This window comes from Primulina eburnea, chromosome 13, assembly GCF_022965805.1.
Source record: "Primulina eburnea isolate SZY01 chromosome 13, ASM2296580v1, whole genome shotgun sequence".
In the NCBI taxonomy this organism is placed as follows: Eukaryota; Viridiplantae; Streptophyta; class Magnoliopsida; order Lamiales; family Gesneriaceae; genus Primulina; species Primulina eburnea.
Genome location: NC_133113.1, coordinates 25,614,327 through 25,686,415, shown reverse-complemented (window position 1 = coordinate 25,686,415; position 72,089 = coordinate 25,614,327). Strand labels below are relative to the sequence as shown.

General features: G+C 36.5%; 3 protein-coding genes and 1 long non-coding RNA gene across 5 annotated transcripts; 1 reads left to right on the top strand and 3 right to left on the bottom strand.

Moving 5' to 3' along the window:
* Nucleotides 1-20,508: 20,508 nt before the first annotated feature.
* On the bottom strand, nucleotides 20,509-25,452 carry LOC140810912 (putative disease resistance RPP13-like protein 1). 2 transcript variants are annotated; one of them, XM_073168835.1, is made up of 4 exons: nucleotides 25,400-25,417; nucleotides 25,145-25,265; nucleotides 20,685-24,797; nucleotides 20,509-20,582 (listed from the first exon to the last, which is right to left on the bottom strand). In XM_073168835.1, exon 3 carries the CDS (start codon nucleotides 24,748-24,750, stop codon nucleotides 20,713-20,715), a length of 4,038 nt encoding a protein of 1,345 aa, XP_073024936.1. In that variant the 5' UTR covers nucleotides 24,751-24,797; nucleotides 25,145-25,265; nucleotides 25,400-25,417; the 3' UTR covers nucleotides 20,509-20,582; nucleotides 20,685-20,712. The 2 variants fall into 2 exon arrangements, with proteins under 2 accessions (XP_073024936.1, XP_073024937.1); XM_073168836.1 differs by having other exon boundaries at nucleotides 25,141-25,452.
* Nucleotides 25,453-35,069: 9,617 nt separating this feature from the next.
* On the top strand, nucleotides 35,070-38,250 carry LOC140810394 (protein FAR1-RELATED SEQUENCE 5-like). Its single transcript, XM_073168261.1, has 4 exons — nucleotides 35,070-35,201; nucleotides 35,386-37,636; nucleotides 37,930-37,933; nucleotides 38,214-38,250. The coding sequence occupies exons 1-4, from the start codon at nucleotides 35,070-35,072 to the stop codon at nucleotides 38,248-38,250; spliced, it is 2,424 nt and encodes an 807-aa protein (XP_073024362.1).
* Nucleotides 38,251-38,807: 557 nt separating this feature from the next.
* LOC140810742 (uncharacterized) lies at nucleotides 38,808-40,459 on the bottom strand. Its single transcript, XR_012113284.1, has 3 exons — nucleotides 40,173-40,459; nucleotides 39,277-39,318; nucleotides 38,808-39,183 (listed from the first exon to the last, which is right to left on the bottom strand). It is a non-coding gene; the product is annotated as an uncharacterized lncRNA (long non-coding RNA).
* A 29,305-nt stretch (nucleotides 40,460-69,764) lies between these two features.
* LOC140809317 (uncharacterized) lies at nucleotides 69,765-71,057 on the bottom strand. The gene is made up of 3 exons (XM_073166906.1): nucleotides 70,895-71,057; nucleotides 70,754-70,806; nucleotides 69,765-70,095 (listed from the first exon to the last, which is right to left on the bottom strand). The coding sequence occupies exons 1-3, from the start codon at nucleotides 70,983-70,985 to the stop codon at nucleotides 69,976-69,978; spliced, it is 264 nt and encodes an 87-aa protein (XP_073023007.1). The 5' UTR covers nucleotides 70,986-71,057; the 3' UTR covers nucleotides 69,765-69,975.
* Nucleotides 71,058-72,089: the final 1,032 nt, after the last annotated feature.

Here is a 72,089-nt window from a genome sequence, read left to right as displayed (position 1 = left end):
TAAGCATGTATATAAACAAACTAAATCATAAAACATGTTATCATGTATAGAAACAATCTAATTCATAGTCTATGAAATTAATCAAATAAGTATGCCACTCAATTCAGATAAACATGCATATAAACAATCTTAATCATAAAACATGCTAACCCAACCGAAAGCAGTAATGATGGGTCCCATGATCTAGGAGCCACATCCATATAAGCATGCAGTTCTAATCAAATCATGTCTAGACTTGACTCGATCTATAACTCTAGGGATCCCGTGATGAATAAGACGTCAATGCCTGTTACCTACTCAACCGATCGTGGTAACCGTACGTCTTATTCCTAGACTTCGGTTCGAGCTGTATCAACGGCTGGCAATAGGAGTAATACCTGCTCCTAAGTTGAGATACACCGAACGTCTAGAAGTCTGACAATGACTGTCAAGACTTTCCTATCTTAAATGCAATGAATAACAATCTGTAAACAAAGCATAATCATATTCATAACTGAATATCACTTACATGCTTGAATACCATTCTATAATCAAAGCATAATCAGGTAACAATATAAACAATAATCTAGTATGTGATTTTATTGGGAAACTCAAAATGATATCTCATTTGAGTTGTGGCTTCCCGAATATCACATGAATTATACCTTTGTCGTCCCGGTCTGACGAAGACGATGACCTGTATCCAACTCTGTCCATCTCGAATCTGAAATGACAATATCGAATACTCTGTATCAATGAATAACTCAATACATAATCTGTTCTGACCAATACTCAAATCAGTATACAATCTGATCAATATCTGAACAAGATACAATCTAATTCATGTCATCGACATTACAATACAATCTGAATAATTATAGAGTCTGATCAATCTCAATCAATACTGACTCTGATCAATATCAATCCACTGATGTTTCGACGCTATAATAATACAAGTCTGAATAACCCCGTCAATCTGAACATCACAAATATAATACTGAACTCATAATCTGTGCCCACATAATTCATACTCTGAATATTAACACAATTCTGATATAAAATCTCAGTCAATATCTTTCAAAAATCATAACAATTACAGGAACAATCTGTTCTTTAATCTGACTTCAATTCTATAATGTCTACGGTAGCAGAAACATCATATCTGAATCACATTCAATTCTAGCAACATCATATTTTCAAAATATCTCAAAACGTAACAAAACTTACGTCCAAATGAAGCCTGCGTTGCTAGGAACTCAATACCGTAATCGGATTTAAAATCAGACGGACGGATTGCCAAAATCTTCAATCAAAATCAAGAGCTTCCCTCGGTTCTTTATTTCTGATTCTCCAAGAATTCTTGCATGTATATATATATATATATATACACTCGTAACATGCATAAAAGCAAGTGGCTCATTCTTCATTTTACACGTCGCTCGCTAGGGCGGTCAAAACCTACCGCTAGGGCGAGTCAGTTTCGGTCGAGATCCTCGGCTGAACATCTCCTGTCGCTCGGGCGGTCAAAAGTTGCTCGCTAGGGCGAAGAACTTTCGGCCCTCACAAATTATACCTGCGCGCTCGGGCGGTGCTTTTCTGCCGCTCGGGCGCGAGATGTTCGATTCAAAATCTTGGCTTAACATAAACCAACGCCCGGCTTCGTCATTTGAGTTCCTGTGACTTCCATTACGTCAATTAATCAACGTCTGATTAGAATGATTAAATCTCGGGCATTACATTTCTCCCCCTCTTAGATCTGAGTTCGTCCTCGAACTCACAAACAATCAATTCAGATATATCAGAAGAAATGTGTACAGAGTTTAAACCAAAACTCAAATATCTGATTCCAGTCTGGAATAAGAATTCACGAAGTATAATGTCATAATACCCCTCAAACTAGTTCTGACAAAATCAATCTCATCATACTGGCTATACAACATCCGTATAAACCAATCTTTAGCTTCAACTACCAATCGTCATCATCCGACGTTGGTTTCTTAAATCTGTCTATTCTGAACTATCTGCATCTTCCTTCGAATTGTCTTCAAAAGAAATCTGTAGTACTCATCGTATACTGTCTTGTCCATACTATCTCATTACTCTTCTGATAAGCTGATAGCTATTGTCACACAGTAATACTGAATTATATGAATTAGTGCTAACATCCAGCACTAAAGCTATACAAAATCTTCCAATCTCTGGATAACACATTCTGACTGCCTGTCAATCTGTGAAACAATCTAAGAGAGAATTCATGATATACTCTATCCCGAATACAATTCAAGCAAAATCACAATCTGATATAATCTACTTAAATTTTATGTTCCATCTGAACATTTCTTTGACATCGATCTATGTCATCTAGTTCTGTTTGTACGTAATCTGGTACAAACTGATAGATATAGATTGAACAATCTGTCAATCTTAATCATATCATATCACAATCTGTAAAAAAAAATGGCAGTAATGTCATTACGAAAGCCATAGAAATGCACTCTCATTCCTATTCAGAAATATACAATTCTGTAATAGATCTTCTGATTCCTATCTTTCTGCCTATTCTGTTAATAATTCAGACATATCAGTACGATTTCTGCCAACATTTCCGTACCCATTCTGTTATAACTGATTTAATCTGTCCATAGCAACACTGTCTGCTATCCGAACGAAAACTGAATCAATCACTGTGCATGTCTGACACTACTTGTGATAGCTGATTCAAACTATTCGGTACCAACCAATCAGTTAATAACATAAATTAAGGGAGAAATACCTACCTGGTATTCGGATCTGGTTCTCAATGTCAATTCTGTTATACAATTCTGAAACATTCTGACATATTCTGATTTCATTTCTGAACTGCTGTAACTCTTGCAATTAACTCTGATACAATTGAACTGTATATACTCTCGCTGGTTCAAAATAATTTGTAGCATATACGGATTCAAAACACAGTAATATCAAATCAACAATGAAATATCAATATCCTATACAGATCTGGTGAGTTCAGTGAACTCATAAAACAAGAATTTCTGATAAATATCTTCATGTCATTCTGATCAACTGATATATCTCACCTGCAAATAGAATATGCTCCCCAAACAATATAAAATGTCTCAAATACGGATTTAGAACAATAATAATATTCAGCAGATATGAAGCAACAATCGAATAAAATAATCTGTCAAATCAGACAAAATATATTTATGACATTTCTGAACTTTCTGATCTTTCTGATATCGGTATCTTATCTGTCACTGACTGCAATCTCAACTGTAACGAAATCAATCTGTATACTAACTTCAGATATCGCATACTCTGAATATAATCTGTTTCAAGCAAGATTCTTATCTGAACAATTTCTGTATACAATCATCACAGTTCTCAGAATATTCAATACAATCCTCAGATATTCGATTCAATCAATCAAATGCTATAATTATATCAAAATCTCATAGATATAACAAGCATAGAATCATCAGAACATCTCTGAATATACTGACACAAGCCAAAGAGCAACACTAAATCAAATGTAACTCTTGGTCGGTACTCTTCTACTGATCTTTCAATTCATTCTGTATCATTCCGTACTGAATCTAACATACAATCAATGTCTGATCTCAATTCAATTCTGAACTCTATCTTTCTGATATAACACACAAATCTAAATTCTTATCTAGGCAAACATCTGCCAACTCGTACATTATTGACAAATCTGTCAATGCTAAGCTCGATTTCATTGGGTCTACTGAATACATAAGGATGCAATCTGCTCCTTTCTGTATTAATCGAGTCATATACAATACAGATATCAAAGGAATTCTACATCTAGAATCCTTACTGTGGTATCTCCACTAATCAGTCATTTTTTTATCTGAACCTTATCATTTCTGGAACAAATTCTACAATAGTTCTGTCTTTCTGTACTTGTTTAGCATATACATATCATTAATGCATTCAAATCAGAAAATACAAGTACATCACATTCTAACTCGCTTTCGTTTTTCATCTTACTGTAGTATATAACATGTTACAGAAATCTCTGATATCAACATTTATCCAACAAGCAAGGAATCTATACTGCAGTATAAACAGATCCAACAGATACAGCATATCTCCATGCAGCTCCATCACAGATACTCGTAAAGAATGCATTAGTATGTATCACTACATATGGGATATAATCATAAAGAATAGTACCTGTTATGAAATCTGGGTCGGTCCCTCTTTTCAACTCTGTTCCTTAAAATCTTCAGGAACGCTTCTGGGGACAAACTTTCGCAAAGTGTCCCGGCTGTCCACAATTATTGCATATGCCAAGTACTCCTCGGCATCGCTCTGAGGAATGCCTCCCTCCGCAAGTACTGCAATAGACTCCAGTATAGCTCGGACTAGAACCACTGGAACTCGAGGAACCACTTCCCATCTTCTTGAATGACTTCTTTCGAGCTTTCAGCAGGTCTTGCTTTCCACTCGTACTGCCTCGATCAAATCGAAGAGGGGATTGCTGGGTCTGGGATGGCTTCACACACAACCTCCCTAGCTGTCTAATCAGACTTGCTTCAGCTCTCTTTGCTCTACCCAAGATATCAGCAAAATGGTAAGGTCGTTGCAAATTCATCATTGCAACTACCTCTGAATTCAATCCTCTGATGAACTGATTCACTACAGCTTCATCATTCCCAGCTAAATAAGGAGCAAAACGCAGTAACGTAGAGAATTTAGCAGCATATTCATCAATATTCAGTTGGCTTTGTCTCAAATTTTCAAATTCTGCTCTTTTATCCTCCCGGTAGGAAACTGAGAAAAATCTTTGATAGAATTCAGCTTTGAAGACTTCCCACGTGATCACAATACCACGTTGTGCTAACACTCCTTTAATTGTAATCCACCAACTTCTGGCAACCTCTTGTAACTGGTGGAATACCAATTTAACTTTCTGGTCATCTGTACAGTCGATTAGATCAAACAAGATTTCTATGTCATCTAACCAGTTCTGACAATCTTCAGATGTCTCAATACCACTCAAAATCGGCGGCTGAAATAACTGATATTATGCCAACTTTACTTCCATCGGAGTTTCTGATGCATCTATCTGTTCAGACGAAGTACTATCCTTTTCTGGAATTCTCCGAGGCGGTATATCTGATAATCAAACCGGTTAGTACATACTCTATACAATCTGTCTCAGCCCTCCTCTGATCATATACTTCTGATCCAGACTCGGTTCTGATTCAGGCTTATCAATTACATGCTGCAATCAACTCAGATACAAACAACATGTAATAGGGAAAGCAATAATCATGCTAGCACACACCATGCCAATCAACATTAACATAAATCTCATGCTAGCAATCACATGCAAGGTAAGAAAGACTCAATCTACCCCGCTCATTCTCTTCTATCTCAGTCTAAAAGATCTATCAGCTCTGACTATCTTAACCTAAAAGATCTATCTCTAAAAGATCTATCGCTAAAGGAACTATCAGCTCTGATACCACCTGTTGTGGGGACCCGGACGCTAATCATCTTCTTAATCATCATTGGGATTTAATTAATCAGTTCTGATAAACAGGGTCTAAAAATTTTTCTTTTTAAAATGCAATTGCGGAAGGTAATGGAATCTAAATAATATACATCTCAGTATACAATACTTTTCAGTATAAAAGTACAATACTGTACAATCTAAGGCTAAGGTTTAGTTACTAAATTCAAGTAATTAAACAAGTTGATAGGACTCGTTTTTACGTGTTTTTAGTGTTAGTTTTGAGTCGCATTCATGCATCATATTAGTTTGTTTTAGTTTAATTTAGCATTCATTTAGCATTAGTTGTACTTACTGGTTAGCAATGAGTGGAGACTGGAGCATGAAAGTGAACTTGCATTTAACATGTAAATCGAGTTATCTTGCAAATTTCAGGAATGAATCTACTTGAAAGACACGATACTGGAAACAACATTGCACTCACACACGTTCACGTTCAACGCATAAAAATTAGTGTGGAAATTTCAAGGGGTGTGCGATGACTTGTGTTGTACATTGATCAATGGAAAATATACTTAAGATTTGTTGATGCATGAGTTGAGCCATTACATATCATTGAATTAGTTTTCATTTTATTTTATTTATTTGATTTTTGTTTTTGTTTTTAGTTTTTGTTGTGTCTTGTCACCTATTTTGCTCGAGGGCGAGCAAAAGGTTAGTATGAGGGGGTTGATAGGACTCGTTTTTACGTGTTTTTAGTGTTAGTTTTGAGTCGCATTCATGCATCATATTAGTTTGTTTTAGTTTAATTTAGCATTCATTTAGCATTATTTAGCATTTGGCTGATCTCGTGTATTTTGTTGTTGTTTTGTAGGAATTGGACCAAAAAGGGGGATTTTATATGCAGAGCAGCGAGAATGCCTCGCTAGGGCGGTCAAAAGTGACCGTCCCAGCGAGCATTTTAATCCAGCCGAGGAGTATTTGCGCGAACCTCTCGCTAGGGCGGTCAAAAGTGACCGCCCCAGCGAGACCAAAGACGCGGCCAAAGATTTTTATTCGAGAACCACTCGCCCCAGCGGTCAAAAGTGGCCGCCCTAGCGAGCGACGAAATCCGAGAAGATTTGTTTCCAAATTTTATGGACTCTATAAAACCACCTAACCTAATACACGAGAAGAGGCGCCGCGATTTGGAAGGGAGAGCACTGTAGCAGGCGATAGCTCAACGGAACCGGAACAAGAACTCAACAGCGTTTTCTCTTTACTCTTTTATTGTAGTTAGGATTTAGGGGATCCGACCCCGAACCGTTGTTTGATTATTTAATTCTCGACTTTTGATTCATTCTTGATTGTGCTATTATTTTACATTGAATTGTTAAAGCCTAGCTAACTTTAATAATATCTAATATTGTGGGTGAGTTCGAGAGAATAACTTGCGATAGGAACAAGTAGCATAATCCGTGGATCTACAATTTACATAGAGATATGAAGTTGGATACACGTTGGTAGTCATAGTCCAGTAGAGCGAAAACTAAGGGATTTCATAGATCGACATGCAATTCACCGTTAGTAAATAATAAAAGAGATTTTATTATTCTTTTGTGTAGAATTAGTTTAGCATAGCTCGAGAGAGTATGTTAATTGCTTAGGAAATCCTGTCAAAAGCGTAAATCAGTGTCGATATTAATTAATTAAATTAACGACGGGTAGGTGAACCGAGATCCTAACACTCGCTTATTTATTATTTTAGTTTATATTATTTTTAATGTGTTTGTTTCAATTTAGTGTTTTAGTATTAATTTAGTTAATAAGTAATTCAATTGTCGTTTTAATTAATTAAAGAATTTAATTTAAAGTAAATTTGTCTAATCAATCTCTGTGGGATCGATACTCGTACTCTTATACGTTTTACTATAACTTGACATCGTGCACTTGCGATTATTTCGAGCCTGAATTTTTATTTATTTTTATTGGAGATTTTACTGTGCAAGTTTTGCTCGATCAAGTTTTTGGCGCCGTTGTCGGGGACTGAAATTGACAAATTTTTCTTTTTGTTATTTTCTTTAGTTAATTTAATTTTTTTTAGTTATTTATTTTATTTTATTCCTGCGTGATCTACCGTTTTCTATTTTCTTTTTGCAGGAAATTTTCTTGTGCAATACTTTGAGATGTTTCATCGAAAAGTATTCACAAGATTTGCCCAACAACGCGGAGAGCCTTTTTACGCAGCATGGGAGAGATTCGATTATTTAGCAAACAATTTCCTGTATCATGATTTTTCTAACTATTCTCTTCTTAAATTTTTCCTTAATGGTTTGGATGCACTAACATGAAGATGGGTGCTCGACGGAGCACTAACAACAGGCAGTCCACTATTTTGCCGAGATGATGAGAAAATGATACTTTTGTTGGGTGATATGGCGGACTTTGACTACCATAGATATTGGGATCTTTCACCACAGTGTTGGAGTCATCAATACACACAAGATCATTACCCAGAGTTTATAGACCAACCATTTGAGTTTCAAAATGATGCGAGAGATAGCCATGAACTGATCACGACTCAACTAGAAGATACCGTGGATAGGTATGTGGCACTGACTGAGGCAGCTATAGAAAATCAAATTAATTCTCTGCGCAACCTTGAGGAGCAAATAGAGAATATCAAGAAATCCATCTTTCAGAGTCGCCGAGAACATGAAGTGAAGCGAGATACTCAACCGGTGATCGATCCGGTTTGGTTTGATGATGATGACTCAAACAACCAAGATAGTGAGAATGAGTTGGATAAGACTGAAAATCTAGAGTTGTTTGATCCTTCGCTGGTAAATGAGCCTCAGTCGGAAGAGATTTTTGAAGAATTTTCTGATAAAGGAGTGCCGACACTATTTTTCTCATCTCATGCCGATTATTCAGAGTTGTGTGTTGTTGAGGTGACGAGCTTAATGTGCCTATATCTAGCCAGACTTGAGGGCATTTGGAATCCAGACCCAGATGTGGTGTCATATGACACTTACTTTGGGCATCAGCCGCTCTTTGATAAGGACTTCGGAGGGTCAAGCCGACGACTAGAAATCAGGCGCTACTTGGGAGGCAACCCAAGCGTTTTATATTTTAGTTATTTATTTTAATTTTAGTTGTTGCATTGAGTCCCGGTTTCGTGGTTATTTGATTTTGCTCAATTTATTTTGTGCCAGGTGAGCATACTGGAGGACGTGGGAGATTGATGGCCTTAGGAGCTCGTACAATAGGAGATGATTGATGTCTACAACTACTACAATATAATCAACCAGGGGAGTTTTTATTTTATTTTTATTAAATTATTAATTATTAATAATTTTTTTTTTTTTTTATGCATGCATTTAGTTGTTTGGTTTTATCTATCTATTTAATTTTTCTATGTCGTCTAGTGCAATGGGGACATTGCACGACTTTATTATGAGGGGGTGGGGTAGGTATTTTCTTTTAGTTATTTGGTATCATTTAAAAAAAAAATAAAAAATAAAAAAAAATTGGATGATGAAATTTGGCCAATGATGAATGCGAATTGATGATAAACATGCTCATTGATCTTGTTTCTTCATTAAGTTTTAGACACCCCTGTTGTTGAAGCATGAAATTTTTGCTTGAATGTTGAATATTTTTAAACACATGTTGTAACTAGTGAATTTTGTGAATAGTAGTGCAATTTTGAATTTTTGTGGGGAATTTGAGAAGCATGAGGTGTGAGTTGAACTTGAGTGCATGTCTGTGAAATGAGTTACTAACCAGTGGCACAATAATGAATTAGAAATTTTTTTTTATGGATTTGAATATGGAGTACATGGTGAAAATTGTGCACTTAAAAAAAAAAAAGTTTCTTGTAAAAAGGAACTATTGAAAAAAAAAAAAAAGGAGATGTAAGGTGAGGGGGAGCCAAATAAAGGAATGAAATCCTATTCCTAGGCTAAAAAGTTGGAGATGTAAGGAGACGAGGAATGTCGGATAAAAAAAATCTGACAAGTGCATAATGAAAATGAGCTGTGTATTCCCGTCTTTTAATCAATTGACTATACTCTGATAATAAGTGAATCCTAATGTGCAAATATGAAGTCCTAATTAGTTGTACTTACTGGTTAGCAATGAGTGGAGACTGGAGCATGAAAGTGAACTTGCATTTAACATGTAAATCGAGTTATCTTGCAAATTTCAGGAATGAATCTACTTGAAAGACACGATACTGGAAACAACATTGCACTCACACACGTTCACGTTCAACGCATAAAAATTAGTGTGGAAATTTCAAGGGGTGTGCGATGACTTGTGTTGTACATTGATCAATGGAAAATATACTTAAGATTTGTTGATGCATGAGTTGAGCCATTACATATCATTGAATTAGTTTTCATTTTATTTTATTTATTTGATTTTTGTTTTTGTTTTTAGTTTTTGTTGTGTCTTGTCACCTATTTTGCTCGAGGGCGAGCAAAAGGTTAGTATGAGGGGGTTGATAGGACTCGTTTTTACGTGTTTTTAGTGTTAGTTTTGAGTCGCATTCATGCATCATATTAGTTTGTTTTAGTTTAATTTAGCATTCATTTAGCATTATTTAGCATTTGGCTGATCTCGTGTATTTTGTTGTTGTTTTGTAGGAATTGGACCAAAAAGGGGGATTTTATATGCAGAGCAGCGAGAATGCCTCGCTAGGGCGGTCAAAAGTGACCGTCCCAGCGAGCATTTTAATCCAGCCGAGGAGTATTTGCGCGAACCTCTCGCTAGGGCGGTCAAAAGTGACCGCCCCAGCGAGACCAAAGACGCGGCCAAAGATTTTTATTCGAGAACCACTCGCCCCAGCGGTCAAAAGTGGCCGCCCTAGCGAGCGACGAAATCCGAGAAGATTTGTTTCCAAATTTTATGGACTCTATAAAACCACCTAACCTAATACACGAGAAGAGGCGCCGCGATTTGGAAGGGAGAGCACTGTAGCAGGCGATAGCTCAACGGAACCGGAACAAGAACTCAACAGCGTTTTCTCTTTACTCTTTTATTGTAGTTAGGATTTAGGGGATCCGACCCCGAACCGTTGTTTGATTATTTAATTCTCGACTTTTGATTCATTCTTGATTGTGCTATTATTTTACATTGAATTGTTAAAGCCTAGCTAACTTTAATAATATCTAATATTGTGGGTGAGTTCGAGAGAATAACTTGCGATAGGAACAAGTAGCATAATCCGTGGATCTACAATTTACATAGAGATATGAAGTTGGATACACGTTGGTAGTCATAGTCCAGTAGAGCGAAAACTAAGGGATTTCATAGATCGACATGCAATTCACCGTTAGTAAATAATAAAAGAGATTTTATTATTCTTTTGTGTAGAATTAGTTTAGCATAGCTCGAGAGAGTATGTTAATTGCTTAGGAAATCCTGTCAAAAGCGTAAATCAGTGTCGATATTAATTAATTAAATTAACGACGGGTAGGTGAACCGAGATCCTAACACTCGCTTATTTATTATTTTAGTTTATATTATTTTTAATGTGTTTGTTTCAATTTAGTGTTTTAGTATTAATTTAGTTAATAAGTAATTCAATTGTCGTTTTAATTAATTAAAGAATTTAATTTAAAGTAAATTTGTCTAATCAATCTCTGTGGGATCGATACTCGTACTCTTATACGTTTTACTATAACTTGACATCGTGCACTTGCGATTATTTCGAGCCTGAATTTTTATTTATTTTTATTGGAGATTTTACTGTGCAAGTTTTGCTCGATCACAAGTCTACAGTAAGCCCTGAATCACCACGCTAAACTCGTCTTCTCTCGTCGTTTTCTCGACCCTGATCTTGCCCCACCTGTTGTCATGCACACATACAAAACAAGACAACAGCCGGATAACTCCGGTGAGAATAAATCCCAGTATAAAACATGGTAAGCATGTATATAAACAAACTAAATCATAAAACATGTTATCATGTATAGAAACAATCTAATTCATAGTCTATGAAATTAATCAAATAAGTATGCCACTCAATTCAGATAAACATGCATATAAACAATCTTAATCATAAAACATGCTAACCCAACCGAAAGCAGTAATGATGGGTCCCATGATCTAGGAGCCACATCCATATAAGCATGCAGTTCTAATCAAATCATGTCTAGACTTGACTCGATCTATAACTCTAGGGATCCCGTGATGAATAAGACGTCAATGCCTGTTACCTACTCAACCGATCGTGGTAACCGTACGTCTTATTCCTAGACTTCGGTTCGAGCTGTATCAACGGCTGGCAATAGGAGTAATACCTGCTCCTAAGTTGAGATACACCGAACGCCTAGAAGTCTGACAATGACTGTCAAGACTTTCCTATCTTAAATGCAATGAATAACAATCTGTAAACAAAGCATAATCATATTCATAACTGAATATCACTTACATGCTTGAATACCATTCTATAATCAAAGCATAATCAGGTAACAATATAAACAATAATCTAGTATGTGATTTTATTGGGAAACTCAAAATGATATCTCATTTGAGTTGTGGCTTCCCGAATATCACATGAATTATACATTTGTCGTCCCGGTCTGACGAAGACGATGACCTGTATCCAACTCTGTCCATCTCGAATCTGAAATGACAATATCGAATACTCTGTATCAATGAATAACTCAATACATAATCTGTTCTGACCAATACTCAAATCAGTATACAATCTGATCAATATCTGAACAAGATACAATCTAATTCATGTCATCGACATTACAATACAATCTGAATAATTATAGAGTCTGATCAATCTCAATCAATACTGACTCTGATCAATATCAATCCACTGATGTTTCGACGGTATAATAATACAAGTCTAAATAACCCCGTCAATCTGAACATCACAAATATAATACTGAACTCATAATCTGTGCCCACATAATTCATACTCTGAATATTAACACAATTCTGATATAAAATCTCAGTCAATATCTTTCAAAATCATAACAATTACAGGAACAATCTGTTCTTTAATCTGACTTCAATTCTATAATGTCTACGGTAGCAGAAACATCATATCTGAATCACATTCAATTCTAGCAACATCATATTTTCAAAATATCTCAAAACGTAACAAAACTTACGTCCAAATGAAGCCTGCGTTGCTAGGAACTCAATACCGTAATCGGATTTAAAATCAGACGGACGGATTGCCAAAATCTTCAATCAAAATCAAGATCTTCCCTCGGTTCTTTATTTCTGATTCTCCAAGAATTCTTGCATGTATATATATATATATATATATATATATACACTCGTAACATGCATAAAAGCAAGTGGCTCATTCTTCATTTTACACGTCGCTCGCTAGGGCGGTCAAAACCTACCGCTAGGGCGAGTCAGTTTCGGTCGAGATCCTCGGCTGAACATCTCCTGTCGCTCGGGCGGTCAAAAGTTGCTCGCTAGGGTGAAGAACTTTCGGCCCTCAAAAATTATACCTGCGCCTTCGGGCGGTGCTTTTCTGCCGCTCGGGCGCGAGATGTTCGATTCAACATCTTGGCTTAACATAAACCAACGCCCGGCTTCGTCATTTGAGTTCCTGTGACTTCCATTACGTCAATTAATCAACGTCTGATTAGAATGATTAAATCTCGGGCATTACAATATAAATATATGAATGTGAATTGTGAATTTACAAAAATGTCCTTACCTTCATTTACACACTCCATATTTAATTTTTTTTGTTGTTTTCCATGTTTTTCATCTATTAATTAATAATCTATATCTATATCTATATATGAATGTGAATTGTGAATTTACAAAAATGTCCTTACCTTCATTTACACACTCCATATTTAATTTTTTTGTTGTTTTCCATATTTTTCATCTATTAATTAATAAAATTTAAATATTTCTATTCTATTTATATATATATCTATATAAATGTATGAATGTGAATTGTGAATTTACAAAAATGTCCTTACCTTCATTTACACACTCCATATTTAATTTTTTTTTATTGTTTTCCATGTTTTTCATCTATTAATTAATAAAATTTAAAATAAATTATAATAAAATGAATTTACATAAATGTCCTTACCTTCATTTACAATTCCATATTAATTTTGTTGTTGTTTTAATTCATAAAATTTAAAACAAATTAATATAAAATGAATTTACATAAATATCCTTACCTTCATTTACACACTCCATATTTAATTTTTTTGTTGTTTGTCATGTTCTTCATCTATTAAATAATGAAATTTAAAATAAATTAAAATAAAATTAAGTATGGAGTGTGTAAATGTGAATTGTGAATTTACATAAATTGAAGAAAAATGAAATTAAAATCTATATCTCAATATAAATATATTAATGTGAATTGTGAATTTACAAAAATGTCCCTACCTTCATTTACACACTCCATATTTAAATTTTTTTGTTGTTTTCCATGTTTTTCATCTATTAATTAATAACCTATATCTATATCTATATATGAATGTGAATTGTGAATTTACAAAAATGTCCTTACCTTCATTTACACACTCCATATTTAATTTTTTTGTTGTTTTCCATGTTTTTCATCTATTAATTAATAAAATTTAAAATATTTCTATTCTATTTATTTATATCTATATAACTATATGAATGTGAATTGTGAATTTACAAAAATGTCCTTACCTTCATTTACACACTCCATATTTAATTTTTTTTTATTGTTTTCCATGTTTTTCATCTATTAATTAATAAAATTTAAATAAATTAAAATAAAATGAATTTACATAAATGTCATTACCTTCATTTACACATTCCATATTAATTTTTTTTGTTGTTTTAATTAATAAAATTTAAAATAATAAAATGAATTTACATAAATGTCCTTACCTTCATTTACACATTTCATATTAATTTTTTTGTTGTTTTAATTAATAAAATTTAAAATAAATTAAAATTAAATGAATTTACATAAATGTCCTTACCTTCATTTACACACTCCATATTTAATTTTTTTGTTGTTTGTCATGTTCTTCATCTATTAAATAAGGAAATTTAAAATAAATTAAAATAAAATTAAGTATGGAGTGTGTAAATGTGAATTGTGAATTTACATAAATTGAAGAAAAATGAAATTAAAATCTATATCTCTATATAAATATATTAATGTGAATTGTGAATTTACAAAAATGTCATTACCTTCATTTACAAACTCCATATTTAAATTTTTTTGTTGTTTTCCATGTTTTTCATCTATTAATTAATAACCTATATCTATATCTATATCTATATCTATATATGAATGTGAATTGTGAATTTACAAAAATGTCCTTACCTTCATTTACACACTCCATATTTAATTTTTTTGTTGTTTTCCATGTTTTTCATCTATTAATTAATAAAATTTAAAATATTTCTATTCTATTTATTTATATCTATATAAATATATGAATGTGAATTGTGAATTTACAAAAATGTCCTTACCTTCGTTTACACACTCCATATTTAATTTTTTTTATTGTTTTCCATGTTTTTCATCTATTAATTAATAAAATTTAAAATAAATTAAAATAAAATGAATTTACATAAATATCCTTACCTTCATTTACACATTCCATATTAATTTTTTTGTTGATTTAATTAATAAAATTTAAAATAAATTAGTATAAAATGAATTTACATAAATGTCCTTACCTTCATCTACACACTCCATATTTAATTTTTTTGTTGTTTGTCATGTTCTTCATCTATTAATTAATGAAATTTAAAATAAATTAAAATAAAATTAAATATGGAGTGTGTAAATGTGAATTGTGAATTTACGTAAATTGAAGAAAAATGAAATTAAAATCTATATCTCTATATAAATATATTAATGTGAATTGTGAATTTACAAAAATTCCTTACCTTCATTTACACACTCCATATTTAAATTTTTTTGTTGTTTTCCATGTTTTTCATCGATTAATTAATAATCTATATCTATATCTATATCTATATATGAATGTGAATTGTGAATTTACAAAAATGTCCTTACATTCATTTACACACTACATATTTAATTTTTTTGTTGTTTTCCATGTTTTTCATCTATTAATTAATAAAATTTAAAATATTTCTATTCTATTTATATCTATATAAATATATGAATGTGAATTGTGAATTTCCAAAAATGTCCTTACCTTCATTTACACACTCCATATTTAATTTTTTTTTATTGTTTTCCATGTTTTTCATCTATTAATTAATAAAATTTAAAATAAATTAGAATAAAATGAATTTACATAAATGTCATTACCTTCATTTACACATTCCAAATTAAATTTTTTGTTGTTTTAATTAATAAAATTTAAAATAAATTAATATAAAGTGAATTTACATAAATGCCCTTACCTTCATTTACACACTCCATATTTAATTTTTTTGTTGTTTGTCATGTTCTTCATCTATTAATTAATGAAATTTAAAATAAATTAAAATAAAATTAAATATGGAGTGTGTAAATGTGAATTGTGAATTTACATAAATTGAAAAAAAATGAAATTAAAATAAATTGAAGAGAAATGAATTTTAGTCTTTTCTGATCTATTAATTAATTGAATCTAAACTAAATTGAAGAAAAAAAAATAAAATAAAATTTAGCATCAGCCTTCATTCTTCAGTAATACATGTTTTTTTTTTGTTTTTTTTTTCATATATTAATTAATTAATAAAATTTAAAATAAATTGAAGAAAAATGAAATTTAGCCTTCATTTTATCGATGAAATTTGCACTCCATTATTATTATTATTTTTGGTTTTATATGTTTTTTTCTATTAATTAATGTAATTTAAAATAAATTTAAGATAAATGAATTTAGTCTTCATTTTTTGTGATGAAATTTGTACTCCATTTATATGAGACATTTATATAATCGCGAGAGGGGCTGACCCATTTATTTCAGGAGTGTAAAAATACTTTTTTTTTCACGATTCAAGTCAGATATGAGGCATGTTTCACAAAATTCACTCGTGAAACAACCTCATAGGAGTTCTGTGTCAATTTTATTTTTAACTTAAATAAATTAACATCTATGAATAACGTAAATAATAATAATTAATATACTTCTCTTCGCTTGTTTGTTTTTTTCCATCTATTATTTAATATATTCTAAAATAAATTGAAGAAAAATAAATTTTAGCCACCAGTTTTTAGAATGAAATTTAAATTAAGCCTTCATTTTTTGGAATGAAATTTACACATCATTTTTTTAAAAAAATAATATCTTTAATAAATTTTGAAATAATAATAATAAATACATATTTTATTGTTTGTTTTTTTTTTCAAACTATCAATTAATTCTAAATAAAATTGAACAAAATTAAATCTAGCCACCATTTTTTGAAATGAAAATTTTACTTTATTTGTTTTAAAAAATATATATTTAATATAATTTAAAATGAATAGAAGAATAATAAAATTTACAATATATTTTCACAGAATGAATTATATCCTTATTTTAAAAATAAAATTGTGTCAGTTTACATTTATGTCGTTATTTTCGTTAAATAATATTAATAAATAAATGTCTTTTTTTTGTTCGTTTTCAGGTATTAATGAATTTTATAATAATTGAAGAAAAATGAAATTTTATTTTTGGAATGAAATTTAGAGTTGTTTTTTTAAAAAAATCATATCTTTAATGAAATTTAAAATAAGCGACACAATGTCAGCAGCGTAACTCACGAAAACTTCACAGGAGTTCACTCATCCCAATGCTACTCTCACTCTTGCACGCTTAACCTAACAAAACTGAATGATAGTGAAAGATTTATCTTTTAGTTCGAATATTGCTTAATATTTATGTCAAAAGTTATATTTGTTACCCACGACGTAATATTTATTTATTATAATTGTGATTTATCGTGCAAAGCCCTATACTAAGCAAATGGTGAACATAATGAGGATTACATTGACGTGCCTGTCAATTTGCCAAATTGTAAAACCCTATGCATGACAAACACAAATAATTGTTTGGTACAATAAGAAAACACTTCAAAAGAATCAAAATGAGTTTAAATTAGTTTTATGTGTAATAATTACTCTTATATACATCAAATGAATAGAAAAAGAGAAATAAAAATGAATTCAAATCGTTTTTATGTAAAACAAATTACCAATACACAACCCAAGTTTTAGATCACAATAAAAAAAATGTGATCATTACTTTACTTCTTTATGTTACATGTATAGAATAACAATCACAATTGAAGATGAGAATGAGATCGCAATAATAATATTATTTGGAAAAGTTGCAGCGTCTTTTGTTGGATGCTCTATTGAAGATTTCATTCAAATTCATGACCATATATAAGATAAAACAAACAAATGATTTTATATCTACATAAATATTGCATCTAACAATAAAGATTTTCAATGCAGAATCTACCAAATAACACATATAAAGATTCGTTAAATCAACCAAGCTCCAAGCTCCATACATTCTTGTTCAAGTTGGATAATTCAGTAGAAAAATGTGCTGAAGTGTTAAAAATTGTGACAGAAGCTATTGAGATACATGGCAATTATCCAACAACAAATGTCAATATCAAGAAACGGAGATCTCGGAAGATTATCAAGCCAACTAAACAAAGCAGTGTACCACCTAAGATAGAAAAATCAAATGAAATAAATATCAACAAAAACATGAAGATCCATGAAGACGAAGATGCAATAAAGATTCGAGATGAAGAACAAATTGCCGAGTACAAAAAAAGAGATAAGAAGATAAAAACCGACAGGCACAAAAAGATTTCAAGAGGTCTTCAAATCAAAAACAAGAAAATGTGATGATTTCATTTGTAACCAAATAATTAATTATTTATTATTAAAGTTATTCTTATTTCAAAAATAATTTAAACATATTTAAATAAAACTATCATATACAAATTATCTCTATTTCTCAACGTGCAACACACGTGCATTTATCTAGTTATAGAAAATGGTCGTATTTTAATTCCTTCTTAGATTTGTCTTTGCGGAGTTAAATCTTTTTGACAGCTCCAGTAGGACGTGGTTTGTTTTAGTATTTCATTCCATACTTTTCTTTAAGATTTGTGATTGTCCTTAAAAAATGTAAGAAAATTTTATTAAAAAAAGGGTCTGAAAAGTATTAAATGTTAAAAACTGAACTTTTTTAGATATAAAATGTTTCAGATTTACCATATCATATTTACACATGTTTCTGTGCATACTATGAATATATGAGTTTTTTGAATCGTGAATTTCTCACGTTGTCTCTCACTGCTTAAAACAAACACAACCAGAAAAAAAATTTACTGAACAAAATAGAAAAGATGCCCTCTAAGACAATATTCAATAAATCTTCTCAAGGATATTCTCGTTTGTTTGGACATATAAATTATGCATTATCAATAGTCGACTTTACATGATATACATTACATGAGGATTTTAATTAACGAAAATAAAGGAATCCCGATGGTATTAGAATTATGAATCCTAATAGCATTGGATTAGTGTATTTTGATTAATATGTTATCAAATACAGATAACATGTAAGTATGTAACATAGCTATACAAGAAAAATACAAAAAATCTCCTCCTCTCCTAAAAGCAAGATTTCGACCACCCATTTAATTTCACAAGGAAATTTCGACCACCCTTCCACCACCTTTGCGCCGCCCAGAACGTCGCCACAACGCCGCCGAATTTGTAAAATTCCGGCAATCCAATCTCGACGCTAAATCGTTATGATCTTCAGTGCAATCTAAACGAGGAACTCAATCTCTGATCTTGACGATCGCCGTTCGTAGGTATTTACAGCATGGATCAGCTCCACTAATCTCGATGAAAAGATAAACAGTTCTAAAAAAAAAAATCACACCTAACAATACATATTTTATCATATAAAAAAAGAAATGATGCCTCTAAGACAATATTCAATAAATCTTCTCAAGGACAGCTGTATTTGCATAATGGAAAATAAAAATTGTTAACTTTTGAACACAAATCTTCTTTCCCCATCGCAGTTAATCATAGAAAGTTTCTTGAATCTCGAAACTAGATACACTTTCCTTCAAAAAAATGAGAGATGGTGGAGTAAGTTAAAAATTGTGTACAACAAATATAATTTGTAGCAACCAATTGTATTTGTTTACATATTGTTATTTTTTTTATTTTGTGCTTTGATGCTTTGAAAATGATAAGAGGTTAAAAGTCATAACAACAATGGAGTAAACAAAAAAAGCTAAGAAAATTCTGAAACGGTCAAAAAAGAACCACAAAAAGAAAATGAACCGGTCCAGAAGCACAAAGACAATCAAACATTGGCGACCAAAAAAGGGCATTTTCGTACACGAGTAGATCTCTTGTCCATGTATATATTTACAATAAAAAATAATATTTTTCATGAGTGAACCAAATAGAAGATCGATCTCACAAAATTAACTCATAATACTGTCTCATATAAATTTTTCTTTTCATACAGTATCAATACTCATAAAAACAACCCACCTTTTTGTTGGATTTCGGTTTTTTCCTGCCCAAAACGCATCGGAAGTTTTAAAATAAAGATTGTTTATTACATTTGAGTCAATAAATTCTCTAATGCAATAAATCATTATTCAATAAAAAATTATTTTAAAATTTGTATTTTTTAAACATATTGATTATTCTATACACTAAATCATTATCCAATAGATACTAATTAATATTTGATCAGTTAAGTTAAGTAAACAGATTTATTCAATAGGCTAGAAAAAAATACAAACAAGTGATAAATTTCAGGTACATTTCCTACATTCTGTTGGAGTCGACACCGGCTGCTGCTCCTTTTCTCGTTACACATGTGGCCTAGAAATTACAGAAACATTTTTTTGGTTAATCATGGACAGCAGAAAATAAAAATTATGTACATATGATACATTTAACTATTATTAAAATTGAATTTTTAAAAAATGAGCTGCTACAAATCAGCTCAGTACTCATGGTATCCCCAAAACATGAACACATTCACATATCTCCACAATCTTAAAAAAATAATATTAACTTGATAATATAAATCACAAAGGACATCATCGAACAATTCCTCAGATCTTTAGTCACTGATGATACCTCAAACCAAGAACAGCAAAAGGCTTCTGTGACCTTGATCTGCAACCACACATAAAAAGAAAATTCAATTGGAAGATTAGAGTATTTCATCTGTTAGGTAAAGGGTGCTAAAGTCTATGAAAATATGGCAAATGTGTGCACCTGATTTGGCATCTGGAGTGGCCAAAACTTAATCTTTCTGTTGATACACATTATTTCCATCAATCTTTACACAAGGGATTCCAGCAATCTTGGGCCAATATTCTCCTTTGTCTTTTAGACACCTTTGGCTGAGAAGTGGGCAATCACTGATTTCTAGATGCCACAGCTTTTCCAGTAGTTGCTCACTTGGCAAAAGATTAAGTTTTGCACAGTTCATGACTAATAAATGTCGAAGCAAGGGAAGATTTTCAAGGACCTTGGATATCGAATTAAGTACTGGAAATCTTGCTATCGAGAATCTCAGAAGAGATGGAGGAAAGAGGCAGGTTTCACCAAGCAGCTCAACATCTTTAAATCCGCCACAAATTGAAAATTCTTGGAGCGAGTCGAGTCTGTGCAGGCCCCATTTGTTCAAGGGTTTGAATTTCTTCGAATCCCAGATCCTAAGTGAGGATAAGTTTGGAGGTAAATCACAGTTGGGAAAGTCTTCAAGCCTGGGGCAACTCCGTATCTCGAGTGACACAAGGGACATCATGCTTCGAATCTTTGTCGGTAAGGACCTCAGTTGTTGACATTCTTCGACAGAAAGTGCTCTAAGGTTTGGTGGCAACCCTTGTTCTGGAAAATGCCTTAGACTGTAACACTTAGATAGATACAGTTCGAAAAGATTTGAAAAATCGTGCAAACGCTGGAGCAAATTATCGAAGTTCAACCAATTGGAAAGACTGAGATCTTCCAGAGACATTACACGGTTCTGGGGGAACATGAACTCTGTAACGGGCTCCAAACTAGTGCACTTTTTTATCGAAAGTTTCTTGAGGGTGCCCGGGAAGTTGACCATTTTCCAGGTCTTCAAAGACGGACACTCCTTGATCTCCAATCTTTCGAGCTCAGAGATGTTTCCTGGCAGGGACTTGAGGGCATTGCAACTAAGAATCTCCAGGCGTTTGAGTGATGGAGGAATACCATTCTCTGGAAAGTCGACAAATTTAGCACAATTTTTTATAATCAGTTCACTTAACGACCTAAGGTTGCTTAAATCATTCGAAAGGGATGTCAAACTTCCACAACGAAATAACTCAAGAACTTCAAGATTACAAGGCAGTTGTTGCTCTCCTTCTCCCAAACATACAAGCTGAGTACATTCTGCAATAACCAGCCGTCTTAATTTGGCAAGTTGTTCGCGGGAAATCTCGTTTGGCCAAAGAGCTAGCATATCGTTGCAGCTACAACATTCTAAAACGTCAAGTTTGGCTAACGACTGCATAAGTTCCAATGGTAGATGAGATAGTCCGGAGATAGACTCGACTTTCAGGTAGTTTAATGAATCAAGATTACGGAAACTTCTTAACAAAACAATGTCGCATTCCTCAATATCTAACTTCTGTAGCGAGGGTAATCCCAATGGGGAAACAACTTTTAACTTGTTGCATTTGAACATTGTAAGTTGATGAAGAAGTGGGAAGTGTATCAAACTCTCTTCAGTTTCAGTAAAAGCCGACCATTTCTCCCAGCCAGGCATGTGATCAAATCTCAAAGTTTCAAGTTTTTGAAATGGGACCCCAGTACCACTCCCATAAAACTCAATTCCGACGCATTTAACTCTTGGCATGCCTGCTACACGCAGGTGTTTGAGCTCTGGAAGTAGTCCTAAAGGCGGTAGGGATGTGCATTCAGTACAGTTAATGAGATTCATACACGATAATTTTAGATATAATGGATCCCCGATCCAACCTGGGAAGTTCGCACCCCTATACGATTCAATCTTGAGCTTGCTTAAGTTTTGATGAGGCCTTAGCAGTTCTATCACATCTTCCGAACCTCTACCTTGTGAATTACCAGTGTCGCTTCCCCATGATAGTTGCAAGTCATCAAGTTCGTCCTTATACCCAAGAGTCGCCTCCTTGACATCATCAAGATCTACAACATTTTGCAACTCAAAAATGGAAAGAGTCCCTCGTAAATGCTTTAGACCCCTTAGTTGCCTGAGTCCCAAGGCGCCAACTCCACTCAAAACGATTTTGGGTAACGTCTGGAGGCTGCTCAATTGACCAATTTCAACCGGCAGATCTTTCAGTTGATCGGTATTAGAGATGTCAAGATGGCGCAAGTTAGATAAAGCTCCCAAGGCCCCTGGCAGCTTGTGGATAAAACGACAATTACTTAAAGACAAAGTTTGCAAATGGAGAAGATCACTTATCGAAGAAGGCAACGTGAGAATTGCAGTCCCGGATAGATTAAGGTACCGTAATTGTATCAACTCGCAAATAGAACTAGGAAGCTCAGTGATAGAATAGCCGCTTAAAGATAAAACCCTCAAACGAAGCAATCTTGGTACCAAATCAACTAAAATTTTATTGGATAAATAGAAAGGAGGCCAAACGAGTGAATTCTGGACCGGCATTGGTAAGAATGTTCTCAAACCTTGAACTTGTTGGAAGCCCTCGAATTTACGGAAAACTTCGTATTCATGACGCAGGAAAGAAGCATGACGAGTCTTCTTGGGTAATTGGTACTTCTGATTAGTATCCAGTTTCTCATCCAAACGATAGCATGCCCCTCCCGAAACAAAATGAGCTAAATCGTTTATAAGGTCATGCATCACAAATTTCGAATCACTGGTGATTCTTTGGAAAAAGGATCTGTTTAGTAGCTCGTTGAAGTACTCGTGACCCAAGTCTTCCTTTCTTCTTTTCTCATTTGGAAGTTCAAGAAATCCTTCTCCCATCCATAAATATACAAGCTCGTTCTTATCAAATTCATAATCTTTAGGAAAAATCGAGCAATACGCGAATGGATGTTTCAAATGTGGAGGAAGATGGTGATAACTTAATCTTAAAACGGGAAGGATATCATTTTCTTTCGGTAAATCCCAAAGCTTGCTATTTAGAACGTCAGTCCATTCTCTTACACTAAGTTTAGTGCATAAAATTCCACCAAGTACCTTTGCAGCCAAAGGTAAGCCTTTACATTTTTTTACCAGTCCTTCACCAACTTCTCCTAAATCCGGTCTTTCCTGGAAAGATTTCCGAGCATGTTGGGCCAATAGAGATCGGCAATGTTCATCAGTTAATAACTTCACGTGGTAGGCGGGTTGAGTGCCCACCCTCGATGCAATAGTTTCATCGCGAGTTGTAACAATAATTTTGCTTCCCGGTAGCCCAAAGTTGAAAGGACGACATAGTTTGTCCCACTCTTCATACCCCATGTTCCAAACATCATCTAAAACAATAAGGAACTTACTCTTAGATAACTTCTCCATTAGTCTCACCTGATACATATTTAAATCCTTGGCTTGACCACTAATCTCAGTCATTGAATCGTAAATTTTTTGGGTGATCTTAAACACATCAAACTCTTCAGAAACACAAGTCCAAGCCCTCACGTGAAAATTTTGCTTCACATCTGTATCATTATAAACCAGTTGGGCCAGAGTAGTTTTCCCAATACCACCCATTCCAACAATTGGAATGACACTAAAATTCTTGTCGCTGGCTTCAGACCCGAGCAACATTTTTTTTATTGTTTCTCTATCTTCATTTCTCCCGCAAACATCTGATTCCACAACCAGACACGTGCTTTCCGACCTTATTACTCTTGATCGACCCACACTTTCACTCAAATTTAAATCTCTCCTCCGTTTATTAAGGTCTTCCAGTTTATTTGTGATGTCCTTTATCTTGGACATCAGCCGATAATTTGATACAAGTGTTCCTGGAATGAACTTGCTGCAAGTAGGAATCATTCTCCGAAACACACTGGTATTCTGATGCTGGATCTCCTTAGACCCTTGAATTAAAGCCCTGGTGGTGATTTCATCCAATATATCATCTAATTCATAAGCCAAATCCCTTAGATCCTCCAGCCATACTTTTACAGATTCCATCGTCAACTGCTTATCTTCAGCATCCACAAGCACGGCTGCGATAAACTCAAAGGATTTCTTTAGCTTCATAAAATGGCTATCCATTCTCTCACGGCGGACTAAGGCCATCTGGGCACCGTCGGCCAATTTATGAAACAGTACCTGAAGAAATGCTCCAAGGAATACCTCCCCCAAAACCATTTTCTTGAATCTTCCTTGGTGGCGATTCAAGAATCACGAAAACCACCCTGTTTGCCAAAAAAGAGCAAACACAAATCACTCATCGCAATTGCCTGAGTCTTCTCAAAGAAATATCTAGAGGATTACTTTTACAAGTAGTAAAGACTTGAAACAACACACTCGGATCCACAGCCGCTACATACATAGAATCTCTAATCATCAAACAGATTAAGCAACTTCAATCTCATGGGTTTTTTTTTTTTTAACTCAGACCAAAGAATCAACCATGTAAAGTCACTTTGCAAGTTTAACAAGAACAAATTGGCTATCCCAACTTAAATAATGATAAAAAGATACATGAAATTTTACAACATATCATCAAAGATATCAAACAGCAACATAATTAATTACTCACAAAATATTCAAGAATATTTGCTCTTCCTTTCTCGTTCTAGCGCTTTCTTTCTGCAGCAGGATGATGGCGGTATGCAATTATTGGAGTACTTTTCTTTTTTTCGATAACAGAACATCCACAGCTGTAATTTCAAGTCAACGACAAAATTATTCAAGTCTACGTTTTGGACGTAAGATTTAATAACAATTCACCGGATACAAAACTCGAAGATCAAGATTTATTTAGAAGAAATCAGCAACAAAAGTCTGCTAATACCAAGTCTTTAGCCAAGTGAACCCGGTATTACCATTTAACACAATAGAGGATATTCATAAATTATTGAACTGATTTAAATTATTATTCGTCCATAACTTTTTTATTTTACATGCCGACGGTCCAAGAAGAACAACTAAGCACAACTATATGCACAAGCGGAAGAGCACTAGGTTTGTCTTATATGTTTCATATCGATCGGAAAAAATATTTGGTAGTTGTATGTATGGACTTTGACAATCCTCTCCTAGAGCTACCTTTTGAGGTTGAATTATGTAATGCCGAAAATCAATTCACGTAGACCGCATGCATGAAAATTATTAAATTGCTAAAATATTTTAATTAAATGATTTTGGATGCATGAATGATATATTTTGAGTGAATAAATGATTAATTGTGTAAATTCGTTTGATTTCATGATTTAAAGATTTTTAGACGAATATCGGTGGTTGGCCGAAACAGAGGATCGGAGACGATTAAGGTATTAAAAATTTTAAAAGCTAAATTTTTATTTTTACTTAAAAAAATATTTATTTTAAATATTTTAAGGTTATTGCATTTTTAAGGTCAATTTTAAATTAATTAGTGGGAGCAAGGGATTTTGTGTATTTTATAAAAAAAAAAATTATAAATAGATATTTTAAATCCTTTAATTTTAGGCCTAATCATTTTATTAATCTTATGGATCTAATTTATTAATTAAAAAATAAAATTAATTAAACTCTTTAATTAAGTGATTTAGATAACTTTTTGTTTTGTTTTGATATATATAATCAAGCTCTAAAACCTAAACACACACACCCCTAAACACACACACATCGAAACACACACACACTTGCATGAATTTGAAGGCAACTTGCGGCCAAGCATGGAGTCTAGGCAATGGAAGATTTTGATTTTTTTTCTTCACCCGTTCTTCGATTTTCTTCAACGTTCTTCCTTCCAACAACGATCACTCAACTCCCTTGTATCTCAAGGTAGGTTTTTGGTGAGATTTTGACAAAAAAAAATGGTAGAAAAAAATAGAAATCATCCTCCATTCGTCACCGACTTTCACTGTTACGGTATTCGTATTTCGAGCTTTTTAAACGTAAATACACATTTCTAAATCATCTTTTTGTACCATTCAAATCATATTATGTGTGTTTAATCATGTTTGCATGAAAAATATGAATCTCTCCTTTTATTTTCGTTTTTATGGCTTGTACATCTTAAAAATTTGATTTTATTTTCGTTTTTATGGGAAGGGACGATTTTAAACATGTTTAAGGGTCCATAGATGCATGTTTAAGGGCTGGACAATATGGATGCAAGAGCTGAACGAAAATTGGATTTTTAGGAACTAGGGTTTGCGTTTTTGGTCCTAGGAAGAATTAGGCTGTTATCTGTTGTAAGGACATATTCGTGGGTCCTAATAGGGTCTAGTCATGGTCCTAGATGGGCTATGCAAGGGCTGGAAAGGGAGGATAAAGGTTGCACGTCTCTTTGGGTCGCTTAAGGCTTGTAGAGGCGCGGGTTTAAGGTTGCAAGTGCGATGATTGTAGAGGCTGGTCCAGTAGAGTTCTAAGAGTTCACTCTAGTTCCTAGGATGGGTTCATAGGGTGATCTGGACATGGTATAAGAGCTAGGATCTATGGATTGAAAGTTGGCTTGGGTTAGGGTTTGATCAATTGTGCAAAAAATTCAGTAGACATTCTAAGCTATTCCGAGGGTATTAAATGGTTCGATTTGAGTTGTATAAGGTATGGTTAGGTGTTAATAAGCTATGATTCAATTTTGGTAAAGTTTGGTCAAGTTTTGAGTCGATTCGGGTTTAAACCGGGCATACGGTTAAGTTTTAAATGAATTGGAAAATCAGTTGAGAAGCTTAATTTTACCTCTAAGAAATGTTTATGTGTATATTTTAAGGTGTCATGTTAAGTTTAGGGATGAAAATTTTATGTTTAAAATTTGGGAAGAAAGTTTTGAATTCATTCGGGTTAAAAATGTCTCATGGTTTAGTCATTAAGTTATTAAATCGAAAGGCTCGGGTTTACGTCTAAGAAAAATATTAGAAGTCAAATTTAAACTTATATGATACTATGGGATATGCTCGAGTCAATAAGGGTGAGAAAAAGTCAAGATTGAGAATTTTGGAGTCTATGGGTAAAATGATCATTTTACGTTTCGGTTAATACGAAAGGCTTGGCAGCGCCCCAAAGAATCATAATTCAAGTTATTTGATATTTTAAACACGTTTACGATGAAAATATGGAGTTTTATGATTTATGATAATGTTGCGAAATTTTTACTGTGAAAATGCTATTTTTAAAATGTGGAAAGGACACGACATTTTATGATTAAAAAGAAAAGAAAAAAAATATTTTGAAAGATGTAAATTGATTGTGACATAAAGAATATGATATATGATTTTTGAAAATATCGTGAGGGAGAAGGCCCAAAAGGGAGCCTGTTTGCGGGAGAATGCCCTATAGGGAGCGCAACGATCATATTTCTATTCTACGTCGGTGCCTAGTGCCCGTTCCCATGCGCAATGATGGGTTAAAACTGCTAAGTCGACCAGAGGATACAACTAGTCGCTTTCAAAGATCAAACTTTACCCATATGATATATGATGATGGAAAGTTTTACGATTAAATTATTTATTTATGATTACAAGTCTATTTTAAAAAAAAGTATGATTTTAATGCATATGCATGTATATGTATTATTTGTTATGTATGGTTAGAACATGCTTAGACTCACTAGATTTGGATGGTTGCAGGCGATGATGATTTTGAGGGAGGCGATGATGCTTGAATGGATAGAGTCCGACAGTATACTCCGGAAGGACATTATTTCTGCATTAGCTTAATAGTCAAAGTTTTAAAGATATTGTTCAGGATTTAATTAAAGATTTTCATACTTTATTTTGAAGTTCAATTTTGGATTAATTTTAAATGTGGATTAATTTTAAATGTTGCCTTATGATTTTGGTGGTTGACGATTTATAGAATTTTTATGCATTTACGATTTTTGAAAAGTTGTGTGGGTTTTAGTTAAAGGTTTCGAGTTTTATAAAGAAAAAATTTAGTAAGATTTTAAAGTTAAAAGTAGTGGACGTTTCAAGTTAGGTCCAAGTTCCAATCTTAACATGGTATCAGAGCTTGGTTTCACCGTTATGTGTTGGACTGCTCATAGTTGGTGTGGGAACCCAGACGCTAATCATGTTCTTAATCATCATTGGGACAATTTAATCGATTATAATAAACAAGATCTAATTTTTTTTTTTAAAATACAGTATAAGATACGGAACGTAATGGAATACATTCTAATATACATGTCAGTATTAAAGTACAAGTCTTGTACTATATACAATCATTCAGACTAATGTTTAACAACTAAATATCAAGTGTCCAGACTCTATCTCTAATCAAGGTCCGTAGTCTCCACTCTAATCACGATCTCTCTTCATCTCCTCGACCCCGATCCTGTCCCACCAGTTGCCATGCACACATACAAACACGACAACAGCCGGATAACTCCTTACTCCGGTGAGAAATATATCCCAGTATAAATCAACGAAACATGCAATCATATGATCAATATAAAATCATAAACAGATATCAGGAATATGTATCAAAATCTGAAAACATAATCAATATAAGACTGTCAATCAGACTCTCAACTTCACGGCTCATACTAGACTCAATCCTAGTCTAGGGATCCCGGTTTCCAGAAGTTGGCATTCCATATCGAACATCAGTAATAGAAGAACCTCCAATTCTATCCACTTCGATATAACCAAACATCCAGTGTCTTGATCTATCCGTCACAGACTTTGGCAACCTCCGCCAATCATTATTCGGTGACAATGTGCAATGGGTCAGTAACGATTCCATCATCGTCAAGCCCGTCTATCACAAGACCAATCGTCTAATACATGCTTTCTATAAATCAATAGAACAAGCAAATCAATTTAAATCAATGCACACAATAACAATAAGTATGTGGTTTAGGGAAACTCAAGTATTTCACACTCGAGTTATTCTCCCGGTTCGACATTGACTTATACCTTTCTTTCTTGTAGATCTGATTCTGTCGAAGTCTCTGATTTGAATCTGTCAATACTCAATCTGGCAATGACAATATCAAGGAGTATAATATCAATACATTACTCAATCAATACTGGATATAATCAGAACTCAATCAAATTCTGTTTCAACGGCATAACGGCGCAGTCTCAATATAACTAACGATACAACATCAATCAGATATCAATCCCAACATCTCCTAATCGGTAATAATACAATTCTGATATCAATTCTCAATCAATTCGACTCTGAAAATCATAACAATTTCATAATCAATCTGTTTCTCAATCTGACTTCGATTCTACGATGTCTAACATTTCAAGAACTTCATATATGAATCCTATCTGATTTCTTCAATATCATAATTTCAAGTCATATCAAAAAGTAACAAAACTTACGTTCAGTTTAAGCCTGCATCGATAGGAACACAGTACTGAAGTCGGATTCAAAATCAGACAGACGGATCGAAATATAAAGGCGTAAGGATTTTTCACAACTCTCCTCGGCCCTTTTCTCTGAACTTCTTTCGTGCCAACTGAATGAAGGTGTTATATATATATCTTGCATGCCTAAGGACAAATGGCTCATCATCCAATCTGCATGTCTCGCGCATATGTACGACCCTCTTTGGCGCATATGCACGAGACATAATGTCTCGGCTAGCATCACGGTGACTCGCGCATATGCGCGCCCTCACTCGGCGCATATGCGCGAGGCCCTTTTCCATTCTTCACAACTCTCGGGTACCCTCGCGCACGTGCGCGGATTCATGTTCCGCGCATATGCACGAGGTTCTCTGCCTGCCTCGTGCATATGCGCCTGGCAGGGTCGCGCATATGCGCGAGGTCTTTTCCTCGCACATAATTCCAACTTCTTTCCGGCTTCCCCGGTCTGATCCGTTCTGTCTATAATCACATCAATTAATCAACGAATCATTTCAGATTAACAACACATCAAATCTCAGGCATTACAGTTGGGCCAGCCGTTCCACTCATATTTGGATCATTTGTAAACTTCACTGAAACGTCCTGATATTTTTATTGCTTTAAAAGTACTAGAAATATTTTTTTTAAAAAAACCTCACATAGCATTCGGCCGAACCATAAAATTTCATAAAATATTTTTGACATCATTTAAAAATAAACAACCAACTGACATTTTTCTAAATCTAAAAATAACATTTGAAAAGTATAGCACATACTATAACCTTTCAAAAACCACTCAAACTCATGATAAAAGTCATGCAAATCTTTTAACATAAATCATAACATATATGCGGAAACTAGCGTCGGTCCTCGGGTCATGTGCACCTTCAGTCCAGTCGGATCAACCATCAAGACCTCCATTAGCATTATCATGATAACCTGCATCCATCACACCTAGTGAGTCTAAAGACTCAACACACCATAATCTTTATAACGAGTAATACGTAATACAATCAACATATAACAGTGAAAAATACTTGTACTTAAAATATCGTTTTCATGAAGATGCATAAACATTAACATTTTCGTAAACATTTTCATGATGCATAAAACTTTAAATATAAACATTTTCATGACATGCAAACATGAATTTCCTTTTTCCTCAACATGACATGACATAAATCATTTTTCATGATCATAAACATTTTCCTTTTCATTTTCTTCTGTTGAATTCAGATCGTTAATTGTGACTTTCCTCAACATGACATGACATGACATGACGATGGATCCATCTACATAAAACCACAGTACTGGGCGGCGGGGACATCAGCGACACTCTCACCGGTCAACTGAGCCTTGGCCTAACATGATCGAATAGAAATACGATCGTCGGGGCTCCCTCTGGGGCCTTTTCCCATAAATGGGCTCCCTCTGGGGCCTTCTCCCCTCACGATATTCCCATTCTTCCGTTACCACAAAACCGTTACCACATATTCGTTACCATATATTCGCAATGATGGAAACACGATCGTCGGGCTCCCACTGGGACCATAACCCTCACGACGTCGCCACCATTAACGAATTAGTCACAATCACTTCACATCCTTCAACATTTTTCATTCACATCATTTTTAATAACTGCATGCACGTGGTTTGCGTGGACTTTAAAATTTTCGGGGCGTTACATTCACGCTCCAGATGCTCATTCCTGGACGTGAGGAGGGTGAGTTAGATGTCCTACATCGGTTGAATAAAATACTTGAGAGTTGCATGTATAGACTTGGACAATCCTCCTCCATATAGCTAGCTTTTGGAATTGAGTTATGTCCAAATTTTAATCTTAATAGTTTGAAATGAGAAAAATAAGAGCAAAATGAAGTTCTATAATTGTCAAACATTTACTCATTTTTTTTGTGAGTGTTATGATAATAAAAATGTGGCACTAATATCGATTTTGTGAGTACTATATGTGTCTTTGTAATGTTTTACTAAGGCCATATCTAACACATATCCTCTATTTTTCATCATCTATCCTCTAAAATAGAGATTCATGATCTCTATTTTCAAAAACCTTCTCCAACCCATATCCTCTAAATATTACCAAATACTATATTTCTTTAATTTATTTCATTTTCAACTCATTTCCTTTAAATATTAAGAAATACTCTATTTCTTTAATTTATTTTATTTTCAACTCATATTTTTTAAATATTACCAAATATTTTATTTCTCTAATTTATTTCATTTTCAAATACACACACATATATATATAATTAATTAATTTCATAATATATTATTTAACTAAACTTAATTAATTCGCTAAACATAACACAACTACATGTGTGTGTGTGTGTGTTTTTTTTTTTTTGTTGATATGTTTATCTTTATTGTTGTGTGTGTTTCTTTATTGTCTACTTTATTATGTCTACAAATATCGCATGTTTATCAAATTAAGTTAAATCGATAATAAATGTTTGTAGTAAATTATGTTATGTATTTTTTTGTCGTTACATTGTTCATTAATTTTATTCCGTGACTACTATAAATTGTAAATTATAATTAATTCATGCGAAAAAATAAAACAATTAAAATAAATTTTTCAGAATTATATAATTCAAAATATAAAATATAAAATGGACAAAAAAATTATTTAACATTAAAACATTTAAAAAATTCGAAATTAAAAAAAGTAGCCAAAAAAATTATTTAACATAAAAAATAATTAAAAAATTCGAAATTATTAAAAAATTGGCCAAAAAATTTGATAAAACTACAAGGGTTATATTGCAATTTTCATAATGACAATTCTGTAATTATTTGTATCTTTCACCACATCCTCCATTTGAATAGCTGTCCTCCATTTTTAGAGGATTACTATTCCTTCCTCTAAAATGGAGTAGACAAATAAAGATGGGTTGGAGGAGAATCTATTCTCTATAATAAAGGAATACACCGTTTTGGAGTTGGGTTGAAGATGCCCTTAGTAATTCATCACAATATTAAACTTAAATTAGATAACTCGAGTAAAACAACAATAAAATATTTCATTTCTCTAATTTATTTCATTTTCAAATACACACACATATATATATAATTAATTAATTTCATAATATATTATTTAACTAAACTTAATTAATTCGCTAAACATAACACAACTACATGTGTGTGTGTGTGTGTTTTTTTTTTGTTGATATGTTTATCTTTATTGTTGTGTGTGTTTCTTTATTGTCTACTTTATTATGTCTACAAATATCGCATGTTTATCAAATTAAGTTAAATCGATAATAAATGTTTGTAGTAAATTATGTTATGTATTTTTTTGTCGTTACATTGTTCATTAATTTTATTCCGTGACTACTATAAAATGTAAATTATAATTAATTCATGCGAAAAAATAAAACAATTAAAATAAATTTTTCAGAATTATATAATTCAAAATATAAAATATAAAATGGACAAAAAAATTATTTAACATTAAAACATTTAAAAAATTCGAAATTAAAAAAAGTAGCCAAAAAAATTATTTAACATAAAAAATAATTAAAAAATTCGAAATTATTAAAAAATTGGCCAAAAAATTTGATAAAACTACAAAGGTTATATTGCAATTTTCATAATGACAATTCTGTAATTATTTGTATCTTTCACCACATCCTCTATTTGAATAGTTGTCCTCCATTTTTAGAGGATTACTATTCCTTCCTCTAAAATGGAGTAGACAAATAAAGATGGGTCGGAGGAGAATCCATTCTCTATAATAAAGGAATACTCCATTTTGGAGTTGGGTTGGAGATGCCCTTAGTAATTCATCACAATATTAAACTTAAATTAGATAACTCGAGTAAAACAACAATAATATATTTAGTAATACCTATGAAACATAATCATATGATAAGAGTATTCTAGTTGAAAATACAAACACTTACAAAATGAACTCAAAACGACTTAGAATTTCGATGAAAACAAGCAAACACAACAAATAAATTGTCAAATCATCGGTATATTACAGAACATAAAGAATTTCACAAATTTATCCTTAAAACTTGCAAATTTAGAGGGTAAAACAAAATGGAAGGTTGACAGTACTACAAATGAAAAATCAGAGTAAGAGTTCACAAAATAAAAAAAAAACAAAATAATAATAATAATAATAATAATAATAATAATAATAATAATAATAATAATAAAAACAACAACAGAGCAACGTGACATCTTTTTGAATTACAAATTATAGTAAAAATAGACGATAAAAATAATTGGAGGAGAAGATTCAGATTTTTATTGGCCTTTTTAAATTTTTGGAAAAAGAAAACAGAACGGCCTAAAAAATAGAACAAGAAAAGGGAGAGAAAAAGAGAGAAAGACGAAAGGAGAAGGCGGCTAAAGGCCAAAGGAGGAAGAAAGAGGGAAAACTCAAATCAAAGTCCGTTTTTATTGACCAAAACAAAAAAACAAACAATTTGAAAGCCATCGTCCCATTATTCGGTTTGTTCGACACTACCGTGCCCCAACCCATTCATTTTTTTACACGTGTCATTAGTTTTTAATATTTTTGTTACAACAAAAGTAAACCGTGGTTAACATTTATGAAGGAAACCACCTCTCTCAAAACTCAACCAGACTCCCCCGTGAAATTTTTGAAATATTTGAGACAACCTCTCTCAAAAATTTCAAGAAAGCCCTCTCTCCACAAAACGACAAAACGAACGGCAGAGTCATAAAATCAAAGCAAGCTATCAAAGCAAGCTGTCTCTCCACCAAAAAATCTCACTTCCCTTTTGTTTTTTCCAGTCGACGGAATCAGCCAAGGTGAGAATTTTCTTTGCCACTGTACAATGTTTTTTAATTTATAATGTAGATGTTTGTGTTTGTTTGAAGAAATTTGGGATTTGTTACGCTCATGTCTGCTTTAATTTCATGCTACATATGCTGAGATTTCCACCCGTGAATCTCGTCTGTTTCTGCATTTACATATGGGTTTTTTGAATTTATGTGGAAGGTTCAAGAGCGTTGGCGTCGAGTTTTGAGTTACCAATTTATTGTTTGAATTTATGCATTAGGTATTACTTTCGAAACAATTAGGTATTACTTTTGCCTTATCGAAAGTTACCAATTTATTGTTTGAATTTATGCTGAAAATTTGGGATTTGTTACGCTCTGTTTCTGCATTTACATATGGGCTTTTCGAATTTATGTGGAAGGTTCAAGAGCTTTGGCGTCGAACCATTATTCATTGAGTTGGATCAATTAGGTATTACTTTTGCCTTCTATTTTCCCTTAAAGATTTTTACTCTGAAGTACTGTTTGGTATAAAGGATGTAAAATCGATTCTTGAATATTGGAAAAAAGTGGCTGCTTTCTGTTTGTGTGAAGAATCGATTCTTGATTTGGGAATTTGTCTTATGCTTTAATCAAGTGAATGCTTTAATCAAGTGAATGATTTAATCAAGTGAAGCTTTCATGTATATTGAATCTGTGTTGGTTGCTGTAGGTTTTCTACATTACAATGGAAGATGACAATCCAATTGAAGAGTTGGGGGGAGAATATATTGAAGGAATAGAACTGGATCACATTTCACAACAGCAATGTGGAGTTCCTGAGTTTCCAACGGCAGAAAACGTCGAGGTACCAACTGAAATCTCTGTTGTCGATATTTTGGAGAATAAACTAGCAGTGGGTTCAATTGTGAATAGTGTTGAAGAGGCATATTTGTTGTATTGTCAATACGCGCATGCCAAGGGATTTAGTGTTAGAAAGGGTGATCAACGTTGTTTTCCCAAAACTAATGAACTTCAATCGAAGGAATTTAATTGCTCATGTGAAGGTAAGAAAGATGAAAAATGTTCTAGTAAAAGAATTCCAGTTTATCAAAAGTTGATCACTAGAACTAAATGTAAAGCCAGATTGAAAATTACAAGGGAAAAAGAGGGTGTTTGGCAGGTGAGTAGATTTTTGGAGGAGCATAATCATGAGATGTTTGCACTTGATCAAACTCACCTGTTAAGATCGGCACACAATTTATCACATGCAAAAAAATCCACTCTAGAAGCTATGGTGAATGCTGGAATATCTGTCTCTAATGCAGTTTCTTTTATGGAGAATGAAGCATGTGGGCCACAAAATTTAGGTTTTATTAGAAAAGATGCATATGACCATATGAGTCGGCTAAAAAAGCATACGAAAGTTGAGAATGGAGATGCAACTGCACTTATCCAATATTTTATTCAGAAGGCGAACAAAGAGAATTACTTTTACTGGAATGTGCAATTGGATGATGACGATAGAGTGATGAATTTTTTCTTTAGGGACTACAAATGTGCAGTGGATTATGAATATTTCGGTGATATGCTGTCGATTGACACAACATATAGATCAAACAAATACAATTTGATTTGTGCTCCATTTATTGGTATAAACCACCATATGCAAAGTGTGCTGTTTGGTTTGGCTTTTATGTCCGATGAGACCGAAGCTTCTTTTGAGTGGTTGTTTACAACATTTCTTGATGCTATGTACGGAAAACAACCTGAAACTATATTTTCAGACCAATGCCAGCCCATGATGAATGCAATTGAAACGGTTTTTCCACATTCCCATCATCGTTTATGTCAGTGGCATATAAATCAAAATGCGCCTTCACATTTTGGGAATTTAAATGGCGATTCAAATTTCAAAAAATTGTGGTATAAATGCATGAATTACTGCGACTCTGAAGATGAATTTGATGCCACGTGGACATATATGATCGATACATATAATTTGTGTGGTCATAAATGGTTGAATGGGATGTACAAAATCAGGAAAAAATGGGCGAATGCTTTCAGCAATGGCAGATTTAGTGCAGGACTTTTGGCTACCTCAAGGAGTGAGGTCACAAATATGGTTTTGAAGAAAGCAGGTAATAAAATGTGTTCTCTGTATGAATTCGTGATGAATTATACAAAAATTCTAAATAAATGGCGAGAGAAGGAGAAGTTTGAAGATACCCGTTGTCGTCATGGTAAGCCTGCGCAGATTTTAAAAAATCATCCGTTGTTGATTCATGCTGCAGATGTCTACACTATTTCCATTTACAAGTTATTCGAAATCGAATTGGTTAACTCTTTGGATTGCAAATCTGTTCAACCACCATCTTGTTTTGGTAATGATTGGAATTTGCTTGAGTTGAAGGTAAAATCTCACGATGAAAACTCAAGGGTCAGACAAGTGGTGTTCAATAAGCAGAATCATGAAATAAAGTGTAGTTGTTCTAAGTTTGAGACAATGGGGATTTTGTGTAAGCATATTTTGATGGTGTTTAACTCTTTTGACGTCACTGTTCTACCCAAATGTTACATTTTGAAGAGATGGATGAAGAATATAAAAACTATAGTTAACAATGAATTCAAAGAAAGTGGTGGTGGTGGTGGTGATAAATCTGAGATGGTGTTGGTGAACCAAATAATGAGATCGATGTATGATCTAACTCAATTGAGCAAATCTCATGAGGATGCGAGAAAAAGTTTGTATAAGTTGGTTGATACAGCAACAGGTGAAATATCCAACCTTCTACAGAATTTGAGTGTAGATGATGAGACGCCGTGTGATGATATTCCAAGTGACGGTAACATCGATGAAGTATTCATACGTAACCCGCTCACCGCTAAAGCAAAAGGAGTTACAAATGCAAACATTACACGACATTGGGATAATAAGAGCAAAAAAGGAAATCGAAAAGGAAAAGAAAAAGCTGAAATTCCAAGTAAGTTTTAAGTTATTCAAAATTGTGATCATATACTAATTATGCGGTTAGATGACCATCTTCTTTGGATGTGCTAGGTGGAAAAAGAGGCAAAAGAAAAGGACAAAGTTCACAAGATGACACCACCGCACGGGAAATAAACAACATACCATGCCAACAACAATTAAATTTAACATTCTCGCAGAATCCATTTTTACCTCCTCAACATTTTGTACAGCACTCAAATCAATTGGTAACTTGTGTTTTTTTTTTCAATGCGTTATAATATTCGATATTTTTTATGTCTCTTGCAGGAAGGTAATACAAATTTGTATACAAGTGGTGAAATGAATTTATTCCCTTATCAGTTTCAGCGTCCTCAATCATCACAAGTAAGGAATAAGTTCCTTGTCGTGGTAATTGTTTCTTGTTGTCATATCCGTTACCTGTATTTTCTGTGGTCTTTGAGCATCTAATTTTCGAACTTTGTAAAATTTTACCAACAATATTATGTATATTTTTATAACATTCAAATTGGTAACTTGTGTTTTTTTTTTCAATGCGTTATAATATTCGATAATTTTTATGTCTCTTGCAGGAAGGTAATACAAATTTGTATACAAGTGGTGAAATGAATTTATTCCCTTATCACGACCACCAGTAGTTTGGATGAAGTGAAGCTTGACATACCGGTGCTCATGCAATCTAGGCTGTGTTGGTTGTTTCTGTTATAACGCTCGGATTAATTTAAATAAGAGACCTATTAGCTCTTAAACTCATTTGTTTCTTATCATGTTTCCTGTCGTGGATAAATTAAATAGACCTAACATGTTGGCTATTTTGGAATCCTGCTTGGTTATTGATAAATTTAATTCTGTATCTTTCTTTTTTTTGTATATTTAAATAGACCTAACATGTTGGGTTCTCAATTGATAAATAAGTTATATAATGGTTTCTTCTCAAGCCATTATGGAATATCTTTTGGACATGAATCAACTATAAATTTGGAATTTTATTCCACAACTCTTCCAGGGCAGGCAACAAGGACGGCTAAAACAAGCCAAGAATATGCAAAAAAACTACGATTACTACACCAACAAACTACAGCTAATTAAAAATGGATCAAATCCAATGCACATAAATCGATATTAGAGGCAACAGAACAAACATTTTACTGCGAAAATAAATAGTACATTACATTGACAAAAAAAAACCTAATCATCACTATTAATTTTCATAGCTTCAATTTGTTTTTTCAACTCCTCCGTCATATCCACTAAATTTGCAAGTGCAACTTCCAATTTAACTATCTTCTCAGCTTGAGTGACACTTGCACTTGCATTTGCACTTGCACTAGAAGGTGCGTACGACGTTCTTTCAACACTAGGAGTAGAGGAAGAAGCTGCAACTTGTTTGTCCAGATACGAACCAAAAGCTTTTACTGCATCATCCCTAGAAGAGAATGACCTGTGAGACGCACCGCTAAATTTATTAACTTGTTTTTGTGCCTCTTCCCAAGTGTCATATACACCAGGTTTACGTCCAACGAAAACAACATATGTTTTCCCCTATATCACAAAAATAAATAAAGAACATTAAAAAGTTAACATTAAATAAGTCATAATTAACAGGAAAAAATTTAAAATAACTAAGGCGCTCACCATAAACGAAAATAATGGTATGCCAAATTGTAATTTTTTTTCCTGCAACAAAAAAATTGAGAGTCACAACATACATTTCAGATCTTATGAAATGAACATCTTATAAATAAATATTCACAATAAGTAATGGGCAGAATGTTGAATCCGTCATTGCGTAGGTTCATGTAAATTATTTGGGCAGAATGTTGAATCCGTCATTGCGTAGGTTCATGTAAATTATTTGGCTTCTTGCTTAGGTTTCACCACAAGTAACATTAAAGCACCACCAGTTGTTTGGGCTCACATCTAACATTAACTTTCTTGATACAGAATTCATTTCTGCACTCTCGCCGTAAAACCTTTTTGAGGTTGGAGAATTCATTCCTCTTTAATCAATTTCACGCAAATGTAAGCAAAGCAAAAATGAAACTGCAAGCACTACACAAATTAAGTATTAACCAAAGCAGATACACATTCAGTTCTGTTAGGTATGTGGATGATAAAATAAACATTGCGCATAGATGATAAAATAAACATTGCGCATAGCCCACACTCAAGTACTCAACCTTACACCAAACAACGTGTAATTTTTACACTACATAAATTACCTTACATTTAATAATTTGGTCATCCCATCCTTTATACCAAACAGTACTTTAGAGTAAAAATCTTTAAGGGAAAATAGAAGGCAAAAGTAATACCTAATTGATCCAACTCAATAAAAATGGCTCGACGCCAAAGCTCTTGAACCTTCCACATAAATTCGAAAAGCCCATATGTAAATGCAGAAACAGAGCGTAACAAATCCCAAATTTTCAGCAGACATGAGCGTAACAAATCCCAAATTTCTTCAAACAAACACAAACATCTACATTATAAATTAAAAAAAATTGTACAGTGGCAAAGAAAATTCTCACCTTGGCTGATTCCGTCGACTGGAAAAAACGAAAGGGAAGTGAGTTTTTTTGGTGGAGAGACAGCTTGCTTTGATTTTATGACTCTGCCGTTCGTTTTGTCGTTTTGTGGAGAGAGGGCTTTCTTGAAATTTCTGAGAGAGGTTGTCTCAAATATTTCAAAAATTTCACGGGGGAGTCTGGTTGAGTTTTGAGAGAGGTGGTTTCCTTCATAAATGTTAACCACGGTTTACTTTTGTTGTAACAAAAATATTAAAATACTAATGACACGTGTAAAAAAATGAATGGGTTGGGGCGGTAGTGTCGAACAAACCCCATTATTCAATGATGTGATCTGGACTGATGATTTTTCATGATTATTTTTCATACTTATCATCATATGAAATAATTATATATTTCATATGGGATTTTGATATTTATCTCTTTGCTCTCAATTTTAGTTTATGGAATTTATTTAACTTCTATCTTCAGTCTTTTAGTTTTTATATTTCCAAATCATCGCGTTTAGAATAAGATTGCTATATATTACATTTAATGGCATGTTAATTTGTAATTAGTCTTTAATTTCGACAAAAACTTGTGTAAGACGGTCTCAGTGGCCGTATTTTGTGAGACAAATATCTTATTTGGGTCATTCATTAAAAAGTATTACTTTTTTTTTACTAAGAGTATTAGTTTTTATTGTGAATATCGGTAGGATTGACCCGTGTCACAGATAAAGATTCGATATATATATATATATATATATATATATATATATATATATATATATATATATATATATATATATATATATATATATATAATCCCTAAACCGCAGAATCAATCATGCTAAATCATTAAGAATTTGACTTGAAAACTTAAGTGGAAGCATACCTGAAGCCATATTTCTAAATTCTTCAAAATGTGCCTTGATCTTCCATATTTACGCGCTCTTTTCTTAATAGAATCATTTAGTTTCTCTTCAAGCTATTTTCTTAATGGGGAGAGAATATGGAACGTGATAACGCGAGAACTGGGGATCATGACCCATATATATAGATAATATTTATCATTATCTTCTGATATTTTTGTTTTAGCCAATCATAAAAACAGAAATTACACTTATGCCTCTACACATTAAAGGCTCACAACCTATTAGATACATTAAAGCTCAATAACTCGAAACCTTAGTTGATCACTTTATATTGGGCTTAACTTAATAAACAACCTATAACACATAATTATTCATATATAAGCTCATATAAATAAAATTGATCCAACAATCTCCCACTTGGGATATATGTGCAACCTTATAATTATGTTTGTAAAAATAACCTTATGAGCTCAAAATTGTTGTCATTCCGAAATGTATCTATAACCAATCTGGTCTATCAATCACATCAACATAGGATCAAAGCAGTCTTCGCTATATTCAAGGTAGTTGGACCCATCAATGGTCACATATGCCAACACAACTGAATGACATGGATCATGAAGTGGATGTGTAGCATGGAATTTTAATGCAATGTGACCGTAACATACATATTTCCAATTGGTCATCCCTTAACCTTATTGAGATCAAACTTTAAACCATAATCAAAGTGTGACTTAACTTGAAATTTATTTGTGCAGAAAATAAAATTACATAACCGTAACTGAAAATGTCTACAACTGAAAAGTATTTAAAATAACAAACTCCCACTAAAACTGAATTTCATCGATTGACATAACACCCATACTAGCAATGTGCTCATGAAATTGTTTGGGTGGTAGTCCCATAGTAAGCGGATCCACAACCATGGAGTTTGTACCAATATGCTCAATAAACAACTTTCCACTCTGAATTCTTTTTTTAACAACCAGAAACTTGATGTCAATGTGTTTTGAATTCGTCGAGCTCCTGTTGTTATTGGAATATATAACCGCTGATTTATTGTCACAATGTAATCTTAGTGGCCTTTCGATGCCATCAATAATGTGCAGTCCCGTGACAAAATTTTGCAGCCATATTCTATGATTGGATGCCTCATAACACGCTACAAACTCAGCTGCCATGGTGGAAGAGACTATATGTAATGCCTGAAGTAATATCACAAGTTGTTGATTTAGTAATGTGAGAGTACTAAATAATTAACATTTTTTTAAGAGAGAAATATGACATATGTTGGTCATATGAAGTCCAAATGATTTGAAATTTGGATATAACGTAGAAAACTCAAAGATGTAAAAGTTTCATGTTTTGAGTTTTGGAAAATTTGGTCGTTTGACTGGTCCAAAGAGATATACCGGTATTAAAATGTTAAATATTATATATATTATATTATATATTATATTATATTATTTTATTAATATAATATAATATAATATTAAAAAAATAAAAAAAAAAGAAAATATAATGAGTCGGTGGAATTCATTCAAAATGAATTCCACCGAACTCATTAAGGAGACAGATACGTGAGGCAGTAGAGAGAAGGAAGAAAAGGAGATACAGTTTTAAATTTTCTTTCTGATTTTGTGACTTATTGATTTATCCAATCGACGAACCGACTTCAATTCTGGGATCGTTGATACGAGGTCTTCGATTTGAGGTATAAATTTTGTAGTTTTGGTGATGTTAGAAATTCGTCGATTTTTGGAATAAATCCGATAAATTGTTAAATCATACTGAAATTGAAGATTGTTGAATAGTGTATGATTTTAACGAAGTAGAGAAAATTATAGAGATGTTATTTTGAATTATTCCTAAATTATTTTAATTAGGAATTTTTAAACGTTGGGTTGAGATTGGAGAGTTGTTTGTCAGTTGTTATTAATTCTGATTATATATTCGGAGTCTACGAAGTATAGGCTACACGTTGATATAAAGTTTTCGTAATTTGACGGATGTTGTAAAATAGCCTATTATTTGATGTTAAATTAATTAGGGTGTATTTGATGGTAGTATTGTGAATTAAATACATCAGAATATTAAATTGTTGAAAAATACGAATTTATAATCGAGTTTTATATTTTGTTGAATTAATTGTTGTTGGGCTATTTATTGTAGTATATTGAGGCTGTTATAACTGTGTTGATACGGTGACAATGATCTAATAATTATTGTTGAATTATTTAGATACACCACAAGCCTCGGGATCAAAGAAATAGCCAGATTTTATATATACTCGATTATCAGGTACGTGTTGACGTACGAGCATATGTTGTTATTGTTTAGTATTGATGAATACTATTGCGTTGAACGATGATAAATCACCGGAATTGGGTGATTTGATATTATAGTTGTTGTTTATTATTGTTGATATTGTTGACTATCGTTGTTGGGAGACTTCTCGTTGATGTTATCACGTTGATGTTGTTCGTTCAACGATATTGCTGTCGCCGGAGTTGGGGTGCGACGTATCGTTGATGTTATGTGTTCGACGATATTGCTGTCGCCGGTGTTGGGGTGCGACGTATCGTCGATGTTGTTGTTCGTTCGACGATATTGCTGTCGCCGGTGTTGGGGTGCGACGTATCGTCGATGTTGTTGTTCGTTCGACGATATTGCTGTCGCCGGTGTTGGGGTGCGACGTATCGTCGATGTTGTTGCATTGTGATGTTGTTGAGGTTGTTGATGGCTGATTGTCCAGAAACGGCAAAGGGGGTATTTCTGTTATCATTTCAGTTATATCTTATGTTGTTGTTAGTATAACTGTTATGTATTACGATGATGATTGTTGTATATGCTCACCCTTTGGGGGCTGTTTCTGTTGGGCAGGTTACAAGACTATGCGTGAGACAGGATAGTGGTGAAGGACTAGGTGTGTCTAGTCAAACAGTCCTGTAGTTGATAGTATATAGAGACAATATAGTTTATTGTCTTATTTGAGTTGTATGTGTGTATTTATTATACTGTTTCTGCTGCATTGACGTTGATAGTGTGGTGATTGCACTATTTTTGTCGTATATGCATTATATTATTACGTCGTCGAAAAGAAATTTTTTTATGCATATGACGTCACATGTTGCATGATTACGTGGCGAGGTTTGGGGTGCCACATTTGGTGGTATCAGAGCATATGTTAGATGTCTGGGATGGTTAGGAGTTGGGTTTGTGATGAGGGAGTTGGATGGCGATATTATCTGCGTATGTCTGTGCATTTGACTTGTTATTGATTATTTCTCGATGTGATTGATTGTTCTTTAGTTGCATGTGCTTTCGTGCGAAATGTGTGATGATGATTACTGGATTGTAATTGTTAAATGTTATGATTAACAATTTGATTTCCAGTGATGGCAGCTAGAGAACAGGTACATCCACACGAGGAAAGAGATGAGGTTGACAGTGGGTTTGGACAGATGAATCCATTGCCACCTCCTCCTATGGGACAGGCACCTGCAGATCAGCCTTTATTACCTGGTGAGTTGACTTTGGTACAGTTCAGCAGTTATTTTCCGCCGAGATTTGATAGTTCTGAGACTGGTGAGCGAGCAGAGGAGTGGATTGAGAGGATAGAGCAGATATTTGTGACCGCACCGTGTGCTAGGTCTGCTTGGTTACGATTGGCTACATTTCAGCTTTCGCGGAATGTATTATTGTGGTGGCAGACGACTGAGGCCGGATTGAGAGCTCAGGGCCGTACTGTTGATTGGGATGTGTTTCGATCTCGTTTTCTTGATAAATATTTTTCTATAGCAGCCAGACAAAAGAAAGAGAAAGAATTTGAGGATTTGAGACAGGGTAGTATGTCTGTTGCTGAGTATGAGACTCGATATTCTGCATTGTTGAAATATGTGCCACATGTTGCTACGAATGTTCATGCTAAGATGAGACATTTCTTGAAAGGGTTGAAGTTAGAGTTATTTGATCGTGTGCAATCAAATAACCCGATATCATTTGAGGATGCAGTGACGAGGGCAGAGATGGCTGAGTTGGTTATGCAGGAGTATGGGGCTCAAGGACGATTATCAGAGCCGACTAGGGAGTCATTGCGACCGCAGGGACAGTCTTTTAAATATCAGAAGGGTTCATCTTCTTCTTCAGCATCATCTGGGAAGCGTCGATTTGATTCACGACGTGTTGAGAGTCGTGGGGGCAGTTCTCAGTCTGTTCAGGGGCAAAGAGGAGAGTCCAGAGAAGTGAGATGTTTTCGTTGTGGGGGACCTCATCTGATCAGAGATTGTACACAGACCGAGATCACCTGTTTTGAGTGTGGCGGTGTTGGTCATCTGGCGAGACAGTGTCCTAGTCGTGAGGGGCAGCGAGAGCCTAGGAGTGCTAGAGGTAGATCCTCAGAGAGAGGAGGACGACAGCCTCAGCAGTTTACACCACGACCTTCTGGAGGACAGCCACGTATGCAGGGAGCTGGTCCGTCTCAGGCACAGGTGTATGCTTTGACACGAGAGCAGGCAGAGGAGGCACGAGAGGAGATGATAGCGGGTAAGTGTTATTTATGTTCTTATCCTGCTTATATTCTTATTGATACTGGTGCCTCGCATACTTTCATATCGAAGAGGTTTGTGGTTGAGCATCATATGCGCTCGTCTCCATTGTCTATGCCTCTTTCTGTTTCGACACCTTCTGGAGTTGATATATCAGTTGTATCTATGATATCAGATGGCATTATTTCTTATGAGGGCTATGAGCTGAGATCTGATATGATTATTCTAGAGATGACTGATTTTGATTGTATTGTGGGAATTAATGTGCTGAGGAGATATTGTGCGACAGTTGATTTTTATCAGCGGGTGGTATATTTTTATACAGATGAGAAAGAACGTTGGACATTTTATGGGAAGGGTTCTCGTCCCCGTGTTCCGTTGGTATCTGCCATCCGGATGTCTCGGTTATTGGAGCATGGGCATGAGGGTTATCTTATTTATGCTGTAGATGTGACAGAGAAGAAGAAAGAGGTGGGAATAGAGGACATACCTATAGTTGCTGAGTTTGCCGATGTATTTCCTGATGAGATTCCAGGCTTCCCACCAGCCCGTGAGGTGGAGTTTGGAATCGAGTTGATGCCAGGTACTTCCCCTATTTCTCGTACTCCTTACAGAATGGCACCAGCAGAGTTGAGAGAGTTGAAAGCCCAGTTGTAGGACTTGCTGGACAAGGGATACATTCGCCCTAGTGTATCGCCTTGGGGTGCACCAGTCTTATTTGTGAGAAAGAAAGATGGAACGATGCGGCGTTGTATTGACTATCGACAGCTGAATAAGGTAACGATTAAGAATAAATATCCCCTCCCTCGTATTGATGATTTGTTTGATCAGTTACAGGGAACCTCGGTATATTCGAAGATTGATTTGAGGTCAGGATATCATCAGATACGGGTTAGAGAGGAGGATATTCAGAAGACAGCATTCAGGACCAGATATGGGCATTACGAGTTTTTAGTTATGCAGTTTGGGTTGACGAATGCTCCAGCTGTGTTCATGAGTTTGATGAATAGGGTATTTCAGCCTTATCTCGATCGATTTGTTATTGTATTTATTGATGATATATTGATATATTCCAGGAGTGAGGCTGAGCATGCAGGGCACTTGCGTTCAGTGTTACAGGTGTTGCGAGATAGACAGTTGTATGCGAAACTCAGTAAGTGTGAGTTTTGGTTGGATCGAGTGGTCTTCTTGGGTCATGTTATATCGAGAGATGGGATTTCTGTTGATCCAACGAAGGTCGAAGCCGTGTTACAGTGGTCTTCACCTACATCTGTACCTGAGATTCGTAGTTTCTTGGGTTTAGCAGGTTATTATCTTCGATTTATCGAGGGATTTTCAAAGATTGCTAGACCTTTGACACAGTTGACCCAGAAAGGTGTGCGATTTCAGTGGTCTGAAGCATGTGAGAGGAGTTTTCAGGAGTTGAAACACCGACTGACGACTGCACCGGTGTTATCAATCCCTACAGAAAATGAGAGGTTTGTTGTTTATACTGATGCATCATTACATGGTTTGGGATGTGTTTTGATGCAGGATCGACACGTTGTAGCATATGCCTCGAGACAGCTGAAACCACACGAAACAAGGTACCATGTACACGACTTGGAGTTGGCAGCCATTATCTTTGCCTTGAAGATATGGCGACACTATCTATATGGTACCTCGTTTACGATTTATACTGATCATAAGAGCTTGAGATTTTTGTTTACTCAGACAAAGTTGAATATGAGACAGAGGCGATGGTTAGATTTGCTGAAGGATTATGATTGTGAGATTGAATATCATCCTGGTCGAGCCAATCTTACAGCTGATGCATTGAGCCGTAAAGTGAGTTGTACTGCAGAGGATGTCAGTCGCTTATCAGCTATGATGATGTCTTGTTGTTCCTTGGGATATGATTTTGATATCTCGACGACTCCTATCCAGGTATCTACCTTATTAGCTGAACCTGATATATATGGTTGTATTCGTGATGCACAGATGACAGATGAGAGAGTTCAGCGATGGAGGGAGTTAGTGTCTCAGAAACAAGATACTCGTTTTAGAGTGGCTGATGATGGCAGTTTGAGGATGAATGATAGATGGGTAGTTCCTGATATATCTGAGTTGCGCCAGGGCCTATTGCGGCGTGCACATTGTAGTCGATATTCTATCCACCCTGGTGGCAAGAAGATGTATAAGGATCTACGTTCTCAGTTTTGGTGGAAGGGAATGAAACGTGATGTGATTGATTTTGTACGTCGATGTCTCAATTGTCAACAGATCAAAGCTGAGAGGAGAAGGCCCGGAGGTGAATTGAGAAGTTTAGAAGTACCGACTTGGAAATGGGAGCACATATCGATGGATTTTGTGACTCATTTGCCAAGAAGCACTGGAACTATTGATGCTATTTGGGTGATTGTTGATCGATTGACGAAAGTTGCACATTTTATACCCTATAGCATGAGTAGTACGTACTTGACGATGGCACAGTTTTATATACGAGAGATCGTACGGTTGCATGGGATTCCAGTGTCTATTATTTCTGATAGAGATCCTCGATTTACTTCTCATTTTTGGGAAGGATTGCAGACTGCGATGGGGACAGAGTTGAGATTGAGTACAGCTTATCATCCTCAGACAGATGGTCAGACTGAGCGTACTATTCAGACGCTGGAGGATATGTTGCGTGCTTATGTTATGGATTTTAAATCTGGTTGGCAGTCATCTATTCCATTGGTGGAGTTTGCGTATAACAATAGTTATCAGAGTAGTATTCAGATGGCTCCATTTGAGGCATTGTATGGGAGACGTTGTAGATCTCCGTTATACTGGGATGATGTTGATCGAGCTGCAGTCACAGGTCCTGATATGATTCATGAGATGGAACAGAAAGTGAAGGTGATACAGCAACGATTGAAAGCAGCTCAAGATAGACAGGCCGCCTATGCCAATAAAAGACGAAGACCTTTAGAGTTTCAGCAGGGCGATCGAGTATTTTTGAAAGTTTCTTCTTTTCGTGGCACAGTGCGATTTGGCATGAAAGGAAAGTTGGCACCGAGGTATGTTGGCCCATATGAGATATTACAGCGGATAGGCACGTTGGCTTATCGATTGGCTCTACCTCCATCTTTATCTGGTATTCATGACGTATTCCATGTGTCGATGTTGCGGAAGTATGAGCCTGACCCTTTGTAGTGACCCGCTCCAGAATCACCTACTAATCAAGAACTAAGCATGCAATTAACTTAATTAATAATAATCAGAGATAACAGCGGAAATATGGCCGACGACAATAGTTATACAACCCAATCGAAAACAGAACAACTCAAAATATATTCGGTACAACCATATCGAATAGAATAGTACTGAAAACTAAACCAACCAGCTACTCACTGTCCTCCTCCTGCTCTTCCTGAGCCATCCAACCTGAGGCCTGCCCCATGGGAATGGGGTGTCCAAGATAAACAAAACCGAGGACGTGAGCGATAAGAACGCCCAGTACAAAAGCATGAGTATACAAGCCTATATGAAATGCACATGCTATGATATGATACCAGGGTAGTCAAGAAACAGGAGTAACAAAGGATCTCAAAATGCTCAGTCTAGAGGCGCCAAGTGGATAGTGCCGCGCGGTACTCCTCTGGGTCACTGCATCCACTACAAGAACAGACGTGGACCAAAAATGTCCCGGATCACCGAAGCCCTCCGGACCCGTCGGCCACTGTGTACTCTCGGTGTCCATGCGTCCACAAGACAAGACAGGGCTGAGCGGCCCCACAAGATATAGCTTATCTCGAAAGAGATACAGCTCAACAGTAAAGGCTATCTCGAAGGAGATACGGCTCAACATGAAATGCAACATGCATCATAAAACGTGACATAATAGCATGCATCATATGACATATATCAATGCACCACATAATCATGCAACACATATAAGGATGTATACTCGACCAGGATATCTCGGATAGTACTTTCGTACCTCTATCACAGCAAGCCTAGCCTTACGCAACACCGCTAATCAGGTCTAGAACAAGCCTACGCATCAAAAGCATACCCAATGAACAATACTACCATGCTCGACTAGCAAAACCAGTACTACCAAAGGTTTAGGGTTTACCTTCGTCCGTCGACAGCCCTTTGATGTTGATTGCCTCGTAACTCAGGCGTCGCTACGCTACCAATCCTGGCAGCTCTTGGCTATCGCTCGACCGACAACTACCCTAGAAACCTTCCAAACCTCTCAAATATGAGACACAACTCAAGAATTTGCAATACAAAATGAGGAAATCCGAGCACTATTTATAGGCTATGTTCGGATCCACCGAACCCACTTCGGAACGTCCGAACTCCCACGTGTCCATCGGCTCTTGACACCTCATGATCGGATCCACCGAACCTACACTTCGGATCATCAGAACTTGCATGCAAACTGACGTGTCGATCAACTCTTAACACCTCATGATCGGATCCACCGAACCCACTTCGGATCGTCCGAACTCTTCGGTGCTACCGAACCATCTTCGGTCCGTCCGATCATGACCATGGTCAAAATTACACATTAAACCTTCTTAATCACCATTAATCCGTTAATTACCCAATTTGGAATTCGGGCTACTACATTCTCCCCCCCTTAAAAAGATTTCGTCCTCGAAATCAAGTTTATAGGATGAACAAAAACTGAAATAACAACATTGTTATTATAACTCAATTTGTTGTTGAACACAACTGATATTTGGATTACAACGGAAAAACACACACACCTCCAAATTACAACCATAGTACAACTCAAAAGAGCTCTGGATGCTCCGAACGCATACGACTTTCTAACTCCCAAGTGGCTTCTTCAGTGCCTCTGCGCTGCCACTGAACTAAGACAAGAGGAATGATCTTATTCCGCAATACCTTGTCTTTGCGATCGAGAATCCGCACTGGTCGTTCCACGTAAGACAAATCCGAATTTAGTTGAACTTCAGAGGGATGCAAGATGTGAGACTCATCTGCTATGTATCGTCTCAACAAAGATACGTGGAACACATCATGAATACTTGATAGGTACGGCGGCAATGCAAGTCTGTAAGCCAAATCTCCCACGCTTTCCAATATTTCAAATGGACCAATAAATCTCGGAGACAGCTTACCCTTGAGACCAAATCTCAAAATCCTGCGAAAAGGCGAAACTCGGAGAAACACTTTCTCACCTGGCTGAAAATAAAGAGGTCGACGTTTGGTGTTCGCATAACTAGCCTGTCGATCCTGAGCGATCTTAATCCGCTTCTTGATTATTGCAACCTTATCAATAGCCTGCTGGACTAACTCCGGTCCCTCAACATGTCGTTCCCCAACTTCATCCCAAAATAATGGAGTACGACAACGTCGCCCATACAACGCCTCAAATGGTGCCATACCAATACTACGATGATAGCTGTTGTTGTACGCGAACTCAATCAAAGGCAAATGATCCTGCCAAGCGGTTCCGAAATCCATCACACAAGCTCGCATCATATCCTCAAGTGTACGGATAGTCCTCTCCGTCTGACCGTCGGTCTCTGGATGATAAGCTGTACTTAAACTTAGGGACGTACCCAATACCGCCTGGAAACTACCCCAAAATCGTGAGGTAAAACGAGGATCTCTGTCACTGACAATACTAACTGGCACCCCATGCAAACGTACAATCTCTTGAATGTACAATCGAGCCATACGATCGAAAGTGAAATCACGGTTATATGGCAGAAAATGAGCAGACTTGGTGAGTCGATCCACCACTACCCAAATAGCATCACTATTCCTCGAAGACAATGGTAAGTGAGTAATGAAGTCCATCGCGATATGCTCCCACTTCCATTCGGGAATAGGTAAGTTCAACAATAATCCTCCCGGTCGACGGTGCTCTGCCTTAACCTGCTGACAAACAAGACACTTGGAAACAAACTGATAAACGCTGCGCTTCATCCCTTTCCACCAAAATCGTGTCCTCAAATCTTTATACATCTTGTTGCTTCCTGGATGGACACTCAACTTGCTTCGATGGGCCTGAGATAAGATCTCTTCCCTCAAAGTATCATCCTCTGGTACCACAACCCGATTAGACAAACACAGAAGACCATTAGACTGATAATGGAAATTGCTATCTCCACCAACCAACCGAGCTAATCTTTGAGTCTTGAGATCAGACATCTGAGCATCTCGAATCCGAGCGAACAAAGCTGGCTCAGATAAAATGGTAGCAACACGAATGCTCTCCATACCTTTCCGATGTTTGAAATTAAAACCCAACGAACAACAATCCTGGATAGTACTAATCATAGCACTGGTCTGAAGTGCAGAGACTCTCACCTTGCGACTAAGAGCATCGGCTGTGAGATTCGCAGAGCCTGGATGGTATTTGATCTCGCAGTCATAATCTTTAAGTAGATCCATCCAACGACGTTGTCTCATGTTCAACTCAGCCTGAGTGAACAGATACTTCAGACTCTTATGATCAGTAAAAATTTCAAACTTAACCCCGTACAAGTAATGACGCCAGATCTTTAGCGCAAACACAATAGCAGCTAATTCTAGATCATGAATAGGGTACTTCTCCTCGTGAGGTTTTAACTGCCTGGATGCGTAAGCGATCACATGACCATTCTGCGTCAACACACACCCTAATCCTTGAAAAGAAGCATCGGTGTAAACACTGAAACCATCAGATCCTGACGGTAACACCAAAACAGGTGCAGAAGTCAGAAGTCGACGAAGCTCTCTGAAACTATCTTCGCACTCAGATGACCACTCAAATGGAACATCCTTCCGAGTAAGCTGCGTCAATGGTCTAGCTACCTGAGAGAAATTCACGATGAAGCGACGATAATACCCTGCCAGACCTAGAAAACTACGGATCTCAGCCACCGTCGTAGGACGTGACCAATTCAGCACTGCTTCGATCTTGCTGGGATCCACAGAATTCCTTCCTTGGAAATCACATGACCAAGGAATACTACACGATCAATCCAGAACTCGCACTTACTCAGCTTAGCATACAATTGCTTCTCGCGAAGAATCTGCAACACAATCATCAAGTGTTGGATATGCTCTTCCACACTGTGAGAATAAATCAAGATATCGTCGATGAAAACCACAACAAACTGATCTAGAAAATCCCGAAAGACTCGATTCATCAGATCCATGAACACCGCTGGCGCATTCGTCAATCCAAATGGCATAACTAGAAACTCGTAATGCCCATATCGAGTACGAAATGCAGTCTTGGAAATATCATCATCTCTAACTCTCATCTGATGATAACCCGATCGCAAGTCAATCTTGGAGTAAACAGAGGTACCCTGAAGCTGATCGAACAAATCATCGATACGAGGTAATGGATACTTGTTTTTGATCGTCACACGATTCAGCTGGCGATAATCAATGCACAATCGCATAGATCCATCTTTCTTCTTGACAAACAAGACTGGAGCTCCCCAAGGTGAAACACTCGGGCGAATATAACCTTTATCAAGAAGATCCTGCAATTGCTGCTTCAATTCTCTCATCTCTGACGGAGCAAGACGATAGGGGGCACGAGAAATCGGTGCAGTCCCTGGCATTAACTCAATGCCAAATTCCACCTCTCTAACCGGAGGAAAACCAGGAATCTCATCTGGGAAAACATCAGGAAATTCACAAACCACTGGAATATCCTCTATACCAACACTACCTGTGGATGAATCAATCGCATAGATGAGGTAGCCTTCCCCGCCCGACTCTAAAGCACGACAGGCTTTCAGAGTAGATACCACTGGCATCGGAGGTCGCGCTCCCTCACCATAGAAAAATCAACTAGAGCTCTCAGTCGTACGAAACTGAACAAGCTTCTGGTAACAATCCACGGTAGCTCGGTAGGTAGTCAATAGGTCTATACCTAGAATACAATCAAAATCTTCCATCTCCAGGATCATAAGATTCGCAATCAATTCGTTACCCTCAAAATCTAAGGGACAACCCATCACTAGACGCTTCGCTAACACCGAATGACCCATCGGAGTAGAAACAGAAAGAATGACGTCTAGAGAAACATACGGTAACTTATGACGCTTAACAAATCGTGCAGAAATGAATGAATGTGATGCTCCGGTATCAATAAGAACAAAAGCAGGGATACCGCATAAACGAAAAGTACCTGCTATGACTCTCTCCGTTTCATCTGCAGCCTGATCCTGGTTCAGCGCAAAAACCTGACCTTGGGCACGAGGTCGAAGATTTGAACTACCCACTGCCTGACCCTGCCTCCTCTGCTGAACAGTCGTCTGAGATCCGGAACCAGATCCTGCTCCACCTCGTAACTGAGGACAATTCTTCTTGAGATGACCCATCTCTCCGCACTGAAAACAAGCTCCCGCGGCTGATCGGCATTGCTCCGATGGATGGTTCTTCCCACAATGCACACAAGAAACCTTCTTCTTACCAAAGCGGAAAACACCGCTAGACCGTGATCCAGATCCAGAAGAAGAAGAACCAGATTTCTTGAAAGACTGAGATCGAGGGCTCAAAGTACTCGGAGGTCTAGAGGAAAGAATAGCCCTACCACGCTGGAGACTGATCTCTGCCTGGCGACACCGGTTCACTAACCCATCATAAGAAGTAGGATTATCACAGACAGTGACTCGATCAAAAATCTCCTGGTTAAGACCCTGAAGGAAATGGTCATACTTGGCCTCAGAACTGCCACTGATATGAGGGGCAAAGGGTAACAACTCGAAGAACTTCTGCTGATATTCATCAACAGACATACTCCCCTGCTTAAGATTCAGGAGCTCAATCGTCTTTGCCTGGCGAAGGGCTGGAGGAAAATACAGCTGCATGAAAGCTGCACGGAAATCGGCCCAAGTCACCCTACCCTGAGACTGGACTATCGGCGCAGAAGTCGATCGCCACCACTTGCGCGCACGGCCCTCGAGAAGAAAACTAAGGGTCTCCATCCTCTGCTCCTCGGTGCACTGGAATGCACGGAAACAACTCTCCATGCGCTCTAACCAATCCTCAGCATCATCGGGAGTCTCACCGCCGACTAAAGGCTTAGGCCCCATCTGAATGAAACGGTGCAAATCAAAACGCCTAGAACCATCCCGACGATGACGATGTTCACGATGACGCCTACGATCGTCCTGGTCACCCCAACGACCTACACTTCCCTGACTACTCTCATCACCAAAGTGGTCAGCCATCGCTACAAGATAGAATGGGGAAAATGGTAAAATGGTCAACGAAAATCCCAAAACAGAATCTATATCCCAAAATCGTAAGCATGCTCTGATACCATAAATGTAGTGACCCGCTCCAGAATCACCTACTAATCAAGAACTAAGCATGCAATTAACTTAATTAATAATAATCAGAGATAACAGCGGAAATATGGCCGACGACAATAGTTATACAACCCAATCGAAAACAGAACAACTCAAAATATATTCGGTACAACCATATCGAATAGAATAGTACTGAAAACTAAACCAACCAGCTACTCACTGTCCTCCTCCTGCTCTTCCTGAGCCATCCAACCTGAGGCCTGCCCCATGGGAATGGGGTGTCCAAGATAAACAAAACCGAGGACGTGAGCGATAAGAACGCCCAGTACAAAAGCATGAGTATACAAGCCTATATGAAATGCACATGCTATGATATGATACCAGGGTAGTCAAGAAACAGGAGTAACAAAGGATCTCAAAATGCTCAGTCTAGAGGCGCCAAGTGGATAGTGCCGCGCGGTACTCCTCTGGGTCACTGCATCCACTACAAGAACAGACGTGGACCAAAAATGTCCCGGATCACCGAAGCCCTCCGGACCCGTCGGCCACTGTGTACTCTCGGTGTCCATGCGTCCACAAGACAAGACAGGGCTGAGCGGCCCCACAAGATATAGCTTATCTCGAAAGAGATACAGCTCAACAGTAAAGGCTATCTCGAAGGAGATACGGCTCAACATGAAATGCAACATGCATCATAAAACGTGACATAATAGCATGCATCATATGACATATATCAATGCACCACATAATCATGCAACACATATAAGGATGTATACTCGACCAGGATATCTCGGATAGTACTTTCGTACCTCTATCACAGCAAGCCTAGCCTTACGCAACACCGCTAATCAGGTCTAGAACAAGCCTACGCATCAAAAGCATACCCAATGAACAATACTACCATGCTCGACTAGCAAAACCAGTACTACCAAAGGTTTAGGGTTTACCTTCGTCCGTCGACAGCCCTTTGATGTTGATTGCCTCGTAACTCAGGCGTCGCTACGCTACCAATCCTGGCAGCTCTTGGCTATCGCTCGACCGACAACTACCCTAGAAACCTTCCAAACCTCTCAAATATGAGACACAACTCAAGAATTTGCAATACAAAATGAGGAAATCCGAGCACTATTTATAGGCTATGTTCGGATCCACCGAACCCACTTCGGAACGTCCGAACTCCCACGTGTCCATCGGCTCTTGACACCTCATGATCGGATCCACCGAACCTACACTTCGGATCATCCGAACTTGCATGCAAACTGACGTGTCGATCAACTCTTGACACCTCATGATCGGATCCACCGAACCCACTTCGGATCGTCCGAACTCTTCGGTGCTACCGAACCATCTTCGGTCCGTCCGATCATGACCATGGTCAAAATTACACATTAAACCTTCTTAATCACCATTAATCCGTTAATTACCCAATTTGGAATTCGGGCTACTACACCCTTCACATGTGTTGGATATTTCTGAGGTTCAGTTAGATCCTGATGTGTCTTATGTTGAGAGACCAGTTTGTATTTTGGATCAATCTGAACGGAAGCTTCGTAGTAAGATTATACCGATGGTGAAGGTTCAGTGGGAGCATAGAGGTGTCGAAGAGGCCACTTGGGAGACAGAGCGGCATATGAGGGAGCTCTACCCCTACTTATTCTGATGGTATGACGTATCTTTTATTTATGCATGTTATTACTGTTGTTGATTAATTTCGGGGTCGAAATTCATTTAAGGGGGGTAGAAATGTAATGCCTGAAGTAATATCACAAGTTGTTGATTTAGTAATGTGAGAGTACTAAATAATTAACATTTTTTTAAGAGAGAAATATGACATATGTTGGTCATATGAAGTCCAAATGATTTGAAATTTGGATATAACGTAGAAAACTCAAAGATGTAAAAGTTTCATGTTTTGAGTTTTGGAAAATTTGGTCGTTTGACTGGTCCAAAGAGATATACCGGTGTTAAAATGTTAAATATTATATTATATTATATTATATTATTTTATTAATATAATATAATATAATATTAAAAAAAAAAAGAAAATATAATGAGTCGGTGGAATTCATTCAAAATGAATTCCACCGAACTCATTAAGGAGACAGATACGTGAGGCAGTAGAGAGAAGGAAGAAAAGGAGATACAGTTTTAAATTTTCTTTCTGATTTTGTGACTTATTGATTTATCCAATCGACGAACCGACTTCAATTCTGGGATCGTTGATACGAGGTCTTCGATTTGAGGTATAAATTTTGTAGTTTTGGTGATGTTAGAAATTCGTCGATTTTTGGAATAAATCCGATAAATTGTTAAATCATACTGAAATTGAAGATTGTTGAATAGTGTATGATTTTAACGAAGTAGAGAAAATTATAGTGATGTTATTTTGAATTATTCCTAAATTATTTTAATTAGGAATTTTTAAACGTTGGGTTGAGATTGGAGAGTTGTTTGTCAGTTGTTATTAATTCTGATTATATATTCGGAGTCTACGAAGTATAGGCTACACGTTGATATAAAGTTTTCGTAATTTGACGGATGTTGTAAAATAGCCTATTATTTGATGTTAAATTAATTAGGGTGTATTTGATGGTAGTATTGTGAATTAAATACATCAGAATATTAAATTGTTGAAAAATACGAATTTATAATCGAGTTTATATTTTGTTGAATTAATTGTTGTTAGGCTATTTATTGTAGTATATTGAGGCTGTTATAACTGTGTTGATACGGTGACAATGATCAAATAATTATTGTTGAATTATTTAGATACACCACAAGCCTCGGGATCAAAGAAATAGCCAGATTTTATATATACTCGATTATCAGGTACGTGTTGACGTACGAGCATATGTTGTTATTGTTTAGTATTGATGAATACTATTGCGTTGAACGATGATAAATCACCGGAATTGGGTAATTTGATATTATAGTTGTTGTTTATTATTGTTGATATTGTTGACTATCGTTGTTGGGAGACTTCTCGTTGATGTTGTCACGTTGATGTTGTTCGTTCAACGATATTGCTGTCGCCGGAGTTGGGGTGCGACGTATCGTTGATGTTATTCGTTCGACGATATTGCTGTCGCTGGTGTTGGGGTGCGACGTATCGTCGATGTTGTTGTTCGTTCGACGATATTGCTGTCGCCGGTGTTGGGGTGCGACGTATCGTCGATGTTGTTGTTCGTTCGACGATATTGATGTCGCCGGTGTTGGGGTGCGACGTATCGTCGATGTTGTTGCATTGTGATGTTGTTGAGGTTGTTGATGGCTGATTGTCCAGAAACGGCAAAGGGGGTATTTCTGTTATCATTTCAGTTATATCTTATGTTGTTGTTAGTATAACTGTTATGTATTACGATGATGATTGTTGTATATGCTCACCCTTTGGGGGCTGTTTCTGTTGGGCAGGTTACAAGACTATGCGTGAGACAGGATAGTGGTGAAGGACTAGGTGTGTCTAGTCAAACAGTCCTGTAGTTGATAGTAGATAGAGACAATATAGTTTATTGTCTTATTTGAGTTGTATGTGTGTATTTATTATACTGTTTCTGCTGCATTGACGTTGATAGTGTGGTGATTGCACTATTTTTGTCGTATATGCATTATATTATTACGTCGTCGAAAAGAAATTTTTTTATGCATATGACGTCACATGTTGCATGATTACGTGGCGAGGTTTGGGGCGCCACACTATAAGTGACTGTTTAGCACTCTTCCAGGAAATGGCACCTCCAGCAATGAGATAGATGTAGCCCAACGTAGATTTCATACTGTCTTGGCATCCAGCAAAATCGTAGTCAGTATACATAATTATCTCCAGCTTATCCAACCTTCGATATATGAGCATGTAATCTTTTGTTCTCTGTAAGTACCGTAAAACATTTTTGACTGTTTTGTGTTTTCTAATGTTCCACTCCCGGATTACTTAAATATTGTCCCAACATTCCTGTCACATACGTAATATCTGGACGTGTACAAAGCTGATCATACATCAGACTCCCCACTGCAGATGCATAGGAAATCTTCTGCATTTCCTTTTCCTCAAAATCATTCTTTGGGCATTGTTTGAGACTAAATTTGTCTTCCTTAGTCATAGGGGTATCCGTTGGTTTACAATCTTGCATCTCATATCGCTTGTGAACTTTCTCGATATAACCTTTCTGAGATAATCCAAGAATACCTCAAGAACGATCCGATGTATCTGAATACCCAGTACAACCATATATTGTTATAAAAATGTATTACCCTGGAGATGTCTTTGATTCACGAACCAAGTAGTCACGAACAATTAGCAGCAATAATATCAAGTCGAGGCAAGGAAAGTTCTTTCTCCGCAAGACGAAATTGCCCGTATATAAAGTGCTATACGTTGCAGGCAATCGTCCCCAAGATACCACGACTTCACGTCAAGACTTTGCAGCACTACAAGTCTTGATTTCAGCGAACAATATATATGCAATAACCTTCAAGTGTTGGACGAAATTATGCAGCAAGATGGTATGAGAAATAGCAGAAAATTGCAAGAACAAGTGTAGTGATTTTTCCAGCAATCTTCGAAATTTGATGGGAGGGATTATTTATAGATGATCAATGGATGTGGATGTATAGAGGAGACATGACTTTCCAGATTGGATACATTGAAGAGACACAATTTCAGTCAAGAGACACATTGTTTGAGCCAAAACCAGATGCCATCACAGCCAAGGGACGCGAGTGCCTTCAGAAACAGCGCTGCACGCGACAACTCACGCGCGCCATGTTCTGTTTTTGGGCCGTGTTGTAGTAGCCCGAATTCCAAATTGGGTAATTAACGGATTAATGGTGATTAAGAAGGTTTAATGTGTAATTTTGACCGTGGTCATGATCGGACGGACCGAAGATGGTTCGGTAGCACCGAAGAGTTCGGACGATCCGAAGTGGGTTCGGTGGATCCGATCATGAGGTGTCAAGAGTTGATCGACACGTCAGTTTACATGCAAGTTCGGATGATCCGAAGTGTAGGTTCGGTGGATCCGATCATGAGGTGTCAAGAGCCGATGGACACGTAGGAGTTCGGACGTTCCGAAGTAGGTTCGGTGGATCCGAACATAGCCTATAAATAGTGCTCGGATTTCCTCATTTTGCATTGCAAATTCTTGAGTTGTGTCTCATATTTGAGAGGTTTGGAAGGTTTCTAGGGTTAGTTGTCGGTCGAGCGATAGCCAAGAGCTGCCAGGATTGGTAGCGTAGCGACGCCTGAGTTACGAGGCAATCGACATCAAAGGGCTGTCGACGGACGAAGGTAAACCCTAAACCTTTGGTATTACTGGTTTTGCTAGTCGAGCATGGTAGTATTGTTCATTGGGTATGCTTTTGATGCGTAGGCTTGTTCTAGACCTGATTAGCGGTGTTGCGTAAGGCTAGGCTTGCTGTGATAGAGGTACGAAAGTACTATCCGAGATATCCTGGTCGAGTATACATCCTTATATGTGTTGCATGATTATGTGGTGCATTGATATATGTCATATGATGCATGCTATTATGTCACGTTTTATGATGCATGTTGCATTTCATGTTGAGCCGTATCTCCTTCGAGATAGCCTTTACTGTTGAGCTGTATCTCTTTCGAGATAAGCTATATCTTGTGGGGCCGCTCAGCCCTGTCTTGTCTTGTGGACGCATGGACACCGAGAGTACACAGTGGCCGACGGGTCGGGAGGGCTTCGGTGATCCGGGACATTTTTGGTCCACGTCTGTTCTTGTAGTGGATGCAGTGACCCAGAGGAGTACCGCGCGGCACTATCCACTTGGCGCCTCTAGACTGAGCATTTTGAGATCCTTTGTTACTCCTGTTTCTTGACTACCCTGGTATCATATCATAGCATGTGCATTTCATATAGGCTTGTATACTCATGCTTTTGTACTGGGCGTTCTTATCGCTCACGTCCTCGGTTTTGTTTATCTTGGACACCCCATTCCCACGGGGCAGGCCTCAGGTTGGACAGCTCAGGAAGAGCAGGAGGAGGACAGTGAGTGGCTGGTTGGTTTAATTTTCAGTACTATTCTTTTCGATATGGTTGTACCGTATATTTCATTTTAGTTCGAGTTGTTCTGGATTTCGATTGGGTTGTATAACTATCGTTTGTTGGCCTTTTCCGCAATTATCTCTGATTATTATTAATTAAGTTAGTTGCATGCTTAGTTCTTGATTAGTAGGTGATTCTGGAACGGGTCACTACATTTATGGTATCAGAGCATGCTTACGATTTTGGGATATAGATTCTGTTTTGGGATTTTCGTTGACCATTTTACCATTTTCCCCATTCTATCTTGTAGCGATGGCTGACCATTTTGGTGATGAGAGTAGTCAGGGAAGTGTAGGTCGTTGGGGTGACCAGGACGATCGTAGGCGTCATCGTGAACATCGTCATCGTCGGGATGGTCCTAGGCGTTTTGATTTGCACCGTTTCATTCAGATGGGGCCTAAGCCTTTAGTCGGCGGTGAGACTCCCGATGATGCTGAGGATTGGTTAGAGCGCATGGAGAGTTGTTTCCGTGCATTCCAGTGCACCGAGGAGCAGAGGATGGAGACCCTTAGTTTTCTTCTCGAGGGCCGTGCGCGCAAGTGGTGGCGATCGACTTCTGCGCCGATAGTCCAGTCTCAGGGTAGGGTGATCTGGGCCGATTTCCGTGCAGCTTTCATGCAGCTGTATTTTCCTCCAGCCCTTCGCCAGGCAAAGACGATTGAGCTCCTGAATCTTAAGCAGGGGAGTATGTCTGTTGATGAATATCAGCAGAAGTTCTTCGAGTTGTTACCCTTTGCCCCTCATATCAGTGGCAGTTCTGAGGCCAAGTATGACCATTTCCTCCAGGGTCTTAACCAGGAGATTTTTGATCGAGTCACTGTCTGTGATAATCCTACTTCTTATGATGGGTTAGTGAACCGGTGTCGCCAGGCAGAGATCAGTATCCAGCGTGGTAGGGCTATTCTTTCTTTTAGACCTTCGAGTACTTTGAGCCCTCGATCTCAGTCTTTCAAGAAATCTGGTTCTTCTTCTTCTGGATCTGGATCACGGTCTAGCGGTGTTTTCCGCTTTGGTAAGAAGAAGGTTTCTTGTGTGCATTGTGGGAAGAACCATCCATCGGAGCAATGCCGATCAGCCGCGGGAGCTTGTTTTCAGTGCGGAGAGATGGGTCATCTCAAGAAGAATTGTCCTCAGTTGCGAGGTGGAGCAGGATCTGGTTCCGGATCTCAGACGACTGTTCAGCAGAGGAGGCAGGGTCAGGCAGTGGGTAGTTCAAATCTTCGACCTCGTGCCCAAGGTCAGGTTTTTGCGCTGAACCAGGATCAGGCTGCAGATGAAACGGAGAGAGTCATAGCAGGTACTTTTCGTTTATGCGGTATTCCTGCTTTTGTTCTTATTGATACCGGAGCATCACATTCATTCATTTCTGCACGATTTGTTAAGCGTCATAAGTTACCATATGTTTCTCTAGACGTCATTCTTTCCGTTTCTACCCCGATGGGTCATTCGGTGTTAGCAAAGCGTCTAGTGATGGGTTGTCCCTTAGATTTTGAGGGTAACGAATTGATTGCGAATCTTATGATCTTGGAGATGGAAGATTTTGATTGTATTCTAGGTATAGACCTATTGACTACCTACCGAGCTACCGTGGATTGTTACCAGAAGCTTGTTCAGTTTCGTACGACTGAGAGCTCTAGTTGGTTTTTCTATGGTGAGGGAGCGCGACCTCCGATGCCAGTGGTATCTGCTCTGAAAGCCTGTCGTGCTTTAGAGTCGGGCGGGGAAGGCTACCTCATCTATGCGATTGATTCGTCCACAGGTAGTGTTGGTATAGAGGATATTCCAGTGGTTTGTGAATTTCCTGATGTCTTCCCAGATGAGATTCCTGGTTTTCCTCCGGTTAGAGAGGTGGAATTTGGCATTGAGTTAATGCCAGGGACTGCACCGATTTCTCGTGCCCCCTATCGTCTTGCTCCGTCAGAGATGAGAGAATTGAAGCAGCAATTACAGGATCTTCTTGATAAAGGTTATATTCGCCCGAGTGTTTCACCTTGGGGAGCTCCAGTATTGTTTGTCAAGAAGAAAGATGGATCTATGCGATTGTGCATTGATTATCGCCAGCTGAATCGTGTGACGATCAAAAACAAGTATCCATTACCTCGTATCGATGATTTGTTCGATCAGCTTCAGGGTACCTCTGTTTACTCCAAGATTGACTTGCGATCGGGTTATCATCAGATGAGAGTTAGAGATGATGATATTTCCAAGACTGCATTTCGTACTCGATATGGGCATTACGAGTTTCTAGTTATGCCATTTGGAATGACGAATGCGCCAGCAGTGTTCATGGATCTGATGAATCGAGTCTTTCGGGATTTTCTAGATCAGTTTGTTGTGGTTTTTATCGACGATATCTTGATTTATTCTCACAGTGTGGAAGAGCATATTCAGCACTTGAAGATTGTGTTGCAGATTCTTCGCGAGAAGCAATTGTATGCTAAGCTGAGTAAGTGCAAGTTCTGGATTGATCGTGTAGTATTCCTTGGTCATGTGATTTCCAAGGAAGGAATTTCTGTGGATCCCAGCAAGATTGAGGCAGTGCTGAATTGGTCACGTCCTACGACGGTGGCTGAGATCCGTAGTTTTCTAGGTCTGGCAGGGTATTATCGTCGCTTCATCGTGAATTTCTCTCAGGTAGCTAGACCCTTGACGCAACTTACTCGGAAGGATGTTCCATTTGAGTGGTCATCTGAGTGCGAAGATAGTTTCAGAGAGCTTCGTCGACTTCTGACTTCTGCACCTGTTTTGACGTTACCGTCAGGATCTGATGGTTTCAGTGTTTACACCGATGCTTCTTTTCAAGGCTTAGGGTGTGTGTTGACGCAGAATGATCATGTGATCGCTTACGCATCCAGGCAGTTAAAACCTCACGAGGAGAAGTACCCTATTCATGATCTAGAATTAGCTGCTATTGTGTTCGCGCTGAAAATCTGGCGTCATTACTTGTACGGAGTTAAGTTTGAAATTTTTACTGATCATAAGAGTCTGAAGTATCTGTTCACTCAGGCTGAGTTGAACATGAGACAACGTCGTTGGATGGATCTACTTAAAGATTATGATTGCGAGATCAAATACCATCCAGGTTCTGCGAATCTCACAGCCGATGCTCTTAGTCGCAAGGTGAGAATCTCTGCACTTCAGACCAGTGCTATGATTAGTACTATCCAGGATTGTTGTTCATTGGGATTTAATTTCAAACATCGGAAAGGTATGGAGAGCATTCGTGTTGCTACCATTTTATCTGAGCCAGCTTTGTTCGCTCGGATTCGAGATGCACAGATGTCTGATCTCAAGACTCAGAGATTAGCCCGATTGGTTGGTGGAGATAGCAATTTCCATTATCAGTCTAATGGTCTTCTGTGTTTGTCTAATCGGGTTGTGGTACCAGAGGATGATACTTTGAGGGAAGAAATCTTGGCTCAGGCTCATCGAAGCAAGTTGAGTGTCCATCCGGGAAGCAACAAGATGTATAAAGATTTGAGGACACGATTTTGGTGGAAAGGGATGAAGCGCAGCGTTTATCAGTTTGTTTCCAAGTGTCTTGTTTGTCAGCAGGTTAAGGCAGAGCACCGTCGACCGGGAGGATTATTGTTGAACTTACCTATTCCCGAATGGAAGTGGGAGCATATCGCGATGGACTTCATTACTCACTTACCATTGTCTTCGAGGAATAGTGATGCTATTTGGGTAGTGGTGGATCGACTCACCAAGTCTGCTCATTTTCTGCCATATAACCGTGATTTCACTTTCGATCGTATGGCTCGATTGTACATTCAAGAGATTGTACGTTTGCATGGGGTGCCAGTTAGTATTGTCAGTGACAGAGATCCTCGTTTTACCTCACGATTTTGGGGTAGTTTCCAGGCAGTATTGGGTACGTCCCTAAGTTTAAGTACAGCTTATCATCCAGAGACCGACGGTCAGACGGAGAGGACTATCCGTACACTTGAGGATATGATGCGAGCTTGTGTGATGGATTTCGGAACCGCTTGGCAGGATCATTTGCCTTTGATTGAGTTCGCGTACAACAACAGCTATCATCGTAGTATTGGTATGGCACCATTTGAGGCGTTGTATGGGCGACGTTGTCGTACTCCATTATTTTGGGATGAAGTTGGGGAACGACATGTTGAGGGACCGGAGTTAGTCCAGCAAGCTATTGATAAGGTTGCAATAATCAAGAAACGGATTAAGATCGCTCAGGACCGACAGGCTAGTTATGCGAACACCAAGCGGCGACCTCTTTATTTTCAGCCAGGTGAGAAAGTGTTTCTCCGAGTTTCGCCTTTTCGCAGGATTTTGAGATTTGGTCTCAAGGGTAAGCTGTCTCCGAGATTTATTGGTCCATTTGAAATATTGGAAAGCGTGGGAGATTTGGCTTACAGACTTGCTTTGCCGCCGTACCTATCAAGTATTCATGATGTGTTCCACGTATCTTTGTTGAGACGATACGTAGCAGATGAGTCTCACATTTTGCATCCCTCTGAAGTTCAACTAAATTCAGATTTGTCTTACGTGGAACGACCGGTGCGGATCCTCGATCGCAAAGACAAGGTGTTGCGGAATAAGATCATTCCTCTTGTCTTAGTTCAGTGGCAGCGCAGAGGCACTGAAGAAGCCACTTGGGAGCTAGAGAGTCGTATGCGTTCGGAGCATCCAGAGCTCTTTTGAGTTTTACTTTGTTTATGTTTGTGTTTTCAGTTGTAATCGAAATATCAGTTGTATTCAACAACAATTGAGATGTAATAACGATGTTGTTATTTCGTTTTGTTCATCCTTTAAGCCTGATTTCGAGGACGAAATCTTTTAAGGGGGGGAGAATGTAGTAGCCCGAATTCCAAATTGGGTAATTAACGGATTAATGGTGATTAAGAAGGTTTAATGTGTAATTTTGACCGTGGTCATGATCGGACGGACCGAAGATGGTTCGGTAGCACCGAAGAGTTCGGACGATCCGAAGTGGGTTCGGTGGATCCGATCATGAGGTGTCAAGAGTTGATCGACACGTCAGTTTACATGCAAGTTCGGATGATCCGAAGTGTAGGTTCGGTGGATCCGATCATGAGGTGTCAAGAGCCGATGGACACGTAGGAGTTCGGACGTTCCGAAGTAGGTTCGGTGGATCCGAACATAGCCTATAAATAGTGCTCGGATTTCCTCATTTTGCATTGCAAATTCTTGAGTTGTGTCTCATATTTGAGAGGTTTGGAAGGTTTCTAGGGTTAGTTGTCGGTCGAGCGATAGCCAAGAGCTGCCAGGATTGGTAGCGTAGCGACGCCTGAGTTACGAGGCAATCGACATCAAAGGGCTGTCGACGGACGAAGGTAAACCCTAAACCTTTGGTATTACTGGTTTTGCTAGTCGAGCATGGTAGTATTGTTCATTGGGTATGCTTTTGATGCGTAGGCTTGTTCTAGACCTGATTAGCGGTGTTGCGTAAGGCTAGGCTTGCTGTGATAGAGGTACGAAAGTACTATCCGAGATATCCTGGTCGAGTATACATCCTTATATGTGTTGCATGATTATGTGGTGCATTGATATATGTCATATGATGCATGCTATTATGTCACGTTTTATGATGCATGTTGCATTTCATGTTGAGCCGTATCTCCTTCGAGATAGCCTTTACTGTTGAGCTGTATCTCTTTCGAGATAAGCTATATCTTGTGGGGCCGCTCAGCCCTGTCTTGTCTTGTGGACGCATGGACACCGAGAGTACACAGTGGCCGACGGGTCGGGAGGGCTTCGGTGATCCGGGACATTTTTGGTCCACGTCTGTTCTTGTAGTGGATGCAGTGACCCAGAGGAGTACCGCGCGGCACTATCCACTTGGCGTCTCTAGACTGAGCATTTTGAGATCCTTTGTTACTCCTGTTTCTTGACTACCCTGGTATCATATCATAGCATGTGCATTTCATATAGGCTTGTATACTCATGCTTTTGTACTGGGCGTTCTTATCGCTCACGTCCTCGGTTTTGTTTATCTTGGACACCCCATTCCCACGGGGCAGGCCTCAGGTTGGACAGCTCAGGAAGAGCAGGAGGAGGACAGTGAGTGGCTGGTTGGTTTAATTTTCAGTACTATTCTTTTCGATATGGTTGTACCGTATATTTCATTTTAGTTCGAGTTGTTCTGGATTTCGATTGGGTTGTATAACTATCGTTTGTTGGCCTTTTCCGCAATTATCTCTGATTATTATTAATTAAGTTAGTTGCATGCTTAGTTCTTGATTAGTAGGTGATTCTGGAACGGGTCACTACACGTGTCTTGGTCTGTTTCTGGACAGTAGGGCGCGCGCCCTGTTCTGGTCGAGACAGCCCAGGCGCGCATCCGCGCGGGATTTGGCGCCCTTGCGCGTGTACTTCTGCCCAAGTATATCAATTTGTGACTGAACAATTTACTCTTCAAATAAATTTGACCCAAAAAGATTAATACTTGTCAAAGACCGCACCGCACCGAGACGAGACGAGCGCGCGCGTGTGTGTTTCATCAAGATACATCGTATTAGCGTCTTCCCCCTTCTAAAAACTTCTGGTACCCCTTGGGGCCCAAACCCCTATCTCAACTTGGAGCTTATTAGGGAAACTTCATGTGATGATTTTCTCAATGTGGGACAAGTCATCTTGAGACATCCCACTTCCCTATACAACTCAACACCTCTTCATTATTCATTTATCCAACATATATTACTCTCCTATTAAAATATTTTGCATATTTCTGTACTTGATCGGTATCCTTCGGCATCTAATCTTAATTTTTTTTTTTAAGTTTATCGGTAACTCATCAACACCATATCTTTGAAAAGATGAAACGATAGAAATCGGCGCTTAAAGATAAATATGATTATAAACAAATGGAATGTTTTTTTCTTCTTATAAATATTGTGGTGCTATTATGGTTAATATAAGTTTTAGTTGCAATGAGAAATTTTTTTGAATAATCAAAAATAGCACTTTTGATAAACAATTACGCTAACCGTGCAATAACTATTAATCCTACAAAATGTGTGAATTTTAACGATTTTATCAGATATGTTATAAAAATATAATTTTGTTTTCACTGTGAAAGCGCAAATTTTTTATTCAAATATACAACTATCTTTTTTAACGATAAATAATAATTGACAAATCTCAATACATTTATCCTTATATGGGCCAAAAGAAGACTTATTGGGCTTCAAACCGATACCACCTTTTGACCCAATCCCATGTTTGAGTGATTCAATTCTTATTAGTTTTTTGATATTGTTTAAATTATTCAAATTAAAATTGAAGAGAATATCGAATTTGATAGAATCGGATTTCCCCTCTAGGGTCTGGTCCTGAGACGGTGGCCTCCTTGACCTCATAGAAGATCCAGCATTGTATGCACCAACATTAAATCTTCTTTTTTTATTTATCTTTATTGTTAATTTAATTTTGTTACTTATATTATTGTATAAAAAATCTAAATAATTATTCTACTAGTTAATTATTCATATACACAATTAACATGATTATCTCCTATATAATATTCTTGAGCAAATTCAGGTCCGAATTTCTAATTGGTCCTAATGGAATTATATTTATACCCAAATTCAAAACTAATTCCTTTGATCAGAGATTCTACTGCCAGTTGGATTTTAAAAAAAAAAAAGGGAAAGGAAACATCAAGACAAATAACAAGTGGTTGCTGATAAATGGAATCCACCTCATCTTGTCCCATGTCAAGTCAATGTCATTACACCACAGCCTACATGTGCAAACCTATTCTCATATATATATATATATATATATATATATATATATATATATATATATATATATATATATATATATATATATATATATATATTTTGTATGTATTATTTATTTCATTTAATTCATAATGTTTTTTTAAAATATTTTTTTATAAAGTGGGGTGGAAGATTATTATTGTCTATATTCATATTGGGTTTTACTTGCATTAATCCTCTCCATAAAACAAGATCAAACCTTAGCCTTTGAATTTCCAACACATGATACAAATCTTCGTAAAAACGTGAGAAATCTACACCATCCCATGCTTTGGAAATAAAGGTATATAAGTTACAGACATATTCCTCTTTGCCGAGTTCCTGTCTGCGAGCACATGATAACAAACAAGTGTAAGTTGCGCTGTTTCGTCACCTAGGTAGGTCGGCTTGTTTTGTGGTTCCATTCATTTTACCTGAATCTCGAGAACTCGATCAACTTACAATTGAAACCAAAATTACCATCATCAGAAACTGAGACCCAACCATACAGAAGCAGTTCGAATTCGATCGAACACACTGAAACTAGAACCATCGATTTTGAAACACGCCCAGGTTTCAGGAGTCACATCCACACCACGTTGCCATGTTTCTTCCATTGCATTACTTTCGATCACACCATCCATTAAAACTCGAATCATCTGTTCGGAATCATGGTCAAGACTAGCTATTTAATTCCGCACCACATTGACCTTGTTTCTTCAAATGCATCTTAACAATAAAATTTAAAAGTTTATTCATACATTTTGAAAACTATACACAATATATCTTATTCAAAATTTTCAATCAAATCATTGGCTGACTTCAATGTCGCGGCTTATTCCGCATTTTACTATGTCCCGGTAATCTTTTCAAGCAATGCTCCTCACCAAAACCAAACTCCACATTACTCTAGAAACAACCTGCGGCATCTCTGCTAGTTCCCATTCGTCACGTCAGTGATTCCCGAACAACTATAACTAGCTTCACATGGTCGAAAATATTATCGATTTTCCATGTTGAATACTACTACTAAAGTGCAAGAAAACACGAGCATTCACAAAAAAATTAAAAAACTTGCATTTTGCAATATAGTTCTCAACCAAGCTAAACTATATAACCATATAAAAAGAAAATATTCGGAGAGCAACAGTCACATAATAAAGTTCTAGCACAGCAAACAAGCAAGCTGATGAAACACATCTAAATAAAAATTAATCGTAATAAATAAAAACCACTTATCAGAGGCATTGAAATGCCAAAATTTTAAATCGACCTAGGGGGACTGTCACATGGTGGCACTGAATATTGGCATCTATTTCTTGGCACTGGTAGTGGAATCTGGCTGCTTAACGATACTCAAGTTACCGCCGTCTTTGGTGGCAAAAGCAGCAGCTTTGACCTCATTGCAGTGATTTATAAACTTGCTAAGCTCCTGATCAAAATTACATAAGAGAAGGCCGTCAGAACAATGCAAACACACATCTACGGACATGTTCAAAAAAGAGTGACCAAGACTGTTGATTAAGCGAATGGTACAACTAGAAGTTAGGGGATAATTAAGCAGGGGGGCAGAGAGCTTCAGCTATTTAGTATATTTAGGTTGCGCATGGAGATTTCATTTAAGAAATAGATGCGGAACGACTCTAATAATCAAGGATATAAAATATATCTAGTTCGGAAGGGAACAAATTGGTGGATTTGAATCTCCAGTCCATAATCCAACTCTACTCAAATTGTATGGGCAATATTCAATTATGATTTCGATTTTAAGTTATTTTTGAACTAAAATAAGGTATTTCAAATTCGCAATTACAAGAGTTCATTTAAATCTATTCTTTTATATCCACTACTCAAATAAAATGCTTTGATCCAAATGCACCATGTGTATGCTCTGCATCATGGCCTGCCTTAAATATTTGGAAAATTTAAATATACAATCAAATTTCAGATACCCACAAAATCCTAAAAAGAAGTGTTATTCAACTACTTTGCCCCCACACAGACCAGAAATAACAAAATCGTTTTCGAGCTAAATCAGCAGCAATTACCGCAATATCATCATCGAAAAGAATTGAGGGAGAAAAGCTCACCTTGTCAGCGTCCATCTGTTTAGTCAACTTGGAGGGCTTCACCACTCTCTTCCCTACAGTTCAAAAGCGCAATGCATTATAAATTTCAGATTATCAGCGCATATATGAATATCAATTTGCGATCTTTATCGTGTGAAATACCTTTACGAGTCGAAGGTGGTTTCCCGTGGCGATTGAGCGGAATCGATTTATTTTTCTTCTGCCCTTTGAACAGATTCCCCTTTTGCGTCATCTCTCCCTTTCTTTCCTCCTGTAAACCTTTGATTCAGAATTTAGGGTTTAGAAGGGGTGATTTGCTGCTACTATAAGCTAGAGCCCCGAGTCCCTGACCTCTTAAAAAAACCGACACGTGTCCTTTTCTTCTTTTGTATTTTCAATTATTTTTCTCTTCCTATTTTTCCCACGACTCTGTTCTTCAGTTGAGTTGGAATAAATTTTATTTATTTAAAATATTTTTATCAATCAATATAGATTTTTTTATTTATTGATTTAATTTACGAAAAATAATAAATAAGTCAGTACAAAATTTAATGTTACTTAAGTCAATTCAATATGTTTCTTTAGTTAAGTAATATTTTTAAAAAATACTCAACAGTAATGTTCAATATTAATAAATAATAAATTTTGTTTTTGACAATATGTCTAATAAAAAATAAACAAGATAATTATTTGTACTTGAAAATATTATAATTAGTATGTTAAAATATTTTTCAATTAATATAACTTTATAAAATTTTAATATATTTATTTTATTATAATTATCTTTATATGTGTGTTGATAAACTTTTTAAAATTATGTATCGATCACATATATATATATATATATATATATATATATATATATATATATATATATATATATATAAAAGAATATATATTTTTTATTCACTACCGTTTCACAAATTTCGAGTTATAATCAAAATTATATTATAGATTAATTAAAATTATAAAAAAATAATTAAACATTATATAATTAATTAATAATTAATAACGAAAATAAATTTTACTTCTTACAAATATTTATTATTATTTTAAACTTATAAGAAAATAAAATATTTTAATTTTATTTTTTTGTTATGTAGTATAATAATTCTTTATTAAATTTTTTAATGAATATAATTTTAAATTTTACAAAAGTTTACTTTAAATATCACTAAACTTTTAAACTCCACAAAAATAATTAAAAATCTAGAACCAATATATCCCTAAACGTTCTATCGTAAATTTATGAAACATGCTTCAAGTACAACGAGATTTGTATAAAAAATTTTACAACACCAAAAATTAAATTTTAAAAAAAAAATTATCAAAATCTCATTATAATTTCAATACAAAA

What these genes read in the sequence shown, in the direction of transcription:
- LOC140809317 (XM_073166906.1), bottom strand. Translation starts at nt 70,985, where the DNA reads ATGACGCAAAAGGGGAATCTGTTCAAAGGGCAGAAGAAAAATAAATCG. An exon ending in ACCACCTTCGACTCGTAAAG is followed by an intron (nt 70,807 to 70,894) that starts GTATTTCACACG and finishes TTTGAACTGTAG; the next exon opens with GGAAGAGAGTGGTGAAGCCC. An exon ending in AACAGATGGACGCTGACAAG is followed by an intron (nt 70,096 to 70,753) that starts GTGAGCTTTTCT and finishes AATTTTGATCAG; the next exon opens with GAGCTTAGCAAGTTTATAAA.
- LOC140810394 (XM_073168261.1), top strand. Translation starts at nt 35,070, where the DNA reads ATGGGCTTTTCGAATTTATGTGGAAGGTTCAAGAGCTTTGGCGTCGAA. An exon ending in TTACTCTGAAGTACTGTTTG is followed by an intron (nt 35,202 to 35,385) that starts GTATAAAGGATG and finishes TGGTTGCTGTAG; the next exon opens with GTTTTCTACATTACAATGGA.
- LOC140810912 (XM_073168836.1), bottom strand. Translation starts at nt 24,750, where the DNA reads ATGGTTTTGGGGGAGGTATTCCTTGGAGCATTTCTTCAGGTACTGTTT.